The sequence below is a fragment of the Durio zibethinus genome, chromosome 27 (assembly GCF_047325235.1).
Source record: "Durio zibethinus cultivar Kanyao isolate XHJ-2024 chromosome 27, ASM4732523v1, whole genome shotgun sequence".
NCBI lineage: Eukaryota > Viridiplantae > Streptophyta > Magnoliopsida > Malvales > Malvaceae > Durio > Durio zibethinus.
The window spans coordinates 5,709,662-5,781,750 of NC_143188.1; the positions used below are offsets into that span (position 1 = coordinate 5,709,662).

The window sequence follows — 72,089 nt, forward strand, 5'->3', positions numbered from 1 at the left end:
TAAATTGAGTGCCTACAGCTACCCCTATTTGTGCATTTTTTTTTAAATAAGAATTATGCAAAGATATAGACAATCATTATGTCCGAATTTGACACAAAGAAAGAATCTAGAGATTCTCATCTACAATAAAGATTCATAATTCGCAATTGAAATTCAAAAGTTCACAACTGAAAATTTAAAAATTCACAATTTGAAATTCAAGAATTCTCAACTTGAAGTTCAGAAAGTCGCAATTAAATTCAAATATTCTCAAATTGAATTTAAAGGCTTGCAAAACATTCAAGGTTCTCCCAAAAGTTCAAAGATTTGCAAATAAATTGAATTCAAAGATTCACAAAAGTTTAAGGTTCGCAAAAAATTCAAATTTTTCAAAAATTTAAGATTCACAAATGATTCAAAGATTCACAAAAGATTCAAGATTTCTAAAAATTCAAGATTCGCAAAAGATTCAAGATTGGCAAGAGTTTCAAGATTCACAAAGATTCACAATAACAATTTAAAGATTCCCAAAAGATTCAAAGATTTGCAAAGAATTTCAAAGTTTCACAATTGTAAAGATTTGCAAAAAAATTAAAAGCTTTCAAAAATTCAAGACTCGCAAAGAATTCAAATATTTGCAAAAATTCAAGATTCATAAGTGATTCAAAGATTTGCAAAAAATTCAAGATTTGCAAAGTATTCAAATATTTGTAAAGATTTAAAAATTCACAAAAGATTTCAAAGATTCACATTTGAAAAATTTTAGAGATTCGTACCAAAAATTTCAAAGATCCTCATTTGAAAATTTTAGAGATTCACATCCAAATCTCAAAGATTCACAATTGAAACTCTTAGTGATCACATTCAAAACTTCTAGGTTCACATCCAAATATTCAAAAATTCATACACTTGAAAATGTTATAGATTCACATCTAACATTTAAAGATTCACATTAAAAAAATTTAAAGATTCTCATCAAAGATTCACATTTAAAAAGATTTTGTTAATAGTTTTAAAATCTCATCCTAATAAAACTCCATAGACAAAGGCTTAGCAACTTTGAAAAATATACAAAAAGACTCATTTCATCAGAAGCTTAACAACTTTTAAAAATATAAAAAACTTTTCTCATAAGAGGCTCAACAACTTTGGAAATGATTCTTATCTAAAAAAAATCAAGGGTTCATTCAAATATTCAATTTGAGATTCAAGATTCTCACTGAAAGGTTTTCAAGATTTACATAATTTTTCGAGATTCACATTAAGGATTCAAATATTCACATTTGAAAATCTTACAGATTTACATTTAAGTTTCAAAGACTCTCATTTGAAAAGTTCAAATCTAAAATTTAATGTCTTAAGGATTCGCATCAAAGATTTTCATCTTGTGATAAAAAATAAGAACTAGAATAACTCTTTAACTATGGTTTACCAACTCTTCTCAAAATCATTTTCTTCATCCAAAGGTTTTAAACTTTATCTTCATAAGGTTTTCCTCATACTAGGATCAAAATCTCATCAAAAGGCCTTATTTTTGCTAAATATTTCTTCAATTGAGGATTATTACCTTACTCATTTTTCAAAAAGTTCCCATTAGGAATCAAAATCTTATCTTTGAAAATTGTCCTCCACCGAGGATTAAAATCTCATCTTTGAAAAATCTTATCATCAACTAAAAATATTTCACATTCTCATTAATCATCATTTCAAGATTCAAGATTATAACTTCTTATTAAACAAATTTCATGAATGTAATGTTTATGAATGCAATGCATGAATATGACTTTAATTGTGGCTAAAAAGGTTCTCAAGATCATTCTAGTGTCTTTATTCTTCAATTTCACAAATCCTTATTTTTCAATCTCTTAGGTGATCATAACCACCCCATGATCTCTTTTTAATCTCATCATTCACCATTTTTTCTTCTCAGCATCTCAATATTAATAATTTCAAAATTAACTCATAAATTCCATCAACTAATCTATTTCCATCATTTGCTTGAAACTTACAAACTCCATTGGCTGATCCATTGTTGTTTTCATAACTTGGTCACCATATCTATAAAACAATTTCTCAAGCTTCTTTTCTTCTCATTTCATTTTCTTCTCGCCCCTATCATTCTAGATTTCCTTTCAAATGAATGCAAGAATCTTTTATGAATATTATCATTCATTTATTTATCATCATTTCAACTCATGACTTCATGGTTTCATTATCCTACCACTAGCATGCCTTAGTTCAATATCTAACTCTTCAATTCAAGCATTCATATTTGATCAAAATGGACTTTTAAGGGATGTAACTTAGGCTAAGGTAAAGAGTTATAAAATAAAAAATAAAATAGGCTCAAAAAATATGTTTGAAGGATTATAAACCAAAAGATCATTTCATCATTTGAAGTACATTGGCATTTTGCCACACTTTTTCACATTTTTTTCCCTTTTTATTTTTTTTCCATCTTTTAATTTTTCACATCCTTTCTCTTCAAGAATAATTTACTCACAAAGAATTCTTTCTACTTTACTCCTCAGATCATTTGTGGCATTCACCTTTCTTTTAATAAAGGCTTTTTTTTTCAATCTTCATTATTGAGACGTTTTGTGATATTTTCTTTTCTCCTGTTCTTTTTTTTTTAAACAAATCTTTCCTTAAATTTACTTCTTAATGTGAAGAGTGATCATTGGTTAGTGTTTTTAGGAAAAAAAATTATAATAGGCTCAAAAGGGGTAGCAAATGGACAAATTTCATTTTTACTAAAAGTAAAAGAAGGATGGCAATTTTTCAACTCAAATATGAATACTTTTTTGAAAACCATTTATTAAACATAGACTTGTTTGTGGATAGATCACCATAAAGGACCATATACTTATGAGATGTCTCTATTTTACATTTCAATAAATGGTCAAATAATCTTCATAACTTGCTTTTAAACTTTCTTTACACAACTTGCTCAAATAATTTTCACAAATAAAGTTTATCAATATGAATGAGTTTTCAAAACTGAATCCTATATTAAAATCATCATTATCTAAACATTCACTATTTGGAATATAAGAATGTGTATAGAAAAAGATATGGGAAGATAAAAGCATATAGTGGTAATTCACATGAAAAAGGAAATGTCATGAAAATGCATTCTATTAGACACTTTTATTAAAATGATAAAAAAATAAAATGAAATCTTAATATATAAAAGAAATCTTAAACTACCAAGCAGCTTTAGATAGCTTTAACTATCATTATCATTGTCAAAATTATGCCCTTGTGTGGTCTGGCAAAGGGTTTTTACCGATATTGGGCTTATTTGGCTTTTCAAAACTTACCAAGTCTGCTCTAATCAAACTTTGTACCTTATGCTTGAAAGCAATGCAACTTTTTATTGAATGCCTCACATTCCTATTGTGATAATCACAAGTGGCATTGGCATCATACCACTTAAGATATGGTGACTTTAATGGTTTTAATGAACAGATGCTACCAAGTCATTTTTAACAAGCTCTAAGAATAACTTAGAATATGTCATAGGAATTGGGCCAAAGCGAGCTTTTTCTTGATTATTTTGAGATCTCCTTGAATTACTTACTTGGTTGTTTTGCATTAAAGCTAGTGTAGGGATGTAACTAGGCCTATATACAGGTATTTGAAATGCTGGTTGGTAGGTTGGTTGATAAGCTAGTTATGAAACATGTTGGTAAAAGGCTTAAGCAATACTATTAATTATAGAGAAATAATCAATATGAACAGGTGGTGAATATAAAACATAGCTTCTGAATTGTTACCCATCAAAATTTATAGCTTAAGCTTCTTTTTATTGAAGGGTCTCTCTTTTATTTGTACTGGTGGTCTTTTTCTTCTTAAACTTGACACTTTTAATGACATTTTCAATAATTTCTCCTAAAATCACCATATCAGCAAAGTTTTTCATTGCATTTTTTATCATCTTTTCACATTAAGGTGCCTCCATGGTACTTTGAACAATATTGTACTTTTTTTTAGTCAAAGGTGGCTGAACTTGGGTAGCTACATATTTTCATTTTTGGGTATATTTCTTGAATGACTTAGTCATTTTTTTCTCCATGCTTTGCAAAAAAAAATGGTCTAGAACCAAGTATATAATATGTCGATATTGGGTAATAAATGTCCTTGTCAATTCTTTCCATGAGGTAATACAAGCCTTATCCAGCTGGACATACCATCTAACAATAGAGCTAGTAAAGCCATCTTGGAACACATGCATTAAAAGCTTTTCATCACTGGTATAAGTAGCAAATTTTTGATAATATATGGTAACATGAGTTATCAAACACTTTGTACCATCATATTTCTTGAACTCTAAGACCTTAAATTTTGGCAAGATTACAACATCTGAGCCAAGCAAAGGTCGACTGCATCCATAAAACCATAAAAATCCATTCCTTCAATTGCTTGTAATCTCTCTTCCAACAAGTTCATTTTTTGTTCAGCTTTTAAGCCCTCTAAAGTCTCAACTACTTTCAGCTTTAACTTTTTTTTCTTTTTCGAATCATTTAGGTTAGGAAGTTGTTTTGATTCTACTCCATTTTTTATAAGATAGGATTGACATAACTCTAAAAATGCCTTTGAGTTGATGCAAAAGGCATTCCAGGGTAGGTACATCTTGCCGAGAATGAAAATTAATACGAAAGAATTCCTTAAATGGACTGGGCTTGAGATGGACGATACCTGAGAGGTTATAAAGGCTCAACAATATCTTATGATGAATGGTTTCTAGGGTTGGTATCTTCTTCTATAGTTTTCCCCTTATTCAACTTGTTTAGGGCTTCTAAAATCTTACTTAACTCTCTTTTGAGTTTTTCTAATGCCCTCTTGATTTTCTCAAGATGATTTAAATTTTTCTGTTCCATCTGTCTAGCTCAAGCTTTAGTATTATGGTAATGGTGAGTTGGTTGAGTGAGATTCTTAACAACAGAGCTATTTTTGAACCTTGTATACCAAAATTAGCATGCTCATATTATTAAGTATTTAAAAATTTTCAAAACCTAACTTGTTTAAAGATCTTATATACATGAATGAATGAATGCATTGAATGCTTGACACAATAAATTATGATGCATAAGCACATGAATGTATGTATAACAATGTATGATTGGATAAATGAATGCATGTGCTAATGTTTGTCATATTATAATCATGAATGAATGCATATGTTAATGACGTTGTATTAAAATATGACATACAACAACTTAACAATAAAATTTTGCATAAAATTGATACAAATGAAATAAAAAAAATCTACTCATATATCCTAAGTAGGGTTACATTTTAATAATGGATAGACATGGGTCTAACCTCATGTTGGCTTTTTATGTTTTACTACATGTGGTTTGGGTTAACTTTAAAGGTTTTCAAATTGTTTCTCACATCATTGTTCATCATAGACTAATAAAGGCACTCCAATCTTCGCCTATTATAGGTTATAAGCAAAAATGGTTCAATTTGAGTGAGAGTGTTTTACTCGCCCAGATGGAGATATAAAATCTCACAAAAGCATAAGTACTTTTCTCTATCCTGTGGGACAGAGCTTGAGTATAAAGATCATGTTATGCAGATGCAAGTGAATATCAGAATATAGTATAATTAGAAATAGATAAAACATTCAAAGAAAAATTTTTAATTTTAATTTAGGCTTTGGATAACACAAGTTTACTAACTTGACTCTCGAGTTCTCTGGTGAATTCGCTAAACTGCCATAACGTATAGATCTATAGACCTATTGCTAAACATAGACTTTAGGAGTCACCGTCAATCTTTTTTATTTAGGAACGATTGACTACCTAACTGAATCTATTCCTTTTTAAAGAGAAATCCCAAACTTAATTTGGACATCTTTAGATGGTAGATTCATGTCTATGAAATTATAACTAAGTTCGAGAGTACAATTACGTGTGAAAAAGGTTATAGCACCTCCACATTAGCCATTGAAAGATGGTACCAATTTGATCTCATGTTATCCAAAGCCTTAAAATTCTTACCAAATAATTAGTTATTGAAAATTATCTTTAAAATTATCCAATATGTTGGTAATAATTTTAGGATATTCCCTTCTCTCAGAAGTGTTTTAAGAAATTATTTGTCACTATTTATCACGTTTTGAAGAGGTTTTATCATCGGATTCATTTAATTTTCATAAAAATACTTAATTCATGATATGTGACATTTTTCGTGAAAATCTTGATATTGAAAATCCTTTCTAAATTATCCAATATATTTGTAAAATTTAGAAAGAATTTTTCACCTAAGAATTTACATAAAAATTACTATTTTATAACACTTTTAGTTATTCCATCATCGGAGATTCAAGGTTGATTTTTATAAAAACACTTTATTTTCATAAATATCTTCTAATATGTTAGTAAAATTTTTTATCCCAAAATTATTTTTTAATATGTTGGTAGAATTTTATTTTATTAAAAATTTATTTATTTATTATTTCTTTTTAAAAAAAATTTCGACCTTTCAATATGTTGGTAAAATTTTATTTTATTTTTTAAGGTAAGTTTTTTTTTAAAAAAAATTACATTTTAAATCAATAATCAATATAAATATTCACTTTAAAAACTTTATAGAAAAATAAAATCACCAAGCCTTGGGTTCAAACCCAAATCAGAAGAAGTCCAAAACTATGTGGGTCAAACAAACAAGTCTAAGTTTTGGCCCAAATCAACAGTTCAAATTGTTTTCACTCGGGCTGAGACAAATTAATCAAATTGGGTCGGACCCAGCAAAGTGCAAAGAGAGCTGGATTGGTCTGCTGCAACTGGGCTGATACGGGTCGGATGAATTTGATCGGGTCCGGCCTTCAGAAGCGCGGGTCTTGGGTTAATTGAAGTGCACCGTTTCAATTGTATATATAATCCAAAAATTTTCTGCCTCTATCACTTTCGATTTCCCACTCTCTAAAAAAACAATTTCTTTGTCTCTCTCTCTAAACGGGATGAAACTGGTAGAAAACTTCAAGGTTTTCAGATTTCGGTGCCTGCGCCGCCACCGGTCGCCACGCACTGCCATCGGCCGGTCACCAATTCAGCCCAAAATTTCGTAGCCGTTTCCTCTCAGTCTCCTCATCTCAAATCTAAACTCAAGTTTTTGAAAATCGTCCACCGATGGCCTCGATCCGAAGCCAAAGTTGCTGTATTCCACCACGGTTTTCACTTCATTTCACTGTTCGATCAAGTTTATTTTTTTTAATGTTATCCTCCTCTCGATGTTCTTCGTGTTTGCAGGTTTCGATTCTTCAAAATCGCCGGTGGTCATCAGCTTAGACTTTCATTGCGTCGCTTCTGTCTCTACCGTGGGTCGGTCGCCACACTATACTGTCGCTTCTGTCTTCAACAGCCCTAAATCAACCTTGGCCCACTTCCTTTGTCCAACCACCATAAGTACCACTGAGTTGCAATGCCGGTTGTAGCTGGTTTTTTTTTTTCTTTTCTGTTTGGCACTACCCCAAAAAAGGCCCAGATTTGTTGATGCTGAAATAGCTTCTCTTGATTTTTCTTTTGGAATTTATGCGCAAACTGATGGCTTGTGTTGATGGAATAATGTTTTTAGAAGGGATTGTTTCGAAAAAATTAGGATTTTTCCTGATGAGGTTTCTGTGTTAATGATGAATTGTGGGTGGTTACTGATTCTGTCTGCAGGTTTGTGGTTTGTTTGATCTATTTGAATCTGCTTGGGGTTGTTTTAATGGCTTCTTGAGGATTGGGTGCGACAAGGGTAAGGGTACTAGCTATGGTTCTGGTAATGTGGCCTCGAGTATGGGGTTGTATTGTAGGCTGGAACGGTGGTGTAGGTTTCGATCAAGATCGGTTGTGGTGTTTGTTAAGATTGTTTTAGTGTAGGTGGGAATGTAAATGACTTTGGTTCTGGCAAGCTTGGCTGATGGATTTTGAGGTGGAGACTAGGCTGATGGGAATAAGGCCGATTGTAGGCTCTACGGTGCTGGGAATGTATCTGTGAATTGTTGCTCCATTTTTTTTTCTGTTCTATGTTCTTCCCACCATAAAACTATGGTACTGAATTTATACGGATTTTGTTTCAAGTTCAATAGAACTCCCCATCTAAAGGAGTTTCAACTCCATTTCAATTCAAGTTTTGGACTTTGATTTCAACTAAAACTTTGCAATCCGAAAAAACTCCAATCCTGAACCAATTCGGTTTTACCCGAATTTATTTTTATTTTAAATAATAATAATAATTTTAAACTAAATACAATATCAAAAATAAATTTAAAATTTTTTAAATTTAATTTTAAAATATAAATTGATTCTGAACTAAATGAAATGTTTACAAAAATTTAACACTTTCTTGATGAAATATGTTGTTTCATCATAAATACTAATTCTTTTTTGAAAACTAAAAAAGTATGACTTAAATAAATTATGAAAACTTCAACCACACAAGCTTGCTAATTAACCAAAACAAAATTTGCTCGTGCTCGTAGACATAGAGGAATGATTAATCTATTAACAAAGATTTACTTTTATTTTTTTGGAAAAATACAAGTGAATATATATATATATATATATATATATATAATAAGAGGATGAAAATTAACGGAACCAGTTTGACATCATAATAGAAAGAACATCAGCAATTCAACAATTAACTTTATGGGCGCCCAATTATTCTACGACGACCAAAACCATATGTTAAAAACAGAGAGGAAAAAAGGGAAAAAAATTAATCTCTCGAAGCCGGATGGTATGTGCATTTACTTTTACAAATGAAAACCCGAATTTAAAATTTATATTCTATTTGTCATATACTGTCTTGTTTTTATTTTATATAAAATTTAAGAAATTTTAAGTTCAAAAAAGAAAAGTAAATGCTTATAATTAAGGGTAGCAAAAGAAAGTAAGAACGATTTTTTACGACCTGATCATTTGTATGTATAGTATATGTATCAATAGATTTATTATATGTATAATATAAAAAAAGTACCATCCTCGGTCCCCCACTGTGTACGAGGGATACAATCTTTTGTTCCTTTCAATTCCGGGTTTAATTGATTGCACGGCAATGTTATCAAATATTATAAGGTATTCTCTAAACTCAGTGATTTTTATACGAGTAACGACCACCGATTTTTATCTGTTGCAGCGTAGTAAGCATGCATATATAAAATTTTCCACACTTTGGTCCTACCCCTATGATCAATCTAAGAAGTACTTAAAACGATTTGAACAGTTGTTTTTTTTTTTTTAGAGCTATTAGAATTTGAATCTTAATGTAGTTGACAAATTTAAACAACTGAGTGTTAAGAGTACTTTTCATTGATCCATTAGTCAAGATACAATGCTATAAAGCTTGAGATTGGATTTAAATAGGATCGGGGATTTTGATTGCTAATTAGTTAAATTCAATGACGGGGATGGAGTTGACTTACTTGCTGAATTATGCATATTGACTTTGCTAGTGTTTTGAGCCTCGGATTGCATATCTCGGATCAAAGGTGACTGCTGAGATTGGTGCTTGATATCCTTAATGTGTCCTATAAAAAGATGGTGCAGCAATCAACTACACCAATCTTGGATTTCGAGCCGTCTAACTGTTGAATCGAGCCGCTATGACCCGTTGACCTGTTGCGACTCTTTTGGATTTTTTTAAAAATTTATTTTATATTTTATATTTTTATTTTTTTTCTTCCAGCCATGTGTATTTTTGCATTTTTAGCTCTGTGTTATCTTAATTTTTTAAAAATAAAAATTTTTGGAAAATGTTAAAATATTTTATTTTTAAAAATAAAAATAAATTTTAGAAAATAATTGAAATATTAAAATTTTCTATTTTTTTTAAAACTAAAATAAATTTGAGAATGGTTAGAAAATAATTGAAATATCAATTTTTCTTAACTTATTTTTAAAGATAAAATAAATTTAGAAATGTTTAGAAAAAATTGAAAGCAAGAGTATCTGTCTGGTGGCCACATTCCCGGAACCAAATCCTTGGGCTTATCCACAATTATCCACTAACACTTATCTTTCTTACCCTTCGCCTTCGTAACTACTGGAGAGCTCACGAAGGCCAGCGGGGCTCTTGATTCTCTGATAACTATGCCTCGACCACGGCCTCCACTCCCTTGCCCACTTTGGCCATCGTACCCCTCCCCTGAGTCCTCTCTGGCCTACCCTAGGCCCCTTCAGTGCCCTTTCTTCTATCGCGACCAGCACTATTGCTAGTTAGTTGCTTAGCCTCTTCTCATCATTAGAACCATCAATAACAATTTTTCTCTTTGGTGCCGTTTCCCTTTTTCTCTTGAATACCCAACAAAAATAACAAGTGAAGACAGAAAAACAACTGTGCTTACCTTTAGAAAATTTTTTTAAAAAGTTTGAAAAATGTAAGAAACAGAAGAGCAGATACAAAAAGCAAAGTTCTCTTGAAAACTAATATAGAAGTGAAGTTTGAAAATCCTTTAAATCCCCCTTTTATACCCAACCAAACAACACGAGTGAAACGACACCTATTGAAATTGTTTCAAGCATTAAATGACGTTTTTGAAATGGTGTGTGTTTGGACCGTTTTAATTTATTAATGAACGATCAAAATTAATCCCCCTTAAAGTCTACCCCTTCGGTTACCCCTTTTAAAAAATAAACACATTCATTCCCTCTCAAAACAAATTCATTTCCAAAAATCACACCTATTAGTTACAAATGATTGCCCTTTAATCCCAGCACAACATGTAGCCTGACCAGCCTCACCACTCAGAAACACGGGTGCGTGCCATATACCGCTTCAACTGATACGCTCCACTCACGCACCATCCATAGCAAGTCCCAGAATTCTATGAAAATTTTTTTAAGTCTTCACCTAATGCTCCTTGTGCCTCAGCCAACCACACAGCTCACCAAAACATATTCCTTTCGCCCCAGAATGACACATCATCAACCAGGCTCACCAAAAGCACTCACCTCGCCCCACAGTGACGCCCTAGCAAAGACTGCTCGCCAAACTTCTCTCGCCTTGCAGGGACACGTCACTAAAATCAACTTGCCAGGCTAAAATTGCTTCCAAGCCAAATGATATTTTTTCTAGACTTTGGACAGTGGTTTAAAGGAGTTCACTTTATAACTACCTTTAGACTTGAAGGCAAATGTTACGCCTATTTACTCGGTCAACCTCTGGTCAACATGGTTAACTCTCTAAGTCATTTAGATAGTACACGCTGGATTGCCATGTCATCTTTACTTAGAGGACTGGCTCACCCTTCGTTAAAGAAAGGGCTTGTCCAAAATTTCACTGGCATCCCATTAAGTCATTACTTTAAACTGAATACTTAACCTTCAATTTTTTTAAAATTATTAAATATGATTCACGTTTACTTAAAATTATTAAATATAATTCACATCTTCTTACATAAACTCTTATCGAGCTTCACATATATTTTACATTAACTATTAACTATTAACTATCCTAATTAAATCATCACTCATTGTCTCATGTGTAAAGTAAAAATGAGCTCAGGTACATAAGAGAGAACACCCATACTTCACACTTAAGCATTTTCTCTTCATTGAAACTTTATCCATACATTTCATCTCTTTTCTTACCTTCCTATCTGCATCCCAATGACATTAATGTCAAAGCATGTCTCAGAGAAATAACTCTGATGTCCTCTGATTGTGTTTTCTAGTTGCAGGTTCAAGCCATACAACCTTCAACAACCTTACACTAGTTCCCTCCAGCTAAGGCATCAAAAACACCATTAACAGTCATTTTTACTTAAGTAGTCAATCAGCTTAATAATTTTATTTAACTGAAATATTTTGTTTTAGTTTTATTTTTAACATCTAAATATTTATTATTTCTTAGACTTGTACATGAGCTAAGTTACATGTCCAAATTCCAAGGCTCACTTAATAGTTGAGACGATTTGAAGGATAATATAAAGATCATTAAACAAGTTTGGACAAAAATGAGACTTGTTAGGAAAAGGGTTCGGTTTTGGTTATAACATTCAAGGTTCGAACTCAGCTCGATTTTATCCATTGTTTTAATTATATAATATATTATTTATATATATTAAATAATTTACATTATATAAAAATATGTATAATATTATTATAGTCTAAATATTAGAAAATACGTTGATTTATCTAACTTTAAAACTTAATAAATAAAAAGGCAAGAATACTAACGATTAAATAAAAACTATCATTTTAATTTTTTAGAAAAAAAATCTAATCAAGTTTGGATTATATTATTTAATAATTTTGATGGATTTGGATAGAATTTGAGATCTGAATTGTTAATGTGAGCTAAGCTAGGACAAACATATAATATGTTGTTACCATATCCTAACTTGATTTGAATTAAACCCGGCCCATGTAAATATTTCTCCTGAAATTCTATTACTAGTAAATCCATCTTGCTAAATGGCGTTCCTTCCTTCTTTCCTTTTTTTTTTTTTTTTTTATCTTTTAATTTTTTTTAATTTTTTCAATTTTAAAAAATAATTTTTAGATATTTTAAAAAATTGTTATAAAATTTTTATAAATATTTTTTTCAGATTTTATAATTATTTAATTTTTTTGCTTTTTAAAAATATTTAAATAATTTCCCTAGAAATTACCAAAAAATAAAAAATATTTTTAAAAAGTTTTGTTTTTTGGTGGAACCAATTTATATCAAAATTTTCCTTTCTACTTTTCATTTTTACTCTTCTTTTACTTTTCTCTTTTTTTTTAAAAAAAAAAATTTAATTTTTAGATTTTATTTTTTTGGAACTCACTTGATATCAAAGATATGTTACTTGTTTTTTTTGTTTTTTTTCTCTTTTTTCTCTTTTTATATTTTTTTATATATTTAATAAATATTTTTTAATTTTTACTTTTTTGTAAATTTTTGTTTTACTTTTTCTTTTTTCATTTTAAACTAATTACTTTTAAAAATATCATATATATATATATATATATATATATCTATACACTTAAAGTAAGTAGATTTTGGAGGGAAGGTGAGGGTGTCCACATCGTGCCCCTCCCTTCCTCCAAAAGTCTATTTGTTTTACTTTATTATTTATTAAATTTATTTTTTAACTTTTTAATCTATTTTTCTTTTTTTTGTTTTTAATTTATTATGAATTAAATATTTTTTTATATTTTTATTTTAAACTATTTTTTATTAAATAAATTTTGTAAAAAATCAATTGAGGTTTGGATCTAAAATAATCAGAATCTGATTGGTTTCAATTCACACTATTCTAACATAAGTGCTTTTTAAAAAAAATCAAAGATCGAGTCAAGTTTTTTTTTTTTTTTTTTAAATTGGGTCAGGTCAAAGGAGGATTTAAGGTATTTCACCCCATTTCGAGTGTTCACATGGTGCTTTCCTCTTTTTGTTTTTTCATTTCCTTTTTTAAAGTTTTGATTTGTTCAGGTTTTCTTTTTCTTTTTCTTTTTTTTTTCTTTTTTATCTTCTTTTTATTAAATAAATTTTATAATAAAAAAGTCAATTAAGATAGAAATGACAAAATAACCTATATCTGATGGGCTTCAATTCACACTGATCCAATTAGTGCAATTTTTTATTTTAATTTGGAATAATTTAATTGAGTTTTTTTAACTTGAACTCAGATAAGAGTAAGGTCTTTGGTGTTAAGCATTAGCACCAATATATATAAAAATATATATGTATTATTTATTTAATTCTATATTTATATATATTTATTTAAAAAATTATTTAATACCTTAATTTAATAAATTCACGTGCCATTTCATTTGACTTTTTTTTTGTCATTTTCTTTGTTTTAAAAAAGTTTTTATTAGACAACTTTTTTTTAAAAAAATTCAATAGATACAGAGATGACAAAACAATGTATATTTGATAAGTTTTGATTCACTATTATCCAATAGGTGTAGCTTTTTTTTTTTTTTTTTTAATAAGGATTTGTTTAAGTTTTTCATTTTTCAATAATTTGTGTCAAATCATAATTAGGGTTTTATGCCTCAACCTTCCTAGTGATATATAAAAAAATATATATTTTATTATTTATATTTATACATATGTATTATATTAATAAAGATATTTAATACCTTAATTTAATAAAAAAATTACATTTATATATAATTAAGTTAAATTTTATATTAAAAAATAAATCATCATCCATAAGTTAATATTCTAAATTTTGGAGATCAACTATTTCTAAATTTTTTTATTTCTTTTAAACTTTTTTTAAAATTTAATTTTTTTAATGAAAGGATGTGATGATAGTAGGTGCCTTATACAACTTTTCCTTTGTTTTATTAAAATTTTTTATTTTATTTTTCCTTTCTTTCATTTCTTTTCCTATCTTTTTTTTTTTTAATTTTGTACCCTTTGTATTCTTTTTCAACTTTTTTCTTTTAAAATTCTTTTATTTTTTTTATTTTTTAATGGAATGATATGATTGTGATAGGTATCCAGTACACTTTCTTCTTTTATTTTTTTAATTTTATTTTTTATTTTCTTTCATTTCTTATCATTTTTCCAAATTTCTTTTTTTTTTTTTTTACTTTTTTTTTCTTTTTCATACACTTTTTCTCTATCATTTTTCTTTACACACAACTGATTTTTTTTTTTAACTTCATTTCCTCTCATCTCCCTTTCTAAACTCCCTTATTCTCTCACACCTCTCTAAAAAAAATAATACGAGGGAAAAATCATAGTGGTGAAATGGGAGGTGTTCCACTAAGGTTGAAATCTAAAGAGAATAAGATGCTTATATTTGTCTTTAATTTGTGTTTGTATTTTTAAATATTTTTATTATTTATTTATAAAAAATACACTTATATTTATTTATATATTATCATTCATTCAAACTTTACATAAAAATTAAAAACAAAATAATCTTAAAGCAAAGCATGGCTTTAAGTCTAATAATTAATGAACTTTGGATTGATTCACGCATATACAATGCTACCATGTTAGTCTGAACAGAATAAAAGTTTTCTTTTAATTGCCAGTACTGTATATATATATATATATGTATGTGTATATCTTAATAACTATCAATATAAGTGTCCTCTTTGCAATAAGTCGCCAATTTACTATCCATCTCAACAATGTCTTAAAAAAGAAATTAATGGTTAGAATTGAGAAAAAATTGGTTTTGTTCTTTCCTTCTCTCATCAGAATCTTTTCCTTTTATTCTCTCCTCAACAACACCTGTCTCCTTTTTCGTTCCTTTGTTAGAGGTGTTGCCACCATCTTTTCCACTATCATGGCTACCATGGGGAAGTATACATCTGATGTGGAAGAATCAATGGTAAGGATAAGTCTGGCTACTCCTTCCTAATGTGGAAGCATCCACCTAATCATCATTTCAACTCTCGCTCGATTTCTCTACCCAAAGCAAACGCCTTCAATGGTATAATTATAATCACGTCTACTTTTTTCATTTATTGAATTAGGATTTAATTTAGAAATTTTTTTCAAAACAATTGAAATAAAAGAAGAAAAAATATATTTTCATAAAGCTTTATTGAAACTTAAAATAGTTCCAATTTATCAATTCTTTTTCCAAGTGACAGAAGTTAAAACTCATTACATGGTGGTTAGCAGAGGTGCTAGAAGAGGTGGTTGCAAGTTTCATGGTGGTTGGCCATGTATGCAATTTAAGGGAAGAAACAGTGACTCTTTAAAAGACCAAAAATTAAAACCAACGTTAAATCTTTCTTTAGGAATTTAAGGTTTAACAGTTGTTGTTGATGTTATATTGTTGCATTGGGAATAAATAGTCTTTTTCATTAATCTTTTTTAGGTTTTCCTATTTTTGAATTCAATATGCAAGAGGTATTTCCACATCTATTTAAAACCATCAAAACTTACATGGATAGCCATGTATGGAAAGCAACATAAAATGGTGAGTATTATCAATTCAGCATTACAAAGCTTTGTTTCTCTCTTTAGAAGAAAAATGGTAGCTAATTTTATGACACAATCATCTTTGTTTCAACCAAAACCATCAGTTTCTAGTAAAACCCTTCAAAACTCATCTTTGTTTCACCTATCTAAGCTCTTTCTTCCATTAAGTCTCTCTTTTTTCTCTTTTTTTTTTTTTAGAATTTTTTGTGTAAAGAGTATTAAAGGATAATTTTTTTTCGCTTTGCGTTGTTTTACAAGGGTTGGTTTTTTCGAAAAAAGAGAATTAGGATTGTTGGAATAATATCATTGGCATCTATTGTATCAAACTCAACCTCTTAAGTTTTGGAGAATAAGAAAAATAGCAAGAATCCATTATTGTCATTGACAATTATGATAGTTTCACCTATAATCTTTACTAGGTTTTGATTGCGTATTTATATTTTTATGTTTTTTTGTCTAATTTTTTACCTTATCTGAATTTGTCTTATGGTTTAAGGCTTGATTCTAGAATGTTGTTTGATTTCTTACAAATCTTTAGGGAAAAAAATAGAAAACAGAATTACTAGTTGCCTAGCTCATTGGAAATTTATTGTACTTTCTATTTGATGGGCATGAACTTAGACTTTTTGCTATATATGATGACCATCTAGTAGATAATGTACCTACCTATTTATAAAAGCATTTGTTTTCCAATACCTTACAATCTATAAGGGCTTAGAGGAATTTGGTTACCATTGTCAAAAGGAATCAATCTTGTCAGTTATATGCTGCATTTAAAAAGGGTGTCTTTGTTGATCTATCAATCCTATAGTGATAGCCACTTAAGGTTAGCTTAGTGATTGAAAGGTAGGGATATTGGATAGAGAATAACTTGTCTTTTCCAATTCCAATGATAATGAACTAAAATCAAAAGCAAAGTTTAGTTGAACTAAAATCAAATTTTATGGGTACAACTTTTTAGCCATATTAATTGGTTGTTAGAAATTATACTTACCTTATGTTATAATAAATTGCAAGAGTTTTGGACTGATACCATTAGGTCCATCTCATAAGCTTATGAGAAGATAGACCATGTAATTCTCTCACACAATCCTGACTTGAGATGAGAAGGATCCACTGTTATCACTGTAATTGTGATAAATGAGCAAAAATTTTGGGTAGCCAACATTAGAGATCATGTGTTGTTCTCTCCAAGAAAAGGCAAACAACACAGATGCGTATTGATCATGAGCCCAACATAGAGTAGGGAAGCATTGAGAAGAAAAGTGGCCTTGTCTCAAACATACTAGGTTATTTAACAATTACTCTGTTTCTATCTAATCTTCTCTCTAAGGAAATTATTTTTTTTATTACTAAATGAAAGTAAAAAGTTTACTTTAGGGAGGCTTACTCATTTTATGGTTGTCCACACATATGTAAAGTTTATAATTTGTTGTCATTTATTTTTATGCGAACAAAACCATGGCACCACAAACCTGTGCATAAAAAGGTTTGAAAGCCCCAATATGACTTAAATCAGGTCCTAAAATGTTGCTTGCATTTTTGTTTCTTAACATACTATTTTAAACCTTTTTGTCTCTTTTCTTGCTAATAACTGTATCTTATAACAAGACCATGTTTTAATTTGTGATACAAACTTTGGATCATAATCATTCTTTTTACCTATACTTTTCTTTTGGAGTTTTCTATTAAGGTACTAAAATGACAAAAGAAGGGAGGGAATATGTGAACTTAAGTTAATATTTATATAAAAGAGAGTTTGTGATTCAGTTGTCTAATCCTACTTTATGTATGCTTAGTAAAACTATTTGTTGATTGATTCCAAACCACCATGACACCATAGACACATAAACAAAGGTTGTTTGGTAACATTATAGTGATGAATCTTTGGTTCTTATCTTAAACTATCTTTCTTTTATAGTCTTGAACACTATGTAGAGTTTAATGTAACTCTACTATGTTTATCTTCATTATCTTAAATTGTAAAATTAATTTGTGTTTTTGGTATTGCTTTGTTTTTTTCATTATAATTAGTTTATATTTTTAAAAAATTCGGGTTTGGGTTAACAATGAACCAAACATGAAAATAAAAAGCAAAACTATTTACATTTAGGCTTTAAAAATAATCTACTTTGGTTTAGTTCTTCTTTCAATGGGAAAAATAAAAATAGAAAAAGAAAAAATTGCAAAAGCTTATAATTTTTACCTTAATTGGTATTTTTTTAACTAAAAATAATGTTTAAAGTAAAACACTTTGTTTCATTAACAAAAAAGATACTTTTACATCCTCAAATTGAACATCAATAATTGAAAGGCATAATATAAGTAAAGCTAGAATGGGTGAAGAATTGGAGCTTTGATTATGTGATCGATACTAAAACTGATATAAAAAAAGCTTACCTCTTAAAGGATGCTATAAAATGGTCACCCACCAGTCTTTTTACTGCCAAGTCTTTTATTGATTTGCAAAAGCTCATTGACCTTTCTGTCCCTATTCTTCACTTTTTGTGTAGGTATTTTTGGCTTTCTTTCCTCTATTTTTGAATACCCTTTTGTTGTTTTTGCCTTGTTTTACAATGAAAACTAAATAAAAAAGCTCCATTTTTATTGTTATTTACTATTTTCATTGTAAGAAGTTGTTATATGATAAAAGCAAATGGTAAAAAGTAAAATCATGATTTCTTAGAAATGAAATTTGATTAAAATGTAATATCAAAACCACCCATATTTGGCTTATGTTTCCACTTAACAAGAACTTTTTTTCATACCCCATCACATTTGGAAATGCTTTTCAACCGATAGCTATTTGTAAAGGAAGCATGTTGCATCTTCATCATACTTAGGATAATAATCAATTGCTCTTTATACTACCTTTCAGATAACTGTAACAAACTCGTTGAGTCTTATTGTTCAGATCAGTTGCATTTTTTAATATCAAATTTCACTATTGTCATCAATTATTATCATGACAATTAACATTTAATATATATTTTCAGGTGATAAATGTTAGATGAAACTTAGAACTAGAAGGACAGAACATGGAATTAAGGCTGGTGGAGTACTTTGCAAATGAGTTCAATAAATAAGTTTGAAATGGGGTTGATGTTAGAAAGTATCCCATAGAAATGGCTAAATTGAAGAAGCAAATGAAGCATATAAATAAAATTTTAAATGCAATTACAACGACTTCAATATCTAATTTTAAATGCAAATACAATGACTCCAATATCTGTTGAATCTCTCTATGATGATAGAGACATTAGGTATGTAGCTTTTAAATCATCTTATCTAATTCTTATTACATGCTTCCAATATTTCATGTTCCTATTATTATATAGATTTGTACATTTTTGTTCCATGAAAGAAAACTTAAGGTGGAGTATGGCTCTATAACCATGTATCTGAAAATGGTTTATTCTATAAAGGCTATTAGTTTCTGTTTCCAACTCTTTGTGCTTTGAGGTAGCTTAGGAATTCTTTTTATGAACCAAAAAGCTACTAGAAATAATTGAAAATTTTTGAGAGACTGTTTACAAGATCCATATTGCTACATACTCTTCTTAAAAAGTAAATTTATGATTTAACCTAAGCTTTGAGATATTAAATGTTTTTCTAAAACTGTTGATTAGTCTTACCTGTATACAAGTTTAGCTACTTTAATACTAACTTATCTGGGATCAACATTTGCTTCTTCTTGCTGCCAATAACAAGATCATATTATTTGTATGATTGGATTAAAAATGACTATCAGTAGTTTATTGTTTGCATACTAGGTCACTTATTTATTTTCATGTTGTTTACATGCATTTAGGGTATTACCCAAGAGGCTATGAAGAAAAGAAGATGTACTACCAAGAAGTCTTACTTCAGATCCATTGTTGGTGCCACATGTTCTGCCATCTCTTACAACTAGAACATTTCTAGCTCAGGTTTTCAATTGAAATCCAATTGTAGAAATAACTAGCAAAACGTCAAACAAAAGACAATAACTACTCTAATTTCTCTTTCCAAACCCAGTCAAGGCCTCCACCTCTTCGTCAAGCATGTTACTATCACTAACTAGCACAATTTAAATGGTATGTAACCATTTTCAATTAATTCAAGTCAAAATTTTCTTTTTGGTCTTTTAAAGATTTTTTTGATGTATTAATTTTCAAGCACAGCAACAAGCTTAGAGTTTCTAAGAGTCTACAAAATAAATGATTTTTTCTCAGGGAAAAGCATGGTAAAACTTAAATAAACCTAGATATAGAGCTTTTCTCTAGAGATTGACAATATTCAAAGCAACAATAGCTTCCAATCAAATTATATCAATTACCATTAGCAATCTCAGTCTATTAAAGAAAGCAAAAAATATCACTTTTTTTCCTTTATTATTATTATTTTTAGGATATTACTTTCAGATGATAAGTTGATTTTTTATCAATAATTATTGTGTTACTCCTAACAATACCATAAGTGTTACAGCTCTCAGCAATGCTAATAGTATTATGTCTATGTCTAACCTTAGTTCTTAGCACAAAAGTCAGGGGAGACAGAATTAACAATAAAGGAAGTAATAAGGGGGGAGACATGATCTGGCCTTCATGATATTTCTTTACTATAGATTTAAGTGGTAAGTCTTGCTATTTTTTATCTTTATTTATAATATCAATTTTCTTTTACATTTTATATCATGTGATGATTAATAATTTATGTTTTAATTTTCTTTTTCTTGACAAATCAATGATAGATCAAAAATTCTATAAAAATAATTTCATCTTGACATTCTATTTATCTTTAACTTTTTTCTTATGTTCAATTATTTATTCTTTGTTTCTAGCATATTCTATTTACATTTTTAAGTCCTCATAGTAATATTAATTTTGATTTTGCCAAAATAATCATATTTGTCTCAAAAGAATTAATGAATATGATGTATTGCTATAATTATTAACATTACATATCTCATTAAGTACTTATAAAGATAACCTATCTGCAAGTAGATTTCGGATATGCATATTTTTTATCCAAATTTAAGAACTCGTACTTAACAACAACAGCAATAACGATTAAGCAATTATGTTAGTAAAAGAATATTGATTTCTCTTTTAGTGTTGTTGAAAAAGGTGCTGATGTTAGTAACTTTTTATCATCTTTTAGGAAATTTTTTTCATTGAGGTGTTGTTTTTCTTTAACTTTAGTAGTTACCTAATATACTTTGGTTAATTATCTTAAGTTCAATTATAGATATAAAACTATAAAATGGGTTGCCTGTGTAGTTTGAGTTGTGAAGTGCATGCCAAATCATTTGATTTGTTAACTTTATTATTTTTTCTCTTTTTTTTTTTTTGCTAAATGATTCTCAATGTTCACATCTTTTTGGAGAATTTTTTGAACCTCGAGCATTAAATGAACTTCTTTCACATAGGAAACATGATGAGGTGCATTTTTTTTTATTATCTTCTTTTTAGATTATGTTGATTTTTTATCATATGTTAAAGATTGGTATACTATAACCTAACAAAATCTTATAGTTGGGATTTTGATTTGTGATAATCCTTGGTTGTTTATGACAAAAGCTGATGGGTTATTAAAATTGAAATCTAATAGTGATTTTTAATATGTAGTACAATAAGATATGTTATGATTGTCCTTGATAGCTTTATACTATCTATACATTTCATTATATTTTTTTTAGGCAAAGATAGTATTTAATATATTGGAATCCAAAAGGGAGCATTAGCATTTACATAAACACCAAAAGAATATAAAAAATATTTAAGCATTTGAAAAATATCTATACCTCTACACTTCACACAAGAAACAAACAACTGTTTCAATCCACCGCCATATAAACACAACACCATATCTAGCTTTTCCACATTTGTCTTTAGATAATCCATGAACCTTAAACATTAATGCTTTCCCAGTTTCACTATATGTTTTTTTTTTTTTTTAATTTGACATTAAACATATTCAACCTAACTTCGTTTCTGCAAGATAAACATGGACTATCATGATTTCGTTGTTTCTTTAAGTTATTTTTTTCATTAATCTCTTGGGCTTAGATGTCATATTAGTTACTTTTTAAGTTGATAATTTATCTAAAAGAGTTTTTGTAGCTTCTTTTGTCTAAAAGGTAGTAATTAAGAGTTGCAGAAACACTATTAACTAAAAGGAAATATGATTTTACTGTTTCTTTGTAATTAAGAGTTACATGATAACTACGTTTTTTTATTATACATTTTTTAATATTTAAATTAATACATAATTTTATTTTACTCTCACAAGTGAAGCGCGAGCTTGAAATCTAGTGTATATATATATTTAAGAGGTTAATGTTCATATATATATAATTCAAAAAAAGGAGGAAAGAGAATAAAAAGGTTAAGAAAAAAATGAAAGTAAAGTAGCCTTTAAGCTTAGAGCAACAATAGAAAGAAGAATATTTATGATTATGGTGTATGGAATTCCATATATCTTGCATCCAAAAAATGCTAAAAGCTTTAAAAAAGATTGCAAGTCCTAGCTATAGTCAAGTAGCTATGAAAAACATACTAAAATTACAACAAACAACATCAAAAACATTGTAACATAAGAATTATACTAATTTTACCTTACAAATCATAGACTTGCTTGTTGGTGAAGTTGACCTCAATTGGGCTAACATTTTTTTCAATGTTCTTAAAGTTTTGTCCCACTTTTTAATGACCAAAGTTCATTTTCTTAAGATACATACCATTCTTATGATGCAAATAATGAACTTCTTTATTGGGGAACACTCAGTAAATTGATACTTGATCTTGTACTTGGAGCTTAGCCTAGTCCCCAAAGCAAGCACTGTTTGTTTCCTAGCCAGTTTCAGCAGGTTTGGACCTTATCTCATGATAGTCGCACCATCTATTGGCATTTAAAATTTTTTTTTCCTTTGGTGAAACCCATGTGATCACATAAAACTCTTTTACTTGTGTCTTATCTAACAATCCACCAGTGTAGCCACCAAATATTAGTGATGGAGTACTTAGGTCAAAGCTTTGGTAGGGTGAACTCAACTAAAACCTTTTTTGTGGTATTTTCAACTTTCTCTTCAGTTGCTTTCACCTTAATGATACGTGATGCAACAAATTTTAGTAACTTGAAGCTAGGGAATTTTACATATGATGATTCTTTCCATGACACGATGACTCGATCATTGGATTTTAGGGCGGAAAGGATGGCTAAAGTGAAAAAAGAAGCTTCTGTTACTATTGTCATTAAGAATTGGAAGATTAAAAATATTAGAGATGGCTAATGATATATTTTTTTGATATTGAAGTTTGGTTTTATGAAGATGAAGAACATGTCCATAGAGAATAGTTGGTAGAAATGTTGGCAATGGATAAGGTGGCATGTGTTAGAGCAATTAGAATATGTGATTTTGATACTTAAGCTTATCCCATATCTCACCTTTTTCTTTGTTTTAGCTTTTTCTTTCATTTTTATAAGTTTCTAATCTATGGAAACAACATACACGCGCACGCGCACGCATGTGTATATGAATATATATATATATATATATAGAGAGAGATAAGAGATTGCAAGTTTTGAAATATTTTATAAATACACTAAAAATTTTTAGTGTATTTATAAAAATTTTTCAAGATTAAACAATATAATATATACATGAATAATTATTTGATACAAGTGATGCTAAAAATGATCATGTGTCATTTTTTATTATATTAATTTTTTGAATTCTTTAAATATATATTTAAAAAAATGTGTTAATCTATTAATTTCACTCTAAAATTTAAAAACTTCACATGCAATTAGAGTATATTGAAAGGCCTCACAAAATTTATTGATTTTTTTTTAATTTTAATGAATTGCATTATAAGCTATGTAAGGAAAAAGGGTTGGGTCCACCTATAATGGATGACCAGAACACTTAAATGGAAATTACCTTGGGTAGTTTTCTACTATTAGATTTGAAAAAAAATAACTATTTTAGGCAATTAAGGTTTTTCAAACTCATGCAAAAATCACTACTTTTCTTTTCATTATTAGATGGCATTCAGTCATTATCAAAGAGAGATAAGAAGTGTGTCATAAAAACATGTAAAGAAGAAGAAAAGGAGAGCATTCTAGATAGGTAGTAAAACAATTCTTAGGAAAAATTAATTCAACCAACATATTGAAGATATTTTCTACAAAATTTATGATAAATTTGGATAACAAAATCTTATTAACATATTAAAAGATTATTGCAAGATTTTTTTTATTATGTGCATTGTTGTCTCATAAAAATTAATCTTGATGATGGAATTACTAAAATGTTGCAAATAGCAATTTTTATATAAATTTATAGATGAGAAATTTTTTTAAAAAAATTTTATCAACATATTTGAGAATTTGGATAAGATTTTCAATATCAGATTCCTATAAAATTTGACTTTGTCATGAATAAAGTTTTTTTTTTCTAAAATTTGAATAAATCTAATGATGAAACCTCTTTAAGAGTAGCAATAGTCTTCTTGAAAACTCTTAAGGTGATGAAATTTTATTAAATTGCTACCAATATATTAGAATAATTTAAGAATAATTTTTAATTTAAACTATTCTAAAATGCTTTTATAGAAATGTTTTAAGGCTTAATAGTTATCACAAAATCAATTAGTGTTATCTTTTCAATTGGTGTTATGGGGGTGCTATAACATTCTTTGTATGTAATTGTATTTTCGGATTTAGCCTAATTTTATAGACTATAATCTACTCTTTTAGAAAACCTGACTTAAGCTAAGATTTTTTTTAAAAAGGAAACTTATTTAATTGGTGGCAAATCGGACCAAAACAAAAAATATATATATTGGTAATGACTCCATGTTTAAGTCTAGTGATCAAGTTTTTGGACTTGTTTATTATGACAACTAGTTTTATTATTGAATCACATCCTTTATGAATTGTAGACTTAGGAGCCACAAAACACGAAACATGAGAAGGAGTGCGTTTGTGGATTTTTGTTGGATCTCACATCTATTGAATCTCATGAGAAACAATATTTATAGATGTAGAAAACAATTGATAGATTAAAATAAAAGGAACTAGCACTTGTAAGTTATGCATGCATGGTGAAAAAATCATTATCCTACATAATGTACTATTTGCTCTTACTATTCAACGAACTTCAGTTTTAGTCATTGGTTTTTTTAGTCTAAGATTTGTTTTGAATTTTAATGGTATTGGTGTGAATTTATATTTGGTTAATAATTATTATTGATCTAGGTTTTTATGATATTATATATTGTTTGGAACAATAATTAAAGTTTTTCTCTTATTGATATGAATATCTAGCATGCTAACTTTGTGATTACACTTAAATTTTAACATTTTATCATACATTTTTAGTGCATTTTATGATGAATATTTGCTTGATCCTTGAGAAAATATGAAAAAAAATACTCCTAATTGCTTAAATATTTAATATGTAGGTAAAAATATGAAAAAATGGAAGCATGCAATTTTGGAGTCATTTTTGGAGGCATTTTGGTTCAAAAATCTATAATTTAGCCGAACCTAGTAAAGCTTGTGCATTTGCCATTTTTTAGGAGATTTTTCCTAACTTTACTTTTTTTTTTTTACTTATTTGAGCTTTAATGAACCTCAATACAAGGTTTTTTCTTTATATTGTACTTGTTTAAAAACTCTTTTTAGCTTATTAATATTTTGTCATTTTTATAATAAAATTACATGAGCTAAAAAGGATACAAGGAATTAGGTGAGATTTTGGAGCTTGTATCGGAGCTAAGAATTTTTAGATTTTTACAAGGATGAATTGCCAATTAAGTGGTTTCTAAGTGACTAGAAATTGAAAATCAAATGAAGGATGTTTAGCACCTAAAATTGAAGACAAAGATTAACTCCAAGTCGTTGGAAGCAATTGGCAAAATCAAGGTAGAGTTGGCACCTATTTTGGATTCAATGAGAAAGACCAATAGGAAACCGTTTAGTTGTTAATTTAGAGGCTCCTAATTAGTTATAATTTTAACTTTTTAGAGCTCACTAGAACAAAAGAAGAGAGCTTGAAGAAAGATGAAGCGAAGAGAAGCAAATTAGGAAACTTATGAAGCAAGCTTGGATGACATGGAAAATATCTTGTACATTTGGCATTCTAGTTGGCATTTTTCTATAATTTGATTGGTTGGAACACATCATACCTGGCCTAAAAATAAGATTAGTGGCTAGCCAAGAAGAAAAGAGTAGATTATAAGATTTACATTTCTTGCATTTTAATTTTTTTGTTAATTTTCACTATAGCAATTTCCTTTTATTCATTTAGAAAGCAGTTTGAGAGAAAATTCTTTACAATTTTAAGCAAAATTTACATTTTTACTTTACTTTTCATGCACTTTAATATCAAGCAATGCAATTTAATTTTCTTTAAGTTTTATTGCACAATTACAAGCCTATTCATTACTTTTTTAGTGATATTTGGTTATTTCTTTCACTGCAATATCTTCGATTTCATCTCAGATCTTAACGAATTTTTGCGACTTTTCTAAACATCTTGGAAATTTCAGCTAAAAATTGACAGTAGAGACAACAACAACTGGTGATAGCACTTGTGGAGTCTTCTCTCATTATTTGGCGTTCAATCACTCACTCTTTGATTTGATCTGATTATTTTACTTGTCTACTTGCTTTATTTCAATTTCTTACACTAAATTTGTTGATTTACATTGCTTTTTGGCTAATTTTTTTTCAATTGTTTTATTTTTACATTCCAATGCTTGATATTTTTAAAGTTGATTGAGCTTGTTACTGCATTATTTTGATTAATTTTTTTGTTTTATTTCATAGTTAACTTGTAGATATAGGTTTTCTTAGTTCATTTTAAGTTCAATTGCTTTCTAAGATTACAGATCTAGCTCTTACTTCCAATAATTTTACATTTCCAGCTTTAGATCTAAGTTGTGATTTCAAAGTTCTTTATCTTTCCTTGCATTTTCCTTTTAGCAACTTCAAGTCAATTGCATTTTAATTCTTATTTCAATATTGTTTTTGCATTTAAGATTCAATTTTAAAGTTATGTTTTCATTTGAAGTTCCTTACTATTAGTTTCAGTTTTTGGCAAAGTCTCATATTAATAGTTTTTACTTGTTGTTTTGCTTTAATTCAAGCTTTACATTTCATGTTCATTAGTATAGAAATGTTTTTCTTTGTTGTTTGATTTCAATAAATGCCACTTATCTACTATTTTTCCCATTATTCATGTTATACTTTCTTTGCAATTGCTTAGTGTAGTTTTCATTTTTGTAATTTAAATTCTTGTTCATGTTTCCTTTTCAAGGTTAGATTAGTGATGCCTATTGTATTTGAAGGAGTATAGATAAGGTATGCTAAATATTAGGAACTTAGGTTAGATCTCTTCACTAGTCCTTATAAGAATGATACTTTGACATCTTGTCATTATTATTACTTGTACAGCTTGTGCGTTTATAAAATTAACCAATCACTTGGTCATATAGGTCAACAAAGAATGCATAGATTAGTAAAAGAAAGATCACTAAGCCTTATTGAGAAAATTAATCTACCATTATGTGAAGGTTATCTAGCATGAAAAATAGTAAAAAAACCATTTAGTAAAAGAACTAGAGCTAAAGTCCTGTTACAACTAATTCAACATTTATGGCCTAATGAATGTAATGGCATAGAAAAAAGTTCGATATCTCATCATATTCATTGATATTTTTCATGTTTTAGGTTCGTTAAAGTGTTAGAAAAGGATTTAGGTGTTAGTATTTATCCGATCAATTTAGACAATTATGTGATGATAAAGGTATCAATAGGTAGTTAACTATTCTAAGGACTTCATAACAAAATTGTGTTACAGAGAGAAGAAATAAAACTCTTTTTAAAATGGTGAGGTCTATGATGGCCTAAGCAAATTCATCAATCACCTTTTAGGTGATGCATTATTAAATGCTACTATAAACTTAATAGACTACCCTCCAAGTCAATTACATCCATCTCTTATGAATTATGGACTTGAAGAGAACCTGATATCAATAATTTGAAACTTTAGGGTTTGCTATCTATGTGCATGAAACTTATCCACATGACAAGCTAGATCCTTAAGGTAAAAGGTTTATATTTATAAAATACTTCAAGCACTAAAGGGATTTCATAGGTGAGCAGTCTAGTGGGAATGTAATTGAGTTTGAATCACGAGATGCCACTTTTTTTAAAAATGAGTTTCTAAAAAGAGGTGAGATAAATAAAAAAATATCTCTTTATGAGATTGAAGAAGCAAACAATTTGTTAGTTTCAAATTAATTTATGCATGTTACTGATTAATAACCAACAATATCTATCCAAATAGGAGCATGACTAAAGATGATGAATTAGTTTTTCAAGAATTATAAGTTAGGCGAAGTAATTTGGAAATATTCCCCAACATTGTTTTGATATAAGATGGGAAACATTTTTAATTACCCCATAAGATAAAGAAGAGTCAAGAAATCTTAAAGAACACTCTAATCTTCTATAAAAGAAAAGTTGATGAAAGTAATAGAAAAAGAGATGGAGTTATGAGACCAAACCATGTATGGGAATTAATTGATATTCTTAAAAAACGTAAAGCGATTGGAACAAATAGGTTCTTAAGATTAAATGTAAACTAGATGGGATAATTGAAAGATATAAGCCCATTTGGTAGTGAAGGAGTATACTTAATAAAATGGAATTGATTATGAAGAAACATTCACTCCTATTGTGAGGTTAACTCGATACGCTTAATTCTAATCATTGTAGTCAGTTTAGATTTGGTGTCAAATAAATGTGAAATTACCTTTTTAAACAGAAAACTAGAATGTGAATTCTATATGGTACAATCTATAAGTTTCATTGATAAAAGTCAAAAGCAATGGGTGTTAAAGGCTATTGAGATCGATTTACAATATTAAACAAATTTTCAACCAATGGTATATTAAATTTCATCAAGCTATAATTTTATATGATTTTATCATGATTAATAAGGACTAGTGTATGAATGTTAAAAAAGACAAATAAATTTATAATCTTGTTACTTTATATGGATGACATACTATTGGCTGATAATGACAATGAGTATATCATTAAAGTAAAAATTTGGTTGTCTTCAAATTTTAAAATAAAGGACATGGGCAAAATAGCTCACATACATGTGTCATAATGTATAAGTTTATAAACTTATTGCTACACATAAACTACTAGTTGCCACCATTTTTTTTTTAAATTATATGCGATTGACCAACTAACTAAATCTGTCTTCTTTTAAAAAGAGATCCCAAGGTTAACTTAGGTTTTTTATAAAAGTAAATTCTAGTCTAAGAAACAAAATTGGATTCGATAATATGGCTACATGTAGTGAAGGTTTTAACAATGTCCATCCAAAGGATGTAACTAGTTGATTTCGTGTTATCTAAGAACCTAAAAAAAATTACCAAATAAATAATTATTAAAATTTGTCCTTAAATTACTCCAATATATTGGTAATAATTTTAAAGCATTTTCTCCCTTTAAGAGTATCTAAGGAGATTATTTGTCAAGTTTGGAGAGACTCTATCATTAGATTCATTTAATTTTAAAAAAATTTTATTCATGACAAGTAAAATTTTAGAATCTTGATATTAAAAATCCTTTTCTAAATTCTTTAATATGTTGGTAAACTTTAGAAATAATTTGTCACCAAGGATTTTGCATAAAAATTGCTATTTGTAACATTTTTATTAATTATATTGTTAGTACAAAACTCATTTTTCATAACCAACATATAATTATTTATTTTCAAAAATATTTTCTAATATGTTAGTAAGATTTTCTGTTCAAAAATATCTTTCAATATGTTGATAAAATTTTATGAAAATTATTTTTTTTTCAAAATATAAAATTTTTTATTAATAAAATTTTTCAATATGTTGGTAAAATTTTATTTTTAGAATTTTAAAAATTACAAAATCCTTAAATATATTGATAAAGCTTTATTTGTTATCTTTTTCAAAATTTCAAAACCTTTAAATACGTTGGCAAGGTTTTTTTATTTTTTTAAACTTTTTTTAAAGTTTTCAAACCTTTCAATATGTTAGTAAAGCTTTTTAATTTTTGAATCTATGTGTAAAATTTTCAAACCTTCCAATATGTTGGTTTTATTTTTCAAAATTACTTTTTTAAATTTAAACATTCCAAAATATTGGTAAGTTTCTTTTTTTAAATTACATTTTTATAAATTTTAAAAGCATTCAATATGTTAGTGAAAATTTGCTTATTTTTTCAAAATTATTATTTTAAGTTTAAATAAATAAATAAATAAAAACCTAAAATTCCTAACTTAACTTGACTTCAATTGTTCTTTTTTCTTCAAATTCTCTTTCTCCATTTCTCTTACTTCTCTCTCCTTTCGAATTTTCTCCCCTCTTTTATTTTTCCATTTTTTGATCATCGGAATCTTCAAAGCTTGCCAAAAAGGTTACCAAAAAATTCATACACCAATTTTCAATGGGAATTGGGAATATTGGCCAGAATCTAGATTGTTCTATAAGAATATGAAATTTCTCACTGAAATTTTGAAATTATCATTGGAAACTTCAAAAATTAATCAAAAAATTCAAAAATTTCCAAAATATTTTCAAAAAATTTTCTTCAACCCCTTTTTGACAACTTTTAACTTATCAAAGCGATTTTCCTATGAATTTTCTCCAAAATCATGCTTAAGACCTTTGAAACTTATGATCAAAACACTTAAGCAAAACCATCCGAACTCAAACTCCCACTTGCTTAAAATTTTTTTCTTGAATACCTCTCTATGATTACTGTGTTGTTGCTATTGTACTATTTGATTATTTATAAGGGACGAGTTTTGATCATAACAAGATCTTACCTCTCAAAAACCTTCATTATTGATAGAATTTTTATCTTAATCCTAAAAGTAGAAATTATCTTCAAAAGCCCTAATCTGAATCCAATTTGAATTATCACTAATAATAAAACTTTAAAAATTAGTCGAACCTTCCCATTTTTTTATTTTTAGTTTTCTTTTTTTTTTCTTTTTATAATAATAATAATAAATAAATAAATAAATAAAAATAAATGATATGAATAAGAAGTAAAATAAAATAAATAAATAATAAAAATAAATAAGATAAAGATAAATAAGATACCTAATATAAATGATAAGTAAAATAAAGTAAAGATAAAATAAATAGAAAATAAATAAGTAAATAAATAAAGCAGTGATAAATAAAATGAAAATAAAAATAAGGATAAAATTAAAAAATGCTCGAGCATGAAATTAGATCAAGTCAATTGGTTTAAAGCTCGAACTAAATAAGGTGTTTATAGTTGCCTATCTTTGTATAGTTTCTGTGAAATAGGAATTTCGCAAAGACATAGACATCTATTACATTTGGGTAAAAATTATGCAACACATTTTTTTTTTTGTTAAAGGCTCGTTAAAAACAAAGGCACACAACTTTTAAAAATTAAGGGCTTTTCCAATATGGATGCACATAACTTTACAAATTATGGCTCCTCCAAAATGAAGGCACATTACTTTAAAAACTAAAGCCTTCTAAAACTGGGGTATGTCAGTTTTAAAATTAAGACTCCTCCAATACAAAAGCACTCCACTTTGAAAATTAAGACCCTTCAAAATGAAGGCATACAACTTTAAAAATTAAAGCTTTTCCAAAACAAAGTATACAACTTTAAAATTTAAGATACTAGGAGGTTTTAAAGATCATGCTTATAGGTCTTATAAACTGCGTCTAAAATATATTAAGATTATGCCTGAAGATCTTACAAATCAATCTTAAGATTGAAAATGCTTCTTCAAAATAAAGACTCCACAACTTTAAATTTTAAAATATTTTCTTACCCATGTTTGATTCTCTTACTATAAAATGTTTATTTCAATTTCAAGATATGTAAAATGTAATCATACATTGCTTCTATTCATTACAAGACATCAAAAAGAAAAGACAGGATATAGAATGAAGAATGAAATCTCTTAATGAAAAATGAAGGGACTAGTATGTCAACTAGACAAATTAAAGAAGGACAAAATTACAAAGATGGGTATTTAGGTGATACAAAGGCACCCAAAATAAACAATAAGATAATCATCGCTAACTTCTTGAATCCTTTATAAAAAACTTAACAACATGATGTTCTTAACACTTTAAAGCTCATCAAGTTACACTAGCCTTCGTGCTAGCAAATTCTCTACCAATATTATATTCTCTTCATCTAAGTAGCCTTTCCAAGTTTTCAACTTAAATGACTCAAATTGGCCTCTTAATTTTTAATTTGAGTCCTCATTTTCATTTTTTTTTTGTCATGTGAAATACTTCTTCAGAGTTTATTGGATTAGGTAAATCATCTCCATCCATTTTTACCAAGATTAGTGTTCTGCTAGAAAAAGCCATTTTCACAACATATAGGCATTCCCAATTTTGTGTCCACTTTCCTTTACTATTATGCTAACTTGAAAGAATTCTTTTCAAATCCAATTCCCCTTTTAAAAAACAATAAGGATGGACATTTTTGTTATGGGCTTGCATCATCCTTTTCTAGTATAGTTGACCATGAAAAACAATGTAAGCCTCTTATCTTCAATTAGGTTCAATTATTCATATTGATATTGGACCCACTCAACTTTCTTTAGCCTAAATTCTCTTAAAACTCTCAAAAATAAGATTTCTATCTCCACTAGCAATACAATTTCCAACTCATATACCAAAGAAAATGGGGTTGTCTTTATAGAAATACAAGTCTAATGTTTGATAAGCATGCAAGGCAAAGGGTAACTTCTCATACTAGTCTCTGTAGGTTTCAATCATTTTTTCAAAAATTCATTTGATATTCTTGTTTATGGCTTTTACTGCTACATTCATCTTTAGACTATATGTTACTACATTATGGTACTTGATCTTAAACTGGGCATATATCTCATTAATCATCTTACTATTTAAGTTCTTGTCATTATAAAAAATGATCATTTATGAGAGTCTATATCTGTAGATTATCTCCCTCTTTATGAATTTATAGACCTTGGATCATGTCACATTACCATATAAGGCTACCTTTACCCAATTTGTGAAGTACTTTATCATTATGAAAATAAATCTATGCCTATTTGAATCTTTCAGGGTGATAAGACCAATAACATCCATACCCTATATAGAAAATAGCCATGGTAATGCTAAAACATGTAAAATAGTAGGTGAAGCATGAATCTTATTAGTACAGATTTGGTACTTATAACAATTTGAGTATAATCAATACAATTGCCCTCTATTGTCAACTAGTAGTGTCTAACTCTTATGATTTGCCTAGCCATCATATGACCATTTGCATGTGCCCTATATATCCGATTATGTATTTTCTCAATAATTTTCTCTGCTTTAACTATGTTTACGCATCTTAATAGCACTTGATCTCGATTTTTCTTACAAATAACATCTCTATCCAAGAACAAACCCATAGCCAGCCTTCTGATAACTCTATTATCATTCTCTATTGCCTAGTCTGAGTATTCTTGAGTTTTAATAAACTGTAAAATGTCATAATATGAAAGCTTACTATCACTTTCTTCTTCAATATTTGAGCAATGTGCTAGAAAATCTTTCACATCTAACTTTATAGGTTGTACTTCCATATTAGCATTAACCTCAATCATCATAGCTAAGGTAGCTAAAATATCAGCAATTTGATTTTTTTCTCAAGGTAAATGCTCAAATTAGATTAGTTTGAATTGCTTAATAAGCTCTAAGATATACTTATGATATTGAATGAGCTTCAAGTCTATTATTTCTCATTCTCTTTTTTATTGATAGATAACTAGAGTTGAACCCATTATACCTTTAATAGTTTAATATTTCTCTTTATGGTTGTTTGTAAACCCATTACATAGGCATCATACTTAGCAATATTATTCATGTAATTGAAATTTAATCTTGTCGTAATAGGTAGTAATATTCATGAAGGGATATCAAAATTGCTCCAATTTCACATCTTAAAGCATTAACAACTCCATCAAAGTATATTCTTTAAGATTTTTCAATATGCTTTCCTTCATCAAGTTAAGAAATAGTCATCAAATCTTCATCAGAGAAGTCAAGCTTCATTGGCTCATAGTTTTCAACGGCATGATCTGTGAAAAACTAGCTATTGAGCTTTCTTTGATTGTTTTCTGGTTACATACACAATATCATATTCTAAAAGCATCATTTGCAACCTTACAGTCTTTTTAAACAAAAAAAATTTCTCCAAGATATACTTGATTAGGTTTAATTTTGCCATAACCCAAGTAGTGTGTTAAAGCATGTACTATTTAAGTTTTCGGGCTGTCTAAACTAGTGCACACATTTTCTTTGGTGAAGAACACTTGGACTAGTATTCATTGAATTTCTTACTTAAGTAATAAATAGCTTGCTTTGTCCTACTAGATTCATTTTGTTGCCCCAACACATATCCCATTAATTTCTCATATATTGTCAAATACAATATTAATGGTTTCTCTAGCATAGATAACACCAACATAAGTGGATTAGATAAGTATTTCTTGACTTTATTAAAAGCTTTTTAACATTTCTCATTCCACTCAACAAGATTGTTTTTTTGAAGAAGCTTAAAAATGAAATCACATTTGAAAGTAAAAAAAGAGATGAAATGAAAGATGTAATTCAATCTATCCAAGAAACTTCAAAGTTTCTTTAGTGTATTCAGAGGTAACAAGTTCTAGATGATGCATATCTTATTTGAATCAATTTCAATCCCCCTTTTGCTGACTACAAAGCCTAACAACTTCCCTAACTTAGCTCTGAATGTACACTTGGCTAGATTCAACTTTAGTTAGAACTTTTTCAACCTTTCAAATAATTTTTTGAGATTTGCAATATGGTCTTCTCCTTCGAAAGACTTGGCAATCATATCATCCACATATATCTCTATCTTTTTGTGCATTATGTCATCAAACAGTATCACCATAGCTTTTTTATAAGTAGTCCTAACATTTTTCAATCTAAAAAGCAATCACTTTGTAACAAAATGTTTCACACATTGTTACAAAGGTGGTTTTCTTCATGTCATCTTGAGTCATCTTTATCTAATTGTATGCTGAAAATCTATCCATGAAGTTAAACATGGAATGCATGTCTATATTATCCACTAAGGTGTCAATGTGAAGCAAAGAAAAATTGTCATTTGTGCTAACTCTAGTAAATAACGATAATCAACACCCATTCAAACTTTCCTATCTTTTTTAGAGATAGGCATTATGTTGGTTGCCTATTTTGGATACTAAGCCATTTTCAAGAAACTTGTGTCAAACTGTTTTTTTACTTTTTTTTTAATCTTCAACAGCATATTAGGCTTCAATGTCTCAATTTCTATTGAATCAATCTACATTTTGGCTTCAGATGTAGCCTGTATTTCCACCATTTTAATGCTAAGTCCTAGCATATCCTGATAACATCAAGCAAATATATTCACGAATTCTTGAAGTAGATACTAACCTCTGCCTGTTAGTTAACGAAAGGATATGCCAACTTTAACTATTTTTTTATTCTCATAATTCCCTAAATTTGCCAATTCAATGGTTTCCTAATAAAGCTCAATCAGCTTATTTTCTTATTCTATTAGTCTCATTAGATCAAGAGGCAAAGTATAATCTTTAAAGTCATCTTCATTATCAATTTCATCAACGTGAATTAGGTTTTCAAAATTAAACTCCTAATTATTATCATGATTATCTTTATATTAATTTAGGAACCTGAAAATGGATAAAATTGAAAATTTTTGCAAAATATATTGACTTGAAAGTGTGAAATGGAAAATGACAAAAAAATTAATGAAAAATGCATCTTTTTAATCTTTTATTGACATAATATAAAACAAATGGCCATACATAAAAGACATCTCCAACACTTTTGCGCATAAGCAATTAAGGATTACAATTACATTGATTCAGTCTTAAAAATAGTAGGCATCTCTATAACACTCCAATTTTTAATTTATGGCTCAAAGGACACAGGCAAACTAATACTTTTTTCCCTGAAATTTTTCATTTTCTTTACCTATTACTTAGATAGACAATTCAACAAAAAGGTTCTTCCATGCTAAACTGAAGTTCTTCCACTAAAGCTTTGGTTGATTTTGGACTCTCAAACTTACAATCATCCTTTCCTTTTTCTTTTCTAAAATCTTTTTCTTTTTCCATTCTTCTCTTTATACCCCAAACAAAACCTTTCACTATTGTCTTTTATCATTAGAGGCTTTCTTATTCATTGTAGTTTCTTGCCAAGTCTAACCCTAAGATACCAACCCATTTTAATGACTTGATTGATCACAATCTTTGTGGTAGCGAATGAACATAACAGGCATAGTTTAGATCTTTCACCTACATAGGCAAAATTGATAAGTTCATATAACCTATAAGAGCACTATAAAGCTTCTTCCGCTTTATGCACATAAAGTGCATTAATATGTTGGCTTCTAATAAATCTTCCTCCCTAGATACAATAACAAGCTTACCTTCAACATTGAAGTTAAGCTTCTAACGTAGTGAAAAAGGAACACCACCTATCATATAGATCCATAGCCTTCCCAACATGCAGCTATATGATAGAGAGATATCCATCACTTGAAACTTCATATTGAAAGTGAAGGGTCCAATTTGCAAGTGCATTTTAATATCTCTCAAAACTTCTTGTCTATTATAATTAAAAGCTTTGACAATCATATGGTTACTTTTCATATAGGATATATTATTGGGTAACCTGGCCAATGTCATCATAAGCATAACATTAATTGTAGAACCATTGTCAATGAGGACTTTGGCTATGGTATGGCTTTTGCATTTGACATTAATATGTAAAGCCTTGGTGCTTCATTTTTCTTCTTTAAGATCTCATCATCACTGAATGCTATATAATGAGGCACCACCAAATTACCACCAAATTATGGTAGGATGGGTATTATAGTAATTTTAGCTAATTATGGTAAGAAGGAATTTTTGTAATTGTAGAATAAGGGATATTATAGTAATTTTGATCAACTATGGTAAGAAAAGTATTTTCATAATTATATAGAAGAAATGTTATAGTAATTTTGGCCATTTATGGTAGGAGAGGCTTTTTCATAATAATGGAAAGAAAAATATTATAGTAATTTTGACCACTTATGAGAGAATTGACAATATTTTGACCACATGTCACCTTCTAATCGAATAATCATAGAAACATTAGAGTAATCTTAATGGAGGATTACTTTAATTGCATTTATATAGGTTTTAGAAAATTTGATGGCAAGGACAGAGGAAGTTTTAGATATAGATAGTAAAACCTGATACGTTTAACAGGTTCCTCACTACCCCACCCTGTATGGGGAGATTTTTTTTAATTGGAGATAAGTTTTTTTTTTTTTTGTTGCTTAGGTAGGGTAGGACAATTTTGGTGTGTGATTATCTCAACCTTCCACTGTAGTTATATTATTTATATTTAGTTATTTATGTAATACTTAAGTGGGCATTTGGTTTGAGGGAAAATAATTTTCTCTTTTGGAATCTTATTTTTTGTAATATGATTACTTGGTTTAGTTCATGAGAATATGATTATTAGGTTTTTTAAGATTCCCAACAATGTCAAGGAGTGGGAAAGTAGGGAGAATCAAAAACTCTTATTTCCCTATGATTTTTTAAGATTTTGGAGGGAAAGTAAAATGTTTCCCCATTTGCCCTAACTTAATTGCCTTTTCAAATTATATAAACAACATTATTTACCTTAAAAATGTAGTAATCATTTATAAACTATAATGAAAATAATTTTTTTCTTAATAAATTTTAAACAAAGATCACATTTTTTACATAGTGCTATTGAAATCTTCACAAAAGTTATGATTAAAAACACAATCTTTGTTGAAAAAATGAAAAAAAAATTATTTTTCATAATTTAACAAAGACAACTTTTCTAAGATAAACAACATGATTTTTGTTAAAATATAAAAAAAATATTTTTAGAATTTAACAAATACAACATTTTTAAGATAAAAAATATAGTCTTTGTTGAAAAGATAACAATTTTGAAAGATAAAAATATAATCTTTGTTGTAAACATAAAAAAATATTTTTCAGAATTTAATAAAGATGAGGTTTCTAAGATAGAAAACTTAGTTTTTGTTGAAAAAAATAATGTTTTTAAGATAAAAACGCAATCTTTGTTGAAAATATAAAAAAAATTCAGAATTCGATAAAAATAACGTTTCTAAAATAGAAAACATAGTTTTTGTTGAAAACATGAAAAATATATTTTCAAAATTTAATAAAGAGGGTGTTTCTAAAATAAAAGCATAGTCTTTGTTGAACACATGAAAAAAAAAATATTTTTTAGAATTCAATAAAGATGATATTTTTAAGATAAAAACATAGTTTTTGTTGAAAAAATGACTTTTCTAAAATAAAAAAACACAGTCTTTATTGAAAATATTAAAAAAATAAAAAATAAAATACTTTAATAATATTATTACATATAAAATCTAAAATATATTTACTTAGCATTATTACACATAAAATTTGTTCCAGAAGCTTCCCTTTTTCAACCCCCATGTCAACCTTATTGTGAAGGTCAATCTACATGTTTTTCCTACTCAGAGACAATCAATGTTAAGATAATAATTAGAATTGTAAGATTATATTTATTGAAAATATACAAAATTTTATTTTTAGATTTTTTAATTTCAATGAAGATAACGTACTATTTACATGTCACGTGTTATTCACACGTCTGTATTATGAATGTCATATGTTAATCACATATTATCAAAGGATAATATAGTAAAAAACTTTATTAGGTAATCTTAAATTCCTATAAACCAAAATACAAAAATTTTACATTTCTTAAGTTAACAAAATTCAAGAATCACACATTCTCTTTTAATAATACTTTCCCCCAAATTACTTTTCCACTCAGAATCTAAGAATCTAAGAACCAAACGTCCTTTAAATGCATTTATATAGATTTTAGAAAATCTAATGGTAAGGACAGAAGAAGTTTTAAACAAGAATAGCAAAACCTAATACATCTAACGGTTTCTCATTGCCCCACCTTGCTTAGGGAGATTTTTTTAATTGGAGATGATGGGTTTTTTTTTTTTTTTTTTTCATTTCTTAGTTGGGGTAGATGATTTTGGTGTGTGATTGTCTTGATTTTCCATTCCACATATTATTTAGATTTGGTAATTTATGTAATAGCATTATATAAAATATTGATTATTTAATATATTTGTATTGTGTTTTATATAAGTATTGTGTGTTATAATTCATGTTAACACAAATTTTTTTTATTTTTGTTAAATGTATATGATTTTTCTAAAACTTTAATTTGTGTCACTTTCATATGATTTTTGTATCATATCAATGTCATATTTTAAATTGATAAGTCTAACATCATCCTTTGTTTAGTTTTTGTTAATACTATAATTTTATTTTTAAATACCTTATATATATTTTTTATATATTAGGGATTTTTATCTAATAATGTTTAAATATTTAGGTTAAATTTGAGAAACCAAAACTTATTATGTTAAGATTGTAATTTTGTTTTACTTGTTATTTGAAGTTTATTGCATTAAAATTATAGCAATTAAAGGATATTGTATAAATTGAAATGTATTATTCTTCTATTTAAAATTTTATAGGAGTAGTTATTAAAATTAAGATAAACATATTATATACTTAATTAGATATTGATAATTTAATTAAAGTAATTTTTATTAAAAATAAATTAATGTGAGCTTGACAAATATGGATATTGACACATTCACAGAGGCGAAGGCAGAGGCGGGAGAGAAAAAATTTTACATCTGAAGGGGGTAGGGCAAGGGCATGACGGGGCAAGAGCAGATAAGGCATTCACTGTTTCCATCCACTCACCATGCAACTAATAGATAGTTTCGATGAGTGTGATGTATTCAATTCCACAATGGAAGAATGTATGGATATGGTATGATATATGTAAAGATCTAAACCTAAATCTGTGAGACACTTTTTGTGAGATAAAATTAGAAGACTTTTGAGTCAAAGCGGACAATAACCTCAAGTTGGGTGCATGTCTCCACAAATGGTATTAGAGCAATCACTAAATAGCGAGAACTAAGTGCTACATCATAAGAATCACTAAATGTTATACGGTTAAGAGACACTTATAGAGTCCCAACATCTCATATGATCTTGGTCTTGTAATTGGACTCGACTTGACAGAGATGTCAAGCTTTAAAGGTAAGGAGATGGTGATCCCCTAATCCCACATTAGAAGAATGTGTAGATATAAAATGATATATATGTAAAGATTTAAACCCCAACTTGTAAAGCGTTTTTTGTGAAACAAAACTTTAAGACTTTTGGATCAAGACAGATAATATTTTAGAAATTGGGTGAAACTAATTCTAATAAGTAAAATTATTTGTTTTTCCCATTCTTAATTCAAAAACCAAGGTATGAACTTAACACCTTTCCATGCCATTGTCACTTAGCAAATTATTTTGAGAAGATAGCTAAGAATATGCACAACTCGTCTTTAGTAAAATGTCGAGAAACGAAAAAGAAAGGGAAAATGCAAAATCTAGTTGGTAGCCTCTAGATTAACAAATTAAAAATGCTGCCTATGTACTTCCTCGAGGAATTTGAATTTAAGATTTAGATTGAAATACTATTTGGTATTCCCTTGCCAGTAAGTCCACCTTCTCTAGAGTTATCTGAGGTGTTAGGATACAGTAACATGTATGGCATCTTGACTGGTCCATTTCTGTTCTTCAGTCTAGTGTCAATGTTTCTGTCCATAATTCTTTTTTCGATTTCTACCAGCTTCTCTCTGAATCTTTCAAATGCAGCTAAAGGTTCAGCATCTGAAGTCCACTCAAAAGCATCTCGCTGCCCAAGGTATATTTCATCGGTTGAATGCCGGGATAAAACCTCTATAAGGGATACACCAAGAAGAGTTTGAAACTGTGCTGTGATTGTTTTCAGGAAGGCCATGTCAGGGTCCTTCTCAAGCTCAGCGTATTCATCGGTGCCTGGTTCTGGCAAGAAGCGACGGCTAACTGTTGGCCGGTTAGGGAGGTAGCCAGCATAAGGGTATTGTCCGAAATTGACAGCTGCATGGAAAGCAGAAGCCACCCATATGATAATTGTGCATGCTTGAATAAGCTCAGCTCGTGTCTTCATCTCAGGCCACCATGGTTCATCTTTCAAATCACCATGGCCCTCATTTCGGATCTCTGTCCACCATGATTGGATTTCAGTGTCTTCTTTTACTACTACATCTGAATGGTAGTAAAAAGAGCAATACTCAGTGACCCAAGTTTCAATGGCTGACCAGATCTCTAACCCATCGACGGCATAAGGATAATCCTCTATCAGAAGTTTGAGGCCATTAGGGCAGCTTGAGTCGGGAACAGCCATTCCTCTGGAATGAAGGGTTGAAAGGTGGTTGCTTAAAAATTCATTTTGGTAAAGACCAAATACAGAAACTTCTATAAAAAATTCTGTGGCTTACCTCTTAATTAGATCAACAGGGAGAGCCTGGTCAATGAAAACCCAAGTCTTGTAAATAGAAGCCGACATTTCCAATGCATATTTACCCGGAAAGACTGTCAACTCAAGCACCCCGCCAGCATTGATGAGGGTCTGACGGGCCAACGCATTTATGTTCATTGTGTCGCGGAAGTGAGGATGCAGAAGCTTATATATGGGGTGAACCACACTCAATTGTCTATTACTTGCGATTATAACTGGCTCAATTACAGCATGGGTCTTTAACCTGCAAACATGGCAGAATCATTGTAAATCATGGACAACTTCCTAACTTTTACTAAATGGAGCATTGGCATTTCAGCATCATACCAATGACTAATGAGTTGATGGTAGCCCGAATCATTCACCGCAGCATAAGCCTTGGCCAACTGCCAGACTGAACCTTCAATGCCGTCCTCTGCTGGGATGAATACTTTGCTGACAGCACCATGTTTGTCTCCTTGCGGATGCAGCAAGCTTAACTCAATTGCCAATGGCTTCAGTGTGCCATCTTCTTGCAATAAGAATAGAGTTCTTGTGGCATAAGTCTTTGTGCTAGTGGAATTTATTCTCCGCAGGTATGGCATCAATGCATCATGATGATTCAATATAAACAGTTTGTTGCTTTTTAGAGCCTGAATTGAATATGATTAAAGCAAACAACAGAAAACCTATTAGTAATCTAGAAAGAAACGGTACAAACTGGTAATGTGATATTGCTGCAATCTGATAACACTCGCAAAACAGATGAAGCTTGAATCGTACCTCTTCCACGGTGAGTCCATTCATATTTGGCTCAATATGTTCCTTCGTAATGGTACTTTTCTGGTTCCCATATGCTTTAGGATCAAGCTTGCTGGCTGGGGGAAATTCCTACAGACATGTTATGGTTAATTATTTAAGCAGGAGACCACAACTATTTTTTGAGATGAAGAAGTAGAAGAACATTAATATGAGTTCGTTAACAGGAATGTTATTTTACTTGGAGCTGACTGATGATAACTGGGTTAACTCCAGCTAGAGTTTCTCGTGCAAACTCTTCATCCGTTCTCCAAGCGGACCTATCCACTGTAAGTAACCGCACAAGGAAGCACTCATATTATGCATGTGACATATTGAATATATTTAAGTAACACAAATTCATGTAGCAGACCCCAACTTGTTTTCTAAAGTGCAGGCAAGAAATGTAGTGGGAAAATTTTTCTATATACCTTCAATCACAGCGGGCATTGGGAATTTCATCAATCTCTCACCGTCATTACGAACAAGTTCCCTGATCATCTCCCAGGGTAGGCAATCCCTTATCTTCTTAATAGTGGCATCATTTGGTAGTTTTAAACCACCTTCATAGAGATCAAGTACATCTTGAAAGGAGTCAAACTCTTTTTTGTCACATATTGCTCCAATCTCAGGTATCAATATCTGAAACAGAGATTTCAAAGCATAGGCGAGAAAATCTGAAAACTTCACCAGGTTAAACCGTTCATCTTGTGGAACATAAATGTTTAAGCTTAGAAGAAATAGTCTGCTCTCTGTATTGGGATCTGGTAGAATGGAAAAATATTAGATTAGATTAGATTCATGCTGCTTATGCTAGGAATAGGATACATCAGTCATCAATAGTCAGCAGCAGCTAAATCACCAACTCAAACCGGCTGGTAAGTTTTAAAAAAATTAGCTGAGTGAGGGTTCTGACCTTTTTTGTTTGATTTCCGACCTGTTCTCCCTCTTCTGGGATACGGAAACTCCTGCGATCCGCCAAGAACTGGACGTGCAAATGTTGGACCCTTTTCTGGCATTCCCAAGTCATTGTAGTAATCATAATCATACACTCTGTCCCATTCTTTGAGCTTTCCTTTCCCATTTCCTCTGAGATTTACCAGTTCTTCATCCCTATACTTGCGTAATGGTTCAGGTGTTTGACATGGAAGGTAGGTCTAAACCAAATATATCAAAGTTGTGTATTAGTGCATCTATTGTTATGTCACCCCAAATCTTAAACAATCAAACAAAATGAATGTGTTAAAGGTAACAATCATGACCGGAAGCAAAAGCACCGGTTACTTGTTGGGCAGATATGATAACAGCCGTTCAAAAAAATTGCTATCTTCATTGCGTGAACATCAAGCAACAATCTTTTAGCTTTAGACTATTCATTGAACAAGTGGACGAAACAAGATTATGATAAAAGATTTTAAGTTTTGCCCCATTTCTTATGTTAAACTTGAAAATGAAGTTACCTTGTTGGAGAAGAAGATACGATCATACTTGTATCGATGTGCTGGATAGACCCAGGAATTGCAAACAAAATGTAGCCGGCCATGGCCAGGAATATCTTCCAGGGTGACTGTCCTGAGGTAGAACTGGCTGTGATGATGGTTTTTTATTATGAACGCCCCAGGAACACCCATGGATTCATCCCAGTCAAATGTAACAGAAAACAAAGTTTCTCCTGCTGTAAATGGAGTGATTGTTTTGATCCACTTCTCCAAATATGCTGGCTTTCCAAGCTTCCCTTTCAACCCATTGGCTGAACACACATAAGTTACAATTTCAGTCACAAACTCATCATATCTAACATTCTTTCCCTTACTTGCAAGATTTAAATAAGCAACGTAACAACGACTGAGTGGACATTGTGACATTGCTTGAAGAACATGAATTTGCCAAAGGATTTGTTAATTATTATAGGTTCTCAATTCTTGCATCTATCAAGCAAAAGATTAGAGAAACATTGTAAGAAAAAAGAACAAGATAATTACAGGGATGGTTAGTTAAATTGTGCTCAAATTTTACCAAATTGAGCTCAAATGGAAGAAAACAAAGGAGCCAAACAAGAAAATTGAAAACCAGTTATATCTTTTCAATTTTTCTTTATAAAAAGTTCCTCAGGTTAACCACCAACCATGACTGCACACTCTTTCTCTGTATACAGATGAAAAAGAAAGAAAGAAACTAACCAGGGTCGGTATGAACAGCACTGATAAGCTGCAAAGAAACACCCTTGCCAAGGAGCTCATGAACTCGATCAAGTAAAGAAGCTTTGAGATCATTCATGTCCAACACATTTTTTTTCATCAAAACTACTGTTCCTTGGATCTTCTTCTTGTCTTTGCTATCTTCCACCAAGCCTTGAGCCTTTGTTTTTGGCTTTGCACAGAACTTCACCACCGCTTTATTGAACATCTTTGAACTTGGACAGTACCCCATAATAGCTAGCACTCCACTTAAGCTACCACAAACCAAAAACAAAGATTCTTTTATTTGGAAACAAGAACTTTTTTTTTTTGGAGGCAAAGGTTTTTAAGTGAGGATGATAAAACTGTGAAAACAGGTTTCTCTGGTTTTCTTGACTTTGAGCAAGACTTGGAGACGATAAAACAAGGTTTTAAATACTTGCTCATGACACCTACTGACAGTGTTCTTTAACAATTTCAAACCATTCTTTTTTTCCTTTTTTTTTCTTTTAAGCTTTTCACATCTTTTTCTCTTTATTAGTAAATAATTAAAGGACCTGGTCCCACCTCCAAGGGTCCATGGTCATTGGACTACTCATGGAATTTTTTTTTAATTAAAGAAATACCATTACATTTATTTTTTTTCAATACTGTACAACTTGCAAAATATAAAAAAAAAAATGCAAAATGTATTTTATACATGATGTTTATGTCATATTTTATATGTAAACTTCCTAGGTTCAACTTCTTTTGGTGGATGTATACTTTGATTTAGCCCTTAGCAGCCATGTGATTATTTTTCTATGATTATCATGCTTCAAACAATTACTTAATCTTAGATTTTTCCAAAAAATAATTAAAGTAGTTAATTATTAATTATTAACATTAAAGACAATTTAGTTAATTCAGTTGGTAAAGAAAAGAGTTTTGTTTCTTTACCATCCATTTTTGTGAGAAAATATTTTAAAAATAAAATTCTTAATACATCAAACAAATGCGAGATAATATGTCATTAAGATCCTTCAAACAAAAAAAAAAAGATTAAGATAAAATTTGAGATATTTTCGATTATATTACTAAAAAAGTTTTAATATTATTATATTTTAATAAGGTTTTCATTTTGAGATTTTACTATCATGCGTCCTAGCATTCTCAACATTGTCTAATGTTATTATATTAAGTAAAATTTCACAACATTAATTGTCAACAACCACATTTAACATAACAATATTACTATAAATAATATTTCAAAAGACATGATGAACAAAGTCTTTCATTTTGTGCCATTTTCTTAAAGAAGAACGAGTGTCATTGACTTAAAAAGTTTAATTTGCTATGGAATATTATCATAGAGTTCACACTTCCAAATCTCACATCATATATTCAAGTATGATGATCTGGATTATTATCAGAGTTAACACTCCTAAAAGACAAACAAATGCATAGAAATTGTCTAATCTCAATTTATCCAACTATGAATTAAGTAATATAAAAATAGGGTTTTGGAAGGTTGTTAAACCTAATCATCTTTAATTCAAACAACTAAATAAAATAAATAAAATTTTGACAGATCATCACTTAATGAAAGGTTCCAATTCACTTACTACTTTAGCTTTCAATTATTATTATTATTTTGTCTCCATGCTCAACTTGCCTTATTAAAATATTTCGTCTTTTTTAATAGTGAAATTTGGGATATAATAGTTATTTAAATCTTGATTTAGTGGCAAGGAGGATATTTTAAAATCTTAAAATTTTAAGTTTAAATTCTACTATGTAGCTTCATTATCTAACTATTTTCAAATTTGTCAGTACATTTATTAAAATTGTAATACTTATTTATGATTGACATATAATATATAACAATTAAAATGTAATAAAGGTTTAATTGACATGACATTAAAGTTAGTGTTCACAGATTGTAAATTTTAAGAAATTTATGCATTAAAAGTAGAAAGTTTAATGGTAGATTAAAAATTCAAAAAAAAAAAAAAAAACCAATAATAGAAACTATCATTTTATCTACAAACTTTTACTCTAATAATTCAAACACCGAAATATTTTTTTATTTGAAAAAGATAATTCAAATTTACTCTTTGATCAGAAAATCGATTATAAACTAATTATTTAATCAAATGTTTTTACTTTTTTTCCAATTAATTAAATGTTCGGATACTTCGATATTGAAATATCCAATCTCTTTAGGGATTTGTTTTCCATTTTGCATTTTATAATGTTGAGTTATATTAAAATTCAAACTATGGCAGTCCCTAATTAGTATAACAAATATATATCTAAACATCTAAACATTGAATGTAAGTTGTCTACATGACTTGATACAATGACGTGCACTTGGAAAATAATTATGGGAAAAGAGGTACTTTAGGTATTGTAATTTAAAGTTATGAATTTAAAGTTACATTTGTATTTTCTTTTTTTATATAATTATTAGTTATGTATATTTATTTGATAGGTTAATTTAAATTTTTATAATTTAATTTAATTTTATATTTATTTAAGATATTTGTTTGAATATTTTTATATTGATTTTAAAAATAATTTTAATACAAAATCATTATAATTATACATGTTTGTCTTTTTTGCATGTAGAACTTTGATAATAATTAATTTGCAACGAAACGTGACTATTATACATACATATATATATACATATATATATATATATATGACAATCTTTTGAATACAAAAAAAAATCGAGTGAAGCGATATCAGATGGAATAATGTCATCCCTATGATGCGTTCAAATGAAAATTTTTAAAATTTTAAACAATTTTGAAATATTAGCATTTTAAAATGTAACAATACAAAATAACAAAATTTGTAATTGTATTGCTCGAATACTTATTTTTTATAAAATAAATTTAAATGTTGAAATTTGATAGGATAAAAAATAATTATAATAGATAAATAATGATACTAGAGAGAGAAAAAGCAAAATACTAAAAAAAATATACAATATGGGTATCATTAGTTTTGTTAAAATGTACTAACAATATAAAAGAGATTAAAAGATAAATTTTATAATGAGTTTTATAGTTAAAATTGACAAAAATAAAAGTTATATATTAAAAAAGAAATATAATGAATGTTGACTATAAAACCAAAGAATTGAAGAGAAAATTTGAACTCTCCAAAAATTTTCATTTAAATTCCAAAAATTTTTATAATTCTAATTTTTATTTTACCAAATAAAGTAATTTCATTTTAGCACTTTTGCAATCTCTCTATAAATGAAATTCCTCATTGAAATTTCCCATCTAAACACACTCTTAGAGAAAAGTTATCAATGAGCACGAAAGAGATGAATGGACGCTCGATTGAAAATATTGGACGAAGCAAAATGTAAATGCCAAGGTGATGATTTGGTGTAAGGTTTTCCAAATATAAGCTAAGCAACGGAAAAAGAATTCTTTTTCTGTTCCTTATAAATTTGAAAGGGTCAATTTGTGTTATGGGAAGCATTAGAGCTAGTTCAGATCAATTCTAGTAGATTTTCTTTTTTTTTTTTCCGAATTTTTGCACAATGCTAAAAGCATATAAATTATAATCTTTTCACTTATTTCCCGATTAATAAATGATCTTCCAACTTTTTAGTGATCAAACACCTCCATAACTGAAAAAAAAAAAAATGGCAACAACAACAGCTTGCAGAGTACATATTCCGGGCTGGTATCTGCTAGTCCATTAATTTTGTGAAATGCTGAGGAAAAATAATCATAACCCAATCGGGAAAAAAATAGAGAAAATAGAAAGGTTTTTGTGTCATGGTCCCATGTAGTTCTAACACCCACAAATGTGTAACATGCCAGGAAGTGTAAAAGCAGGCTATTAGAATGCACCATCATAGCACCATATAATTATGAGCCGTTGTCTGTCATTATAGCCTAATTTTTGGGGGTCTAAAATATCCGACTAGGATTGGGGTTTAATTATATTTTAATATTTGTATGATTTCCAAAAGTTTTGTACTGAATGCTATAATCGTTCATCAAGAATTAAATTGGGATGAATAAAGACAATTATATTTGTAGAATACAACAACATTTTAAATTCTTCAAATTAAAATTAGCAAAATTGATTATGTAGAAATATTTGAATAAACAAACAGTTATAAATTTTTATTCAAATAGTTATGACAATTAATACAATAATATTTTTATATTCAAATAGCTATAATTATTTTAATAATTATTAAACAATTATAACATTTTATTTTATTATAAAACAATTATTTCTATTCATATAAGTTCATTCAAAATACATAAATATTTATTAATTTATTAATATTTTAAAAATTAGTAAGTAAAATATTAAAAAAATAAATTGATTTACCAAATAAACCTAAGTGCTTAATTTTTTACTTTTAAATTTTTTTGACCCACTAGAAAATTTTCTAACAAGCACTTGGTGCACTCCAACACTTAGTTTAATTATATAAAACACATAAGTAGTCTCTTTTAAACTATATTTAGATTATCTTTTTATTCAATATGAAATTCACCATATTCTAAACAACAAATAATCCCCGTTAGTTTGAAATGTTGGTATTTAACTTTTAACATTTTACACAAATAAACATTATGAATACAATAATGTATTTCTTGATTTAAACCTTTATTTAACATTTATATCTTTAAATTTTAACAAAATTGATGGTATTTACATATTAAACCTCAACTTCTAATGTTAAAATTATATATATATATATATATAACAAATAATATTTATTTAATTTCCTGTCAAAGGTTTTATTATCAATTTTATTACTAATATGGACATGTACTTATTTTTATCTTATAAACATTTACAAGATGGTTTCTAATTTTCTTGTTGAAGCAGCACAACTTCAGTGTTTGTATAAGTGGAGTTTTTTATTTATATTTTCATTGCTTTAGACATTTAATTATAGACTTTATTAAGAGTTTAATCTCACTCTTCATTACACAATGATTCACACTAGTATTTCAAATATTTAGAATGGATTGATAGTGTTTACAGACACATACTAATAATTTATTGTTACCCATTAAACTTTATAATTAGAGATTACTAATTCAAAATTAGTTGCCCATTATTAATGTTTGAAAGGAATTTTAAACTTATTCCACTTGTGGTGCTTCTTACCAAATTTTTAGGTAACATCTTGGTAAGAGCATATGCTAAATTATTAGTAGATTTAACATATAATATAGTAATTACCTCATTTTTTTTATCAATTCTTTAATATAGTCGTGTCTTAGACTAATATGTCTAGATTTTTCATTATAAATTTCATTTTAAGCTTTAAACATAGTAGCTTCATTGTCACAATATAAAGATATGGTTGTCATTAGTTGTGGCTACAATCTATATGTGTTAATAAATTTCTTAACCATTGTGCTTCCTTGTTTATTACAGCTAAAGTTATAAATTCAAATTTCATAGTTACATGTAAAATGCAAGTTTGTTTCTTGGATGCCTATCTAATTGCATCACCTTCAAGAGTAAACATCCAACTTGAAGTGGATTTATTCTCACTTATATTAATGATCCAACTTGCATTCGAATCTCCTTCCAAAATTGCTGGATATTCTGAATAAAATGAGCTAAAATCTTTAGTTCTTCTAAGAAAACCAAGAACTTTTCTTTTGACTTTTCAATGACTTATACTAGGCTTACTTGTATATCTTGATAACTTGCAAATAGTAAAAGCAATATCTGGCCTAGTACAATGCATAGCATACATAATACTTCCAATAGCATTGGCATATTCAAGTTATACAATTACATGACCTTGATTTTTATTAACTTTATACTTGTATCATATGAAGTATTAACTTCTTTTATAGTAAGATACTTAAACTTATTAAACAGTTTCTCAAAATAATTACTTTGATTAAGTACAAAACCTTTATTATGTTTCTTAACTTTAATTCCCAAAATGATATCAATTTCATTTAAATATTTCGTTTTAAAATCAAAAGATAGATGCCTTTTGGTTTCTTTTATGCCAATTATATTAGTACTAAAACTTAGCATATCATCCACATAAAAACATATTATAACTCCATATTCTTTAGTAAACTTTAAGTAAATGCACTTATCCGTTCCATTATATTTAAAACCATTAGCCAATATGATTGAATCAAACTATTAATGCCATTATTTAGGAACTTACTTTAGCCCATAAAATGACTTAATTAAGTTACAAACTTTATTTTCATTACTTGGAAGAATAAAACCTTCCGTTTGTTCCATGTATACTTTTTCCTTTAAGTTACCATTTAAAAAAGTTGTCTTAACATCCATTTGATACATGTGTAATTTATAAATGGAGGCCAAAGCTATAAGAGCTCTAATGGATGTTATTCAAGCTATTGGAGCATATATATCAAAATAATCTATGCCTTCTTTTTGTTTAAAACTTTTTACAACTAATCTTGCTTTTAAACTTTGTATAAAACCATATATTTTATATTTCCTTCTAAATACCCATTTACACCTTATAGGTTTAGAACCTGGAGGTAAATCTACCAAGACCCATGGATTGTTAGACATAATTAGGTTCATTTCATCATTAATAGCCTTTATCTAAAAAGTAACATCTCTTGACATCATAGTTTCATTAAATGTTTTAGGGTTTTCTTCTACATTTAGTAGAATTGGTGTTTTATTAAGCATTTTGGTTCTATTATGTATATGGCATGCTATTAGAAGTGCTTCTCCCTAAAAATTTAAAGTTAATTAAACATTTTAAAGCATTCTATTTAGTCATAAATATCTTAGCATTGTCATGGTTTTTTTTTTTTTTTGTCATTTTTATTCATTATTCTTAAAACTATTATCTAATTAAAAAAATTTTTAAAATAAAAGATAAAAAAAACAAGTAAGGAGACATATGGATATCTAAATTGACTTCTTATTCTCATAAAATATATCTAATAAAAAAATCTAAAACAAAAGATATCATAAAAAGTAAAAAAGAACTTAATTAACAAAAAAAAAAAAAGCTCATAAAGAATATCACATAGATATCCTATAAAAATATTAATTTCTTAAATTAAAGTATTAAATAATAACTTTATTAATATAATGCATATATATAAATATAAAATTAAATTAATAATAAAATATATACTTTATATATACCCTAAAATGAATTAGGACAAATTATCTTAAATAAGCTTCCGTTCCATTCTTGTATCTTATAAAAAATTCGATCTGTCCAAACTCAATGTCGATTTTAAAAAAAATTGCTTCCTATCATATTGGAATGGATAAAAACTCATTGAATATGAATTATTTTGGAGTATCAATTAGTCGGTACTTTTTGTTACAAAATTTACTTAATCAACAAAAGAGAAAAAAGCCAAATGAGGTATTGGTTTCAATTTTTAACAAAAAATAATTTAAAAAAAGCATAAAAACAAAAGAAAATTGAAAAAAGGAACAATAATGAAAAATGAAAAAAGGGAAAAAAAGAAAAAGAAAATTCATTGGGGTACTATGTAAACACGATAATTGTGTTTAAAATATTAATTTTTAAACTAAGGTCTTAAATTATAATTTTATTAATTAAAAAAATTAAAAAAAATACAAAGGAAAACAAAAAAATTAACAAAAAAAAGAAAAATTATTGAGGTGTCATGTTAACATTCAAATTGAATTAAAAATATTAAATCTTAAATTAAAGTATAAAATCATAAGTTTATTAATATAATACATATATATAAATAAAATTAAATAGATAATATATATATATATATACATACACACATATATATAATAGGGTGGCTTGAGGCAAAACACCTGAAATTTACTTTGATCTATTCCTACTTTTTATAGAAAACTGATTCAGCTTGACTCGATAATAGTTTTTTAAAAAAAAACACTTATATCAAATCGAGTGGATATTCATTTTTTTTTTGTCATCTCTATCAATCAATTCATTTTATTGTAAAATTGATCTAATTTAAAAAAACATAAAAAAATAAGAAGGGAAATAAACAAATGGGAGTGGACACCTCCATTGACATTTTTTTCTTACAAATTTTATCTAATAAAAAATAAATGAAAATATGAAAACAAAAAAGTTGCCCCTTATTGGATCAAAATCCATCGGACACAAATTATTTTACCATTATTTTATTAATTTTTATTACAAAATTTATGTAATTTAAAAAAATAAAAAGAAAAAACAAATTGAAGTACCATGTGGATACCCTCATTAGGTTTCTTCTAACACATTTATGTAACAAAAAATAAAAAACCAAAAATGTTGATAAAAAAGAAAAAAAGAGAAAAAACATAAAAAAAAACCACAAAAATTGTCACGTGGATACCTTAAATGAGAGTAAAATGAAAAAAATTTATATAATGGATGAAAAGATGGATAACATCTTAATTACACATAAATAAAACTATTTTTATTAAACTAAAATATTAAATAATAATTTTATTAATATAATAATATACAAATATAAAATTAATTAATTAATTAATTAAAATTATAATTTTATGTATATACGCAAGGCAAGATGGAAGACTATACACTTACCTTTGACCTAATCCAAATTTTAAAAAGAAAAAACCTCAATCTTATCCTGAATTTTTTAAAAATCAGCACATATCGATTGAATTAAATAGAAACCCATGAGATATGAGTTATTTTGTCATTGTTACATCCGTTGACATTTTTCTTATAAAATTTATCTAATTTAAAAGGTAAAAAAACTTTAAAAAAAAAAAAGAAAATGGCAAAAAAAAAAAGAAAGGAAAATGGAGATGACATGTGGATTTATTAAATTAATAAATTAAATAATTATTTTATTATTATAATACATATATATAAATTAAATTAAATTAATAGTAAAATATATATTTATATATACTTGGGTGAGATGAAATACCCTAAACTCATATTTGACTTAACTTCGATTTTTAGAAAAAAAAATTCTTTCGATCCCAAATTAAAAAAAAAAAGCATCTATTAAATCCAAATGAATCAAAACTCATTGGATACGTGTTATTTTGTCATACATATCTTAATTAATGTTTTTCTTCAAAATTTTATTTACCAATTTTGTGTACAAAATTTATTTTAAGAAAAGGTTAAAGACAAAAAAAAAAAAAATAATGTGCCATATATACATATTTATTGGCTTTGTTTTCTCAAAAAAAAAAATCTAGTTTAGGAGAACAAAATAAGAAAGAAAAAAACTATAAAAAGGAAACAAAGAAAAGACGAAAGGCAAAACAATAAAAAAAGGAGGAAAGTTTAGTTGCCAAGTGATATTAGCGATGATAAACTTTTCTTCAAAAATTATATCATAGATTTAAAAAAAAAATAAAAAGTTAAAAGGATAACAAAAAAATTAAATCCGAATGTGACATTGATACATTCATTAATGTTTTTTTTTTTAAATTTATCAAATTACAAAATAACAAAAAAATAAGTAAAATATATTTTTGAAATAATAAAATCAAATAAAAAAAATAAATAGAAAAAAATAAAAAATAAAAAATAAAAAAATCAAATAACTTGAAATGTGACAAACTTTGAGGTGACCACACAAAAACGTTAAAAAAAATTATTAAATATATATAAACTAAAAAAATAAAAATGAAAAAAATCAAAGACATGTCATAGTCTCGGTATTAACTTGATCCCACATAAAAATTTTAAATGTAAAAAAATATTTATGAAATATTTTAAAATTTATAAATTAAAAAATAAGGAAAAAAAGAAGCAGAATATATATTTTAGATATTAATATCAAATGGGCTCCATATGAAACAAAATTTAAAATATTTATTAAATATAAAAAAGAAAATTATAAATAAAAAAGTAAAAAAAAAATTAAATGACTTAATACGTAACATACTCTTAATATCAAATGACTTTTACAAAAAAAATTAAAACATAAAAAATATTTATTAAATATATAAAAATAGAAAAAGGAACAAGTAAAGATTAAAAAAAAAAAAAACAAATGCGTGGCATAGTTTTCAGTATAAAGTGGATCTTACAAAAAAAAAATTTTAATATAAAAAATATTTAATAAATATTTTTTAAAAAAGATAAAAGATAAAAAAAGAAAAAGAAAAAAAAATTTTATGTAAATGAATCTCACACAAAAATAAAATAAAATTTAAGAATATATTTGATAATTTTTTTAAATAAAAAAGTAAAAAGAAACCTAAAAAAAATGAGCATATGACATATTACACACTTTACTTCAATCGTATATGAATAAAATTAAATAAATAAATAAAGTAATTAACTTTTTCAATTCTTATTTCTTTTCGGTTCCGATTGATCAAACTTTTTAGCCTTTTACTTTTTTGTCAAAGTGTGATTTTGGTCTGTCTATTATTTCCATTATGCAATTTTGATTTTTATCTTAATCTTAATGAATTTAATCTTTATATTTCTATAAAATATCAATTTAAAAATAATTAATATCAGTATTAAACATTTGTTACAAAATTCGGCTGCATCACTTTTTTCTTGATGACATGGCATGCTGAATTTTTTTTGTTGTTTGGCATTCATTAGTATAAAAAATTATTGCTAATAAAATTAATAAAATTGTAGGTTTTAGAATTTAAGAATGTTATTAATTATTTAATTAAAATAAAATATGATATATTTTTATTGATATGTGCCACATTATTAAAAAATTAAACCACTTCAACATGTAATCATAAAGATGTCTGTCATTTGAATTTGAATTAAAATCTTAAAAATACTATCAATTGTCCTTAAACGAACTTTTAATACATTTTTTTATATAAGTTTAGATCGGAAATTTATACGTACTACTCTTTCAAGAAATTGTACATATTCATTATTGAATCATCTTATGTGTAATCTGAAATAATATAATTTTTTTTTATAAAATTACATGTATTAATAAAAATTATAATCATAATCATAGAAAGTAAAGGCCCTAGTTCAGGATAATTTAAAAAAATCTAGAATACCCTACTCCTACCATGTTAGCAAGCAAGAGATATTTTCAATTTATCATTGGCTTGCTGATAAATTGAGTTAAGCTTGCATGGGCCAGCCAATCCGTAATAAAATTATTTTTCCTAAGAATGTGTATGAATCTCCGATTCCCTTGTTGTTCAACATTTGCATAAAAAGCAATAAATAAGTCAAATCAACATCAACAAACCAATATATAATTGGACCAAACCAAAACACCTAGTAAAAATTGAACTTGAGATTTAAAGATACCAAGACCTCTTCCTTGCAGTTGAAACAGAATGCATCATTGGCATATACACACGTGTATACACACACATGTGCATACACGTATATAATGTAAATTTTAAGTGATCTATATGTATGATGTATCCAGAGATAACAAACGGGCGGGTCGAATCAGATCTGAATTGAGTTATTTGGAGTCGAATTATTTTAGATTAAGAAAAAATTAGATCAATATAGGTTCAAATCAGGTTGGGTTCGGATCAAAAAAATCAAGTCATTTCGAGTTTGAATAATTTTGGTTTCAAAATTTTCAAATTTGACCTGTGAATCATTAAAATTTAACACTTTATTTATTCATATTTGTAGGAAATAGGGTAAACGAGTTCACCCATAATAGGTGGCTTGACCCCAATTAATTAGCAACTGTATTGGGTAGTTTGCTTCTATGAAATGAACTACCTTTGGGTACTTACGGTTTAGTTTTTAAACCATGAAATTGTATCTCTCCATTGTATGGAATTCGGCCATTAACACAAGATCAAGAAAAAAAAGAAAGAAAGAGATAGAGAGATCAATAGAATACAACTCTCAAGAAATTCTTGCATTTTTTGTGTGTTGAAGGAATTGCATTGTGGAAACAAATAATTTTCGTATTGTGATATTGTTCAATGACCAATAATTGACACTAGAGGATTGCTTTTGCATATCAATTAAACTTTTGCTTCCGCTAATTAAGTATATATGATTATATTCATATATATCTTCATAAAGATTTATCCTTCATTGGTATTAGAGTCAAGTTGATTTGAGTTTGAGTTTTGGTACGGTTTTGTATGTTCTTCATAAAACTGAAAATTTGATATGAAAAGTTGATATATTTTTGTGTCATTGCGAAAACCCATAAGGTTTGAAGGAAAATTGCATAAGTTTGCTATATAATTAATGTTTTGTGATAATTTTTGGAAAAAAGCAGAAAAGCCATATTGTTGTGCCTTTTGGATCAGTTTTTTTTTTTTTTTTATTTCCAAATAGGGCATCCAAATGCTCAAGTCAAGGCATTTGAATGCCCTAGGAAAAATTTTGAAAATTAACAGTAATTTTTTTGAAATAGAAAGGGAGCATTTTACTCCTCAATGGCATTTGAATACCCCTTTTTTTTAACAGAAAGAAAGCATTCGGATGCCCTTTCAAAAGCATTTAAATGCCCCTATGTCTTTTAAAAATATACTTCAAAATTTTATTTTAGAATTTATTTTAAAAATTATTTTGTCCTTGATTAATTTTGGAAGGACAAATTACATGTGAATGATTGAAATGAGTCTTAATCATTTTAAACTTGTGTTGACTGATAGATTCATGATTTTTTTTTCTCATATTTTGTTGCAAAAAATCATGATTGTTTTCATGAGCACTCCCATGGTTATGAATATACAAGCATAATTTCTGAGAGTCATAAGACTAAGGATAGAATTGATACAATAATGAATGGATCCAAATAATGATATTGAAAGAGATATCATTAAAGTCAATAGCATGATCTAAGAATTGATCTGGCATGACTGCATGCATATTAGAAATGACTAGATCAAATATGAAATGCTAAAAAGTACACTTTTAACTCCTAAACAAAAGAATCTTCTTAAAGATATAGTGATGTTTATGGAGAATAATCTCAATTATGAAACATTAATTAACAATTTTGTGAAAAAATATATGAGAATGGAAGCAAAAAGGAGTGCGACCCTCTTAGTTTGCCCAAGTTTCTATAATGGGAACACAAAATTCTTGGACTTCCATAGATGGGTAATTTGAATGCAAAACTATCAAAAGAGTTTTTTAAATCCATCCCTATTCTTAGACAAGTCATTCAAAGATTTAGAGCATAGTTTTATTAACATTTAGTATATACATTTTTTATGAACGTGTTTATGGATTAAGTATATACTTTGTAAGATTTGTTTATATGAAATCAATATATATTATTGATTATATGTTGGTAATTTTATGATTAGTGGGAGTTCTAAGATAATTGAATTGTGCTATTTTAAAATAATTGATTTTGCTCAATGAAATAAATTCGTGATAATCAAACATATTAAAATTAGAATTTGATTGTAAACATAGTGACCTTTTGGTTTCACTTTATGTAAATAATTGTCATTGTTTTATTTGTGACATTGTAGCAAAATGAGAAGTGTATAATGCTAGGCATTAATTAGTGCATATGTCTCTTGAATGTAGATTTATACTTTGAAATGGTTTATGCTTCTAAGAACATTGTTGCTGAATTAAACAAAGGTGAGAATCTAAATGGATTAATTATGAGATTTAAAATATGAAAATCTAGTATGTACTTGAAAAACAAGAGGTTCTTGAAATTCTTAACATTATCCTAGTGGAGCCTAAGTAAAGGAATACGTCTTTACATAGAAACGACCAAGGACTTAGGAAGCTTGGATTAAAAAAAAAAAAGAAACTCCATTGCATAGATTACATTACTAAATAGTATGGAGAATCATATCATGCATGAGTTCAACTAGCATGATATTGTTAAAAAAGATGTGGAGTGCCTTAACAACAAAATTTGTTTTAAAAGGTTGATCACACTAAGATAGATGAACAAATGGTTCAAGTTATCATTCAATTGTTACCACATTAGTAAGAGCACATGAAGATGCACCTAACCCATAATAAGAGTATAAAGGCTCTGGATGATTTTTTTCATCATTTTTAATTAGAGGAAGATCATATAAAAAGTATCTAAGTCTAGTGTTGATGTATATATAGCATTATCATGTTCAAAAGAAGCTATAGGCTTTAAGTGCAGGCCATACGGTGGGATAAGGATAAAGCTCCAAAAATACCAAAAAGTGGTTAAAAAGGCAAAAAGAATGGTCCCAAGGCTCAGTTTAAGAAGACTAAAGCTAAAGTTTAGTGTGTTAACTATGGTAATAAGAGTTATTTTGCTTGTGAATGTAATGAGATGAAAAATACTTAAAGACCATAGACTATGTACCACGAGATAGGTATGTGTTCATGGATTTTCATTAGATTTCACACAGAACAAAATGGATCTATGTAGGAAATAATTCATAGATTGAAGTAAGGGTATTAGCACCTACAATTTATGCATGCATGGTGAAAAAACCCTTATCTTACATGTTGTACTATTTGCTCTTGATATTCAATAGAATTCAGGTTTGTCATTATTCTTCTTACTTTAGAATTTGTTTTGAATTTTAACAATACTAGTGTAGTTTGTATTGGATACAACTTATTATGGTTTTGGATTTAAATCATATGATTTTATAATATTAGATGTTGTTCCATACAATAATATTAGTTTTTCCCTTATAATTGATTATGATGCAAATATTGATGTAAATATTTAGAGTGCTAAACTTGGCTCCATTGGTCAACAAAGAATGGATACATCAAAAAGGCGATTACTAGGCCCTATTGAGAAAGTTAATCTATTATTATGTGAAAGTCGTTTAGTAGGGAAAATGATAAAAAAATCATTTGGTAAAGGATTTCTTTCTGACACTTGTGACAAGAAAGAGATAGTTCCAATGCAACTAATACATTTTGACATTTATGGCTCAATGAGTGTAAGGTCATGAAAAGGAGGTTAGTATTTCATCATACTCATTTATGATTTTACATGTTTCGAGTTCATCTATTTGATTTCTTACAAGTTTGAAGCATTAAAGTACTTTGGAAAATATGTGACCTTGGTAGAGAATCAATTAAACAAAAACGTTAAGGCATTAAAAATGGACCAAGAACATGAGTAGTTGTTTTATCTGTTTAGACAACTAAGTAATGAAAATGGTATTGATAGGCAGTTGACAATTCAAGAACTCCATAACAAAATGGTGTTACGAAAAAGTAAAATGAAACTTTTTTGAAAATGGTGAGGTCTATGATGGCCTAAGCAAATTTGCCAATCACCTTTTTGAATAATGCATTATTAATTGTTGCCTACATACTTAATAGAGTACCTTCTAAGTTAATAATGTCTACCCCTTATAAATCATGGGTTGAAAAAAGCTTGATCTTAGTAATTTGAGATTTTAAAGTTGTGTTGCCTATGTACATGAGATCGCTCATCCATATGGCCTGCTAGATCCTTAAGGCAAAAAGAACATATTTTTAGATACTTTGAGCAATCAAAAGAATAACCTTTCATAGGTGAACAATCAAGTGGGAGTGTAATTGAATATGAATCATTAGATGCCACTTTTTTTTAAAAATGAGTTTTCAAAAAAAGGTGAAATACATCATGCCTCTTTATGAGATTGAGGAAGCAAATGATTTATTAGTTCCAAATCAACTACAACATGTTCTTGATCACGAACTAACAGTATCTCACCCAAAAAAGAACATGACTAAAGATGATGAATTTGATGAATTATTTTCCAAGAATCACAAGTCAAGCAAAGTAATTATGAAAATTTTCCCTAGCGTTGTTTTGACATAAAAAGGGAAACATTTTTCATCAATCCAATCCATGTCAACCCTGTTGAAAAACCATTAAAAAGATGTTAAGATATCTAACAAGCATTATGGATTATTCGTTACGTTATCGAATAAATGATCTACATTTGTTTGGCTATATGAATGCCAATTAAAGAAGAGACTTAAATGAGAAAAAATATACTTCTAGCAGAGTTTTTTTATTAAATAGTAGGGCTATTTCATGGAGCAGTAAGAAACAAACTTGCATAACACTATCCACAATGGAAGTTAAAGTTGTAGCATTTTTAGCGGCAGCGTAGGAGGTTATTTGACTTAAAAGAATCTTAAATCACTTAGGATTTGAGAAGAATGAGTCTAACATAGTGTTAATAAATTGCGATAGTCAATCTATAATTGAATTCATAAAGGATACCAAATATCATTCTAAAACAAAAAATGTATAACTTCATGAAAGACATGGTTGCACAAAAAAGAGTCAATATGTAGTATATTTCTAAGGATAAGATGATTGTAGATCCATTTATTAAGCCCAAACCTAGAGATGTGTTTAATAGTAACATAAAATCTTTAGGGTTGCATGAATGATATATATTTACTAATAAATTTGTTCTATATAAACATTGTATGACATTTTGCCATTTGAGTTTATTTATATTGAATACAATTTATGTCATTAAAGTTTAGTACTTTATTTTTTTATACACGTGCATATGTACACGTACATGTACACATACATATACATGTACAAATATGATATGACTTGAAACGTATGTCAAATAAATGATTGGTGTTCTCACATTGGCAATTACCTTAATGGTTTGGCATTATGGAGATAAAATTAGTTTTAAGTTATGAATCGAGAGTCCTAGCTTAAAATGAAATTGCCTAACATAGATCAAGATGAGATCACTTGATTTTAATATTTGTGATCAAAAGTGAATAAACCTACAATTTACTTTGTCTATCTTAAGTTTCAGGTGTAGGTTCTGTTGATTATGTGAAATTAAATAGAATTATGGACTCAAGTTAGATACTAAAAATATCTAAACTATCACTTCTATGATATTGGTATATAAATGATAAAGACATATGCTTATTGGGAAAGGGAGAGTAATGTTGTAACATGTTTTTCATGCCACATGTATATTATTCAACCATCAAAGGTAATAGAAGAATATATCTTTGCTTTTTATTGTGTAGGATCCTTGAGATCAAAGAATCTCATACTTAGTACTCTTAAAGACTTTCGACTGCTTGTTAAAGTTTAAGTTTAATGTTAGCTATCTTAGAATGTTGCCATCGATCATGGATAATTCGATCTAATGAGACATATCTAGATAGCAGTTGAATTGAAATCGAGATATTCTAAAATATGGGAATATCATTCTAGTTTCACATTTGGTTGTATTTATAGGTCGATCAATTATGTTGAAGACATCGAATATAATTGTGAGTACACAAGTATATCATGCAATATGGTAACTGAATGGGTTCAGGGTACTGTATACTTACTCTATTTGTACTTGAGTGTTACTATATAACAGTTGTACAAGTAACTAGATGTAATTTTAAGCTACGATACCTAATAGTTGTATAGTAATTGAGCTTTTGAAGTATGCTAGTCGCATGGCTTATTTCTTTATATGAATCCAATGCAAAAATAGAGAAAATGTTCCTAAGATCATGAGAGTTTAACACCTAATTTAAACGAGTGTGTGATGTAAGAAATAGGGTAAGCAGGTCCATCCATACTAGGTGGCCCGACCCTAATTACTTAGCAACTGCCTTAAGTAGTTTACTTTTATGAAATGAACCATTTTTGGCAATTAAGGTTTATTTTTTAAACTATGAAATTGTCATCCCTTATATCTCCATTATTTTGTATGCCATTTAGCCATTAATATAAGAGTATAGAGAAGTATCTCAAAACTAGAAAGAGAAAAGAAAAGATAAATAGATTAATGTAGTGAAGCATTTTCGTTATAGAAATGAACAAATTTTGTACTATGATCTTGTTTAGGTCAAGTCAAAAGATTGCTTCCACATATCAAATAAACTTTTACTTCCGTTAACCAAGTAAGTATATATGATTATATACGTATATGTCTTCATATAGATTATCCTTCAATATTTAATTTGTTAACTTCTAAAATCAAATAAAGATAATTAAACTATAGAACAATTATAATATCAAAGTTAAATTATTTAAATTTAATTTGCTTATAATATGAAATTATGTATTTTATTAATGATTTTTTGTTGACTAATATGTAGTATTTATTTCCAAAATTTCATGCATTAATTATTAATTTATTATTAGTGATTTATATTAATATTTTATAGAATCATATTCATCCATATTATTCATTAACAATAAATTAAAAATGAGTAAATAACTAGATATAATATAATTTTAAGAAGATTCAAAATTAAAGTCATCCCTAAATAATACGATAATATAAAAAAAAATACTATTGGTATTGATTACTTAATTGACATAATGGTATAATCTTAAAACGTTTAAATTTTTTTCTAAAATATTAAAGTTATTTATATATAGTATTAATCTATTTAAATAATTAATCCTTTAAATCACAAATAGTACAAATGTACAATGAAAAATGAAGATGAAATAAGGCTATTGGCATGATATGGCACAATATGACTGGACATGGTTAGCTTGTTTTTAATTTTTAACTTTTAAGTTATAACATTTGATTTTGAGTATTAATTTTATGTGTAACAAAAACAACATAAGTATAATTTTATATATACAAATTATATTATATAATTTTTTTTAAAATTTTGTTCATAAACAAAAAAAAATTAAGAAGTTTATTTGTTTAACGCAACTAATCATAATAGTAATTACTTATACATAATAATTAAAATGATAAAATAAAATACTATTATTCTACGTCTAAATTATATATTTTTTAAAATTAATAATTAATTTTTATATTTATTACTTAATAATAAATTAATAAATTTTGATATATAAAATTAAATTAATTGATTGATCACCTTTTATCTTTTGATATTTTCTTTTTTTTTTAAATTAGAAATATAAAATTTCAACCAAAAAAAAAAAAAAAAAAGCCATCCAATTTAATTTCAACCTTAAATTTAAGGTCAAGTAATTTCAAGCTTGAAGTTTGGATCAATTCGAGTTTGAATGAATTTGAGTTCAAATTAATTAAGTTTTTAGTCATGTTATGTTTGAATTTTGACTATTTTAATCAAATTGAATTGATGGCATTTAAATTCAAGCCAATCAAGTAAACTTTTTAGGTCAGATCAATATTTGTTACATTAATATGTATCCTATCAATTTGCAAAAAGATTTCATATAAGTCAATTATATGAAACAAGAGATTATATATAATGCATTTTTTGTAGTGTCTATATAAATTTTATACACTGTCAGTAAATCATATGATAACATTTTATTAATGAGTAAATATGAATTCTTAAAATAAATATATACAAATTAAAATTTTAAAAAAATTTACTTATTAATAAAATATTATTTTCTGATTTATCTCATTAATGAGTTGTCATTATCTGATTCATTAATAATGTATAAAATTTATATATCGATAATGTATCAAATATAAATTTTTTTTTTGGTATTGCTGTATTCTTAAGGCCGTCTAAGATTTTGCTAGGAGATTTTCCCCCAAAGATAGACTATTCATTAACTGCAAGCTAACTGTCAAAATCAATATAACGCCTGAATGCCCAGTCACTAGCTAAATTTAATTGCAGGGAGCCCATTGCCTACAGATTTTCAAACCAATAACTGATAAAATTGAAAATTCATAATCCTTTGCAAACATTTAAATGCAACAGTTGATTGGGTCCTACTCTTTTTTTTTTTTTTTTTTGGTTTATTGCTCTTTTGAATGGGTTTCATACCTATGGTATAAAAACATAAACAAATTTTATTTTGTTTCTAGTTTATTTGTTTAATTAACAAATTTTAAAATATTAATTGTAATTATTTGTTAAATTTAATAAATAAATATAAATAAATAAAAACTAAACTTATTTATTAACTGTTCATCAAGCATTCTTTCTATTTATATTTCCACGTTACAAATAAACAAAATGTAAATGAACTTTTAATATGTTCGTGATATATTCATTTAATTAGTAAAACTTAAAATATTATTCATAATTACTCGTTAAATTTAATAATCGAATGAAAATAAAATCTTTGTCGAACATTTTCTTGGATTATACTATGACAATCAAAAGCAGGCCAAACTTTCTGTACTTTAAACATTATTTCAATGTCTGTAATCCTGTCATCTATAATTAATTGGGGCCAAAATAAAGCGAATTTATTTCGAAATTGGTTCTGTAGAAATAAAACTTGAAACTGAATGAGATTATGAAGTAATCAGGAGTATTTTTGAGTACTTTTTACGCTCAGAAAAGTTGCAAGTGATGGGGTTATTTCTTAAGTATAACCTCAATGCTTTGTATGTGTTGGGGGAGGGGGGGAAGGGGTGATTAAAAATGCTAGAATATTGTAACTTTTGAACATGATTGATTAATTAAGACTAGAAATTGTAATTTTTTTGGGTCAAATGTTGAAAATTCTTTATTGATAAAACTTTTTTCCTGGTCTGCTGATAAGAACTATAGCTTTGCTTTCTTCATAATATATATATATATATGTATATTTATTTGCTTCTGAAATTTAAGTTATTGATGCCATGCTTTTCTTGTTTGTCAGGAAAGGAATCAAGGCAAAGAGAGAAGTTAAAAGGAAGAAAAGTGGGTGAACTAATCCATAAAGGATTCAGATCCTTCTATCAATTAACCGAAAGAGAGCAAAAAAAAAATGCATAGCATAATATATAAAGACTAAGCACATTACAACTTCCTCTTTTCTCACTATAAAAGCAATATAAAAATGTGATTAAAAAATTAAGAATTGCAAAGATGAAACAAAAAGAAGAAAGGCGAGAATTCCTTTTAGATTAATATTCTTTACTTACACCATATTAGGAATTTAGGATAAGATGTCGACTTTAATATTCTCACATAAAGTAAGTGATCAAATACCGCTGCCAACGGAAACCTGACATTGACCATTTGACATTGACAATTTTATCGATAAAGTTGACATCTATTTTTTTTTTTTTTGTGAATAATTAATTAGTGATGGAAAATTCAATGTAAAATTATATCAAATTCACAAAAAAAAAGACAAAAATAGAAATGTTTAAGTGCCAGGTCGAGGTATGGTATTAATAATGGCATGTTATTAATGCTATAGATGTTTGCCTAAATACGACATAGTTTAGTCCGATAATTCAGATCTCAAACTTTATTTAAATCAATCTAAATTAAAAAGTGGTATAGCTTAACTGCACCAAAATAATTTTTAAAATTAAAAAAATAAAATAGGATATTTTTATATAAACTTTAGTATTTTTTTTTCTTTTATTAAATTTTAAAACATGAATAGCTTAATATATTTCTTATCTTTACGCTAAAATATTATATATATTTATCTTTATATAATATAAATTATATAATATGTATAAAAATAAACATATATTATATAATTATAAAATCAGATTAAATAGGACCCGGATCTTGAATGTTGGAACCAAGACTCAGTTCGTATTTAAACAGGCATCATTTTTTTTTAAACTTATTTAAAGGATTTAATATTTTACTTGAGCCTTTCAATTATATATTGAACGAGATTTCGAGCTTGAATAGATAATCTAATCTTTGAATAGGTTTAGACGTAATACCTCAAACCTAATTATACATAGAGGTGTAGCCAAAGGGGGCAAACAAGTGTCATGGTCCCCAAAAAAACTTTTAATCCCTTTATAGAATTGTAACTAATTCCATCAGAAATTATATCTGACCCTTTATTTTCTCTTGAATTTATTACTTGCCCTCTTTTCAATTTTCCTAGCTTCACCTCTGGTTAAGCGTCCCGTTTCTTATAAGCATAAAAAGGCGCAAATACTTTTTGTATCACATTATTTATAACTTATTCTTTTTAATCTTGTAACTTTTTTTAATATGACCGAGATATCCTTAGGTTTTGTCTTAATCTTTTTTTTTTTTGAATAATTTAAAAAATGCATTCCTCTCATCGATACGATACATTCAAAATTTTAGTTTTGAAATATTGTCGCAAAGATTGAAACCCAAATTGACAAAGAAATAGCATTCCTTTTACAGCTAACGTTATGGATATCTTGTAATTCCTATCAAACTCATCACATGCGTTCAAAGTAAATCAAGTACAATGGCTCACATGTTTGCTTCTATAATGATGGATTGGGAATCTAATTTCTTACTTTTACAATTGTATGGTATGGTCCATAGTCTGAATTCTGTTTCCCACTCCTTTAACATGTAGTGAACATTGGAAAAAGTTTTATTCCTAATCGTGAATTCGAAAGGTGAATGGTATTAATTATTCTATTAACCTTCGGCTAGAAAGCTATGAAAATTTAGTGATACCAAAATTCCATTTCTTTATGTAGAACCAATCTGATGCTTCGGAAACTATCTCAAGTTTTCATTAAAAAATCCAACATCTATGATGACATATAAACGAAAGGCACTGATTTTGGTTTCCGTGTTAAATTGCTGAAAGCCCATGCATGTGCTTGTCTCCTTCATGACAGAAGTACAATTTCAGGAGCCATTTTGATTGCTTGCCATTGCTCTTTCTTCCTCATTTTTCTTTTGGGCAATGCTTATCATTTTGGTGATCTGATGAGCTCAAAATTTTTCTCGGCAAACAAATTCATATATTTTCTTTTTCAAAACTCGTGACTATAATATGTGTAAACAACATACCAGCCTCCAGCCAGGCCCCATTAAAAAATAGAATTAGATGGGAGCATCTTGCTGCAGCATTTCCTATTGAATGGATGTAAAATAAAAAATAAAAAAAAAGAAAAAGAAAAATAAAGAAAGAGATAGAGAAATTACTGCTTATCATGTTGTCTATCTCTTTCTTTCTTTTATGTAGCATTTGATTGGACTACTTTTATGAACTAATAAGCTCCAGCTCACAAGCGGAACGAAGAATTTAAGAAAAAGAATCAACAACTATAGGAAATGAAATTATGGATATTTCTTTCAATCTCTTTCTATCTCCAATTCTATGAATGATAATGTAAATAAAAAACTATATAATCCGACTATTTGACGTTAATATATCATTTTTACATTTAAATTATATCACATAATTATATTATTAAAAAATTAATTATTTATTAATTTTATATGTAATATAATTAAAGTAATAAAATTTTATTTTAATAAACTCATAATCTTCTAATAATAAATGAAAGAAAAGGAGCAATGGAAATGTGATGTGCGCCTCATACAAACCTTTGTTGACCGAGATGTCATGTGAAGGGGCTAAATATTTCCTCGACAATTTCTTTAATTAACGGAATAAGAATTTTCTGTTGTCGCTGAAGATTGGTTTGTATTTTTGTTGGTTCTTTTTTATTTTAATGTCATCCCAGTGAATTCAATGTTTGTCAGTCCATCTCACATGTTAAAACATGGATTGATTGGGTGATTAATTAATGTATTTTCTTGACGTATAAATATTGTATTTAATGGTTGTTGTCCCATTTCTTGTCAGTTTGCGTTTCTAACGGGATTGTTGACAAGCCAAGAACCGGGTTGAATCTTTCTCTATTATAAAAATAATTAGTGTACTTGTATTATATTATTCCTTGTTTCTCATTTTTTTAAAGATATTTTAAAATTGTTTTCTTATTTTTTTGATATATACAATTTTTATTTTTATATTTTAAAATTATTTTTTTAATATTAAAAATCTTGAAATTTTAATTTTATAAAAAAATTAATTTTAATATTAAATACAATAAAATCAATTTTTTTTAAACTCTTTAAAAGTCAATATAATTCAAATATTTTGAAACGAAAGAAATATAATTTGATATGTTCTTAAAAAATTAAATTTAATGATTCAAATATTTTATTATTTTTATTTCATATTAAATATGTATAAAATTATGATACTTCAATATCATATTAAGATATTTTAAAGATATGCTATCATATAAAAAATTTTTAAGGATATGCTATGATATAAGTAGATATTTAAAACTAAAACTTATGAGGTATATTTTATAAGATAAAATGATAAAACTTTCAAATTAAAATGGATAATATCTCATAAGTTATGTATGAATATCACAAATAGTATCAGAACGATTACCAATCGAATAAGATTTAAGTGTTATATCATGAAAATCACTTTTAAAATTTTGAGAAAGTTAAATGCTACACAATGAAAGCTATTTTTAAAATTTTAACATCTAATGTAATCTTGATTTTATGGTTTTACGTGACATTAAGTTTTAATGAAAGAAGTTTATGATATATAAATGAACGCTTAAAACCTAAACTTGTAAAATGTAATTTACAGGATTAAACTGTAAGACCTTCAAATCAAAACAGATTATATGTTATAAGTTAGATGTAGATCTCTATAAAAAAAATTTATTTTATTATAATTTATTTTACATACTAAATATAAATTTTAAATTTAAATTTTTTCAAAATTTATATATAAATTTTATTAAATTTTAAATCATATTATTTTTATATTTTTTATATAATATTTTTATGATATGATCGCATTATATTTAAAATTAAATAGTCGAAAAAAAATGTTTTGGCCTTTGTAACCGGTTTCATAATTGTTATAAACAATTTTCAATCCTGAAAAAAAAAAAAACTGAAGAAAAACAATAAAGTAGTAACATAAAATGATGGAGATAAATGTTATATTAACGAGGTTTAAGGCTTTGTAGCTGTGATTATGATGACAAATCAATGACAGATGTTAATGGTGTGGACCCTAACGTTTCATTGCACCTTAACTGGCCGAATTAAAGCTCACCTTTCAATCACCTTGAACGCTTAAAAGTTCATTAGTTTTTTTGTTTTTCTTTTAATTTATTAAAATTTAAAATTTATTCATGAAAATTAAATATTGATACTTTATTAATAAATTACGTTGATAAATTCATTTAATTTTGAGTTAAGTACTTTTTTTATTCATAAACTTCATATATATATATTATATAAAAGTTATCGAATTTTCTTTATTTTGATAGATTTAATTTTTTTTTAAGGAAAATTCATATATTAATAGAAACATATTTTGTTACATTATCAAGTTTTTTTTATTAATAAAAATAAAAGCTGAAATGTTAAATTTGTGAGAATAAAAATGATGAACCTTGAAATGAAAATTTTTGCAGACGTTATCTTGAAATGATGTTAGACATATTACTTAATTTTATTTGAAACGTGAATCACATTGGATGAACCTTGAAATGAAAATTTTTGCAGACGTTATCTTGAAATAATGTTAGATGTTAGACAAATTACTTAATTTTAATTGAAACGTGAATCACATGGATCAACCTTGAGATGAAAATTTTGGCAGACGTTATCTTGAAATGATGTTAGATGTTAGACATATTACTTAATTTTAATTGAAACGTGAATCACAATTTTCATGCTGTTGGCTCTCCATGGATTAGAAAGGCCAATTTTTTTTTTTTTAATCATCGATACATGTCGTCTTTCATTATGTTGATGGTTTTCTACATTTGGCGAGTGAATGTTTTCTGGAAGCTGATTGGATGATTAACTTGAAAGCTGGAGTGACTTGTAAAAAAATGTGATTTCTAGGAGTTGGGAGGTAGGATTTTGAGGTATGCTCCAAAACTAAAATCAGTAAAATATAATAGGTGAGAGAAAGTTGAAGCACTACTGTTTTGGCATATTTGGTCTCGATTCATCCTGAGTTCCTAAGCATCAGAAAGTTACACGTGAACTACCTAAAAAATTGTAAAACCAAGCTGATTCTTAATTTTTTTAATTTTTCGTAGTTCCAAATAGATAAGTTTTTTATTATTTTATGTCGAAGCAAAAATATATTATATCATATAAAAATTATGTATTTAAGATTAACATCAACAGAGGATTACTCATTAAATTCAAATACAAAATCATTTATTACCGAATTCACTATAAGAATTTTAATTTTTTCAAATTCATTATAAAAATTTTAATTTTTAACGATATTTTTTTAACTGTTTAACAGTGTTTATTAACACCACTATAAGTTGAATCACGTGGATGAGCCTTGAAATGAAAATTTTGGCAGACGTTATCTTGAAATGATGATAGACATATTACTTAATTTTAATTGAAACGTGAATCACATGGATGACGAGATTAGGTTCAAGACATAGTTTTCACATTTACCTGTGTTTCACTAAATTCAGAATGACAACTTAAATATAAAATAAATTCTTTTAGGTAGATAATAATAGACAGAATAACTTAAATTTTTGTGTTTTTGTAAAATATTAATAATTTTTATATTTTTATTATATTTTATATATCATAATTAATATTAGTACAAAAAATACGAAATATACTTGTTTATTTTTATTAAATTTATAAATATTTTTATTAAAATTTTAAATTATATTATTAGATAAATTTTTTATATTATTTTTATAATTTTCTTTCATATCATATTTAAATTGTGATATATAAAAATCAATTTGTCAATTGTGGGGCATTCATGTTCATGTCATGGATTTCGATTTTTTTTTCTTTTTGAAAGATATATGTGCTGCCGGGTGCCAAGATTGCTGTGGACCAATAGCCATCGCCCACAGGAAAGCATGTTATGGCTGGCCTTTCTCCATTCTCCAAAGTATTTCAACAACCAAACCTCTCACAACCTTGATAGAAAATCTTGTCTCCCAAAAAAGAAAAAATTTATTGATATATCCCCTTTGTACCTTTGATTTTTAGGTGCAATAACTATATTTGGACAAGCGTTAAATATTATGTTCCCCGGAGACAAAATTTTGAGGAGACATTATGGGAAAAAAAAGAACCTTTTATCATTGAAGAGGTTTTTTTTTTTTTTTTTTTTTTTTAAATTTTTAAGTTCTACTGATAAAGATATTAAATTTATTCAGAAAAGAACCCATTACTATTTTACTTTCTTCCTTTAGCTGAAAGTGAGTTAGATACTTGGAACATTTGCCAACAAGTCAGAGCTTGAAAAGGCAGCCCATTTTCTTTGCTTGGGCCTCCAAATTCAATTCCCACCAACTTTTCGGCCCTTGCCATTACTTTTTTATGTACAAAATTTGAAGCTCAGACAAGATATGTATGAAACGTCTTTAATAATTATTTGATTTGATGATAAAATATTAAAATTTTAATTTTAATAATTTTAATTTAAATTCTATCAATTTTAAATATGAGATAATACATATGAAAACTTCGTTTCTGTCCTGGTCTTGTTGTCTAAGGACACTTCTTTGAGTAAATTATAAGACAAAGTTTGGAACTAAGAAAAGATTGTAAGATAAAGATGAGGTCAAAAGAACAGAGTTGTCACAGGCGTAGTGGCTAACTTGTGCTTCAACTTCCACTTTTGTGTTTGGCTTTTAGTTTTCATTAAACACTTTGGTACGACTGAGACCAAGTCAAGTTATACATTAACTCCTGGACAGGTAAATTGTTAACTGCCTTATTTCATAACAATAAATAGAGATTATAATCAGAATGAAACATTACATTTCATTTGAGATTAATTAATTATATAAATCAATCAACGAATTAATCTATAATTAAATAATTTGAACTTAAAATTGGACCAAACTTTGTGAGATTACCTAAAATCTTAAGATTTATAACTTTATAGCATTTTTCTATCACATAGAAAAAGAAATTTTATTTTAGAAATTAAACATAGGACTCTAAAATTAGGATTGGAAAAGAATTATCTCAAACTTATATTTTAAATTAGAAAATTTTAAATCTCAAATTTTAGGTGCAAGTGATGAGGATTTATGAACTAGCATTAGAGGAAAAAAAACTCTCTCCGCTAATTTAAAATCAGCAGAAGTTTTCATTATTTAAAATG

The 72,089-nt window shown here is 27.6% G+C and overlaps 1 protein-coding gene, 1 long non-coding RNA gene and 1 pseudogene across 2 annotated transcripts; 1 reads left to right on the forward strand and 2 right to left on the reverse strand.

Annotated features, from left to right (window-relative positions):
- The first annotated feature begins 6,895 nt into the window (after positions 1-6,895).
- LOC149510874 (uncharacterized) lies at positions 6,896-8,056 on the forward strand. The gene is made up of 2 exons (XR_016334872.1): positions 6,896-7,162; positions 7,242-8,056. It is a non-coding gene; the product is annotated as an uncharacterized LOC149510874 (long non-coding RNA).
- A 14,407-nt stretch (positions 8,057-22,463) lies between these two features.
- On the reverse strand, positions 22,464-23,100 carry LOC111280202 (photosystem I reaction center subunit II, chloroplastic-like; annotated as a pseudogene).
- Positions 23,101-40,303: 17,203 nt separating this feature from the next.
- On the reverse strand, positions 40,304-44,904 carry LOC111280136 (putative linoleate 9S-lipoxygenase 5). Its single transcript, XM_022867314.2, has 9 exons — positions 44,386-44,904; positions 43,666-43,955; positions 43,122-43,362; positions 42,637-42,969; positions 42,408-42,493; positions 42,191-42,298; positions 41,756-42,060; positions 41,409-41,672; positions 40,304-41,318 (listed from the first exon to the last, which is right to left on the reverse strand). The coding sequence occupies exons 1-9, from the start codon at positions 44,633-44,635 to the stop codon at positions 40,550-40,552; spliced, it is 2,646 nt and encodes an 881-aa protein (XP_022723049.2). The 5' UTR covers positions 44,636-44,904; the 3' UTR covers positions 40,304-40,549.
- Between the last annotated feature and the right edge of the window lie 27,185 nt (positions 44,905-72,089).

What these genes read in the sequence shown, in the direction of transcription:
- LOC111280136 (XM_022867314.2), bottom strand. Translation starts at nt 44,635, where the DNA reads ATGGGGTACTGTCCAAGTTCAAAGATGTTCAATAAAGCGGTGGTGAAG. An exon ending in TCGGAAATCAAACAAAAAAG is followed by an intron (nt 42,970 to 43,121) that starts GTCAGAACCCTC and finishes CCATTCTACCAG; the next exon opens with ATCCCAATACAGAGAGCAGA. An exon ending in AATGCCCGCTGTGATTGAAG is followed by an intron (nt 42,494 to 42,636) that starts GTATATAGAAAA and finishes GGTTACTTACAG; the next exon opens with TGGATAGGTCCGCTTGGAGA.